At 46.2% G+C, this 72,025-nt stretch overlaps 1 long non-coding RNA gene across 1 annotated transcript; it reads right to left on the bottom strand.

Annotated features, from left to right (window-relative positions):
* Nucleotides 1-12,078: 12,078 nt before the first annotated feature.
* On the bottom strand, nucleotides 12,079-48,575 carry LOC115086155. Its single transcript, XR_003855113.1, has 3 exons — nucleotides 48,456-48,575; nucleotides 18,601-18,710; nucleotides 12,079-12,354 (listed from the first exon to the last, which is right to left on the bottom strand). It is a non-coding gene; the product is annotated as an uncharacterized LOC115086155 (long non-coding RNA).
* Nucleotides 48,576-72,025: the final 23,450 nt, after the last annotated feature.

Here is a 72,025-nt window from a genome sequence, read left to right as displayed (position 1 = left end):
CCGGCCCACAGGACCAGAAGGCTCAGGAGCACCAGACGAAGACACAGGAACGAACATTCAGGAAGGCAGGAACACCAGGACGTAAAAGATCATCACAAGACACCAGGACACCTGGACGAGGACCTCAGGCACGAAGACTTGACATGATACAAACGGACGAGACGAGGAGCTCCACGAAGACAAGAAGACCTTACAAGGCTCTGGCAGGCAGGAGCCTCCAGAGGGAAGTCACCACGATGCAAGGCCCCGAACAGACTGACGGAGCAGCCCTTTATAGGGCTGAAGCAGGAAGTCCCATTGAAGGTGGGGCCAGCACACTTCCTGTGCCTGGCCCTTTAAATTCTGAAGAGAGGCGCGCCGGCGCCTAAGGAGGGAGGAGGAAGCTGTGCAAGACCGCGGACAGTGGCCTGCACCGATGCAGAAGACAGAAGAGGCAGGGCTGAGCCTGGACGCAGGCTCCGACGTTGGCGGTGGCAACAGCCGCTGCAGGAGGACCCGGGGGCGGCTCCAGCCGCTACTCCAGCCCAGGGCTTTTGCAGCCTCCAGCCGCGAAGATGGAATCAACGTCGGGGGCGGTCCCAGCCCTGTGGAGAGACGCTGGAAGGCCGCGGCTCCAACCGCGGAGCAGGAACGAACCTGGGTAGCCTCCGGGCTGCGGGGGAGAGCACAAAGTCCGTGGCACCGGCCACGTGGAAGGCCGATGGCGGCGTCCTGCTGCGTCGGCAGGAGAAATACAGCATGGGGTGAGTTTGCCTGCTCGTGGGGAAGCCCGCGGGCAGGAGCGTTCATAACAAGTAGGAGAGAGTCCGTTTTACTACCGCGACTCTTGGTGTATTTTTTTATTTTTTGGAAAAGAAACAAAGATTTGATTGGATGTCTTATGGACTGCCGTGCGGTTCAGGTAAAAAGCTAGTGCACGCTCTCAGTCTAAGGTGTATAAGACTCTCTCTCCTTGGCTAGAGAGAGGTTTTGAAAAGAAAGTAGGCAAGAGTATTGACTGATTAAGTGAAAATCTGTGACTACTTTTGGTAGGAATTTGGGGTGAGTGCAAAGGACTATTCTGTCATGCAGGAACCTTATGTAGGATGAGTATGTGACAAGAGGTTGCAACTCAGTGACCCTCCTAGTTGATGTAATGGCTACTAAGAAAATACTTTTTATGTAAGAAATTTCTTGTCGCAGGAATGTATTACACTTAGGTCCCATTTAATGACCAGTGGTCGAATGGGAGGCTTAAGGTGAAGTAAGCCTCACATAACTCGACATACTAGGGGTTACGCTGTTATTGGCGTATACCCTTTTCCCTTGTGGTATGCCGCTATGGCATTTAGGTGTACCCTTACAGAGGATGACTGGAGAACAGAATCCGAAAGGTGATATAGGTAATCTAGTACAGAAGGAGTGGGGCAAGAAAAAAGGTGAAAACTTGTCTGTGTGCACCACTTGGTAAATCTAGACCACTAAAAATGGTAAGGTCTACGTGCGGAAGGCTTTCATGAAACTACGAGAACGTTAGAGACTTGGGTTGAAAGATTAAGTAGTTGCAGAATTGCAACATTCAAGCTGTCAGGGCAAGAGAAGTTAGGTTGGGATGATGCAACTTGTCCTGATTCCGAGTTACAAGAGTGGGCGCTGTGCCCAGGCGACTTGGTCTGTGATCTAGAGGTCGAAGAATATGGGAAACCATACTTGTCGAGGCCAGTATAGGGCTAAGAGGACTATTGTTCCTCTGTCCCGTTGTAGGTTCACGAGAGTTTTGGGTATGAAGTATGGGAAGCATACTGGTCTCGGGCAGGACGTGGGCCTGAGGAACAGTGAACTCGTCCCGGTTCAGCATTATAAGAATGCTGGCTATGAGAGGTAGCGGACGATACACATTTAGGAAGCCCTTGATGGAAGAAAGGCGCCTATGGGAACACATTGGAAACATGTGTAGGTATTAGCATCTGTGCACCGTATGGTTCGATTCGGAAGCAATTGCAGGTTTGGTTGACCTGAGCACTAGAAGATTTTCCTCGCTACACATGTCGAAGACCATTCGACAGGATGGACATCTATATGGAGAAGGTCTGCTAGTGCCTTCAGTAAGTGTCTGAGATCAGTGGCTCAAGGATGCATAGAGTGAGCAAGGGCTAAGGACAGAGCTGTACAGCCCCCTTGCATAGCAGATAAGATGTTGTGCATGCTTGTATGTTGGAAAGTACATTATCCCTATGCTGTCTGTCTGTATGCACAAAGAATTGTTGCAGAGGTAGTATTAGAAGGCATAAGGGTATAACTCATGTTACAAGATCCAGGAAATTTTGTGGAACTGCTTGGAGAATAGACGCATATTGGATTGAGAAGATTTGTGGTCAAACTTACAACCTGAAGTAAATGCGAGCATGAGCAGGATTAGACTAGGATTTTGGTTCTAAATCTGTGATATAGAGAGGGACGAAAGCGGTTGAATAGCTTAGACCCACTGATAATGGAATGTCATTGAATCTAACTCATGGCAGTTTTGGTCTATGAGGAAAGTGCTTAGTGAAGGTTATGGAATATGCGCGCAGGGAAATGTAGGAATGTATTAAAATGTCTGCGCGGATGCTGGACAGAAAGGTCATTGTGACTATGGTGTCCAGAAGTGTATAAGGGAATTATAGCAGTGACAGTAATCCCAGATAATGGACTGCCTGTGGTTATGCAGCTGTCCATGCAAGGAATGCGTGAATGATGTTGGACTCCGTAGAGAAACAGCAGTCACTGATATTGATTCAATGAAATACTCCAGTTGTCGCAGCTGGTGCCACCGGCAGGGCTTGGAATTTTAATATTGTTGACTCACCATGAGGCACATAGAAAGAATAGAGGTAATGTACTTACTGCGTTTTGGAAACATGGTAACGAGAGATACCATTTTACCTGTGCTTTCTGAAAAAAGTTGGTATTTCTGAGGTCCAGGATGGGTGGAGAGTAACTACTTTCTATTGAAAGTAAAAGAAGGATATGCAAAACTCATGGTACTCAGAAAACTAAAACCACTACTAACTCAAAATGACTTCCGAACAATTCTACAGGCTCTAATTTTCTCCAGCACGGATTACTGTAATGCCCTGCTGCTAGGACTACCAAATACTACGTTAAGACCACTTCAAATACTTCAGAACACAGCAGCTAGAATACTAACCGGAAAAAGGAGGAGGGACCATATAACCGAAACCCTAGCGGAACTACATTGGTTACCGATTGAACACAGAATTAAATACAAAACCCTATGTACCATCCATAAACTAATTCATGATGAGAAATCAGACTGGCTAAACACAGCATTATGGGTACACGTCCCACACAGAAATCTTCGATCAGCAAATAAAGCACTCCTAACCATCCCCTCAGTTAAAACAGCAAGACTAACCCAAGTGAGGGAAAGGGCCTTATCATTAGCAGGACCCACAATTTGGAACACAATGTCTCCAGAGATCAGATTACAAAGTGATCTCAAGGCATTTAAAACAAGTTTAAAAACATGGCTTTTTAAGCAAGCATTTAACAAGGTGACAGGAGAATAGAAATTATTCAGGAATAAGCAGATAAGCACCGACACACAGTACTTAGGACGATACGGTAGAGTAGTCTATGAACGCCCCGGCTGAACGACCTCCTGCAGTCGATCTCCTGCCGGCGCCATTTTCCGTACAGAAAACGATTCGCGGCAGGAGATCGCTCCCGGACCCCCGCTGGACCCCCAGGGACTTTTGGCCAGCTTGGGGGGGCCTCCTGACCCCCACAAGACTTGCCAAAAGTCCAGCGGGGGTCCGGAACCACCTCCTGCAGTCGAATCGTGTTGGTCTATGGCCGCCGCCATTTTGCGCCGCCATTTTGCAAAATGGCGGCGCAGAATGGCGCCGGCTGAAGACAACACGATTCAATTGCAGGAGGCCGTTCCGGACCGCTGCTGGACCCCCAGGTAATTTAAGGCATTTGGGGGGGGGTTCGGGAGGGTGGGGGATTTAATTTAAAGGGTCGGGGGTGGGTTTTAGGGTGTTTTAGTGTGCCGGTTTTCCTGCCCTCCCCCTTCCCCCGATTTAGCTACGGACCGCCGCTGGACCCCCCAGGTAATTTAAGGCATTTGGGGGGGGGGGTTCGGGAGGGTGGGGGATTTAATTTAAAGGGTCGGGAGTGGGTTTTAGGGGGTTTTAGTGTGCCGGTTCACGATTTTAACGATTTTCACGATACTCTAAACACCCAAACGGCGACGATACGATTCCCTCCCCCTCCCAGCCGAAATCGATCGTTAAGACGATCGAGGACACGATTCACATCTCTATTAGAATGTACTATAGTACACTTTTACCTACATTAAATATGTGCCTACATGTAAACCGTTGTGATGGTATATAACTTAGCGACGGTATAGAAAAGATTTTAAATAAATAAATAAATAAATAATGTAATTAAAACTCCCCAACCCCCCTCTTCCCCCCTCTGCACTTTGAAGCATGTAGGGGAGTGTACCGGGAACCTTGGTACAAAGAGGGGGTGGCTGCTCTGATATCCGGCCAGTTGGAAAACCGGGAGGTGTCCAACTGGAGTGGTTGATGTAATGTGGATATCAGTTACCCTCCCAAGGGAGTGAGAGTGGTAAAGTCTTACCCGCATTTCTGAGTGCTGTACAAGGAGGCATCGAGACCATTATCAGGCTTCGAGATGGACTTGTAGTTGAGGCAGCATGTGCTGGATCTGGTGTCTAGCAGAACAGTAAATGCACCTGGAACTTTGGTACTGAAACAGGAACCAAAAGCTAGAGCATTAATCAGTACAAAGCCACGTTTGTTATGTTATGGCGAAAGTCAATAGTGGACCCTTGGGCCGGCTGAGGTGGACAACGTCCACAGGTGTTAATAAGCCGGGAGGCGGCACTCAGCTGGAGCGGACTGATGACGTCTTCACCCTGGAAACCCGAGACCCCCCCAGGAGGAGCCCGTAGGGGTCCGAGTTGCTGGGACTTAGGAGAATCGTGAATGAGTCCGAGGTCTGTGGCTGGCTGAAGACGAGGAGAAACGTGTGGAAGTCCGAGGGTCGTGGCTGGCTGAAGACAAGGAGAATCGTGAGGAAGTCCGAGGATCGTGGCAGGCTGAAGACAAAGGAGAATCGAGAGGAAGTCCGAGGATCGTGGCAGGCTGAAGACAAAGGAGAATCGTGAAGAAGACCAAGGTTCGTGGCTGGCTGAAGTCAAGGAGAATCAGGAACCGGAGCTGGAGTCAGGATGCGTAGACAGCAAGTAGGGCCCAGAGCTGGAGCCAAGGCACAGCAGGACCAAGCAGAACCTGACCTGGAAGCAAGGCACGGCTGGAACAAGCTGGAACCGGAGCAGGAAGCAAGGCACGGCTGGAACAAGCTGGAACCGGAGCTGGAAGCAAGGCACGGCTGGAACGAGCAGGAACCAGGACTAGAAGCAAGGCACGGCTGGAACAAGCTGGAACCGGAGCTGGAAGCAAGGCACGGCTGGAACAAGCTGGAACCGGAGCTGGAAGCAAGGCACGGCTGGAACAAGCTGGAAACAACGCTGGGAAGCAACTAAGCACACATAAGAGCGACCTCGTTGCAAAGGCAAAGCAAGGAAGTCAGACGCTGGTTTAAATAGCCGGCCAGCGTCTGACGTCAGGAACGGGGCGGTTCAGCACTTCCGGGTGCTGGACCTTTAAGAGCCCCCTGCTTGCGCGCGCGCGCGCGCGTTGCCTGGCAGTGGGAGGAGTCAGAGTCGTCCCTCGGCAGCGTCTCCACGTGGAGAGAGACGCTGCCATGCGGCCCTGCAGGCCCTAGGAGCAACGGATCGCGGCGAGACCGGGAGAGGCAGCAGAAAGGTAAGGACCCGGTCGCTAGCGACCGGGACCGCAACAACGTTGCTGAAAAAGGGAGGAAGCCCTGATGCAATCCCAAAGAAAAGAAAGAGAGGTTCTCCTGGTATTGTGGCTGACATAGCTGGCATAGCGATATGTGACACTAATACAGTTCTTGGAAAGTACATAACCTAGAACTTTTCTAACCATGTGGCCAGAAATAGAGAACACATCTCAATGGGAATGCCGCAGAAGCGGGTACTTACCATCCGACGTGAACCGCCGAAGGATGAGCCGGTGAAGATTGCTGGCTCCGTGGATTTCCAGAATCCTCTAGGGGTAGCCTGTGGATGTCAATGTCCGTCTCAACTCTGATACCTGGTATGGTGGCACAGGTATAGAGGAGACAAGGCTGGGCATGGCTGGCGCTTAGACCGTAATGAGCGGAGAGCCAGAATCCTGCACCGATGTCGGTGGGGTATGTCTGGGAACAGGGGAGCCGATTAACAAACTCATGAACCCAACCATTGTCGCTGCGGCTCGATGTCTCTTGACGCCAATGCAGAATTCTGCGGATCTCGATCCGGTGTTTCTGGAGCAGGAAGGACTGCCAAAACTGTGTGGAACAGTGCCGATGGCAGTGGTGATGTTGCTCGGCCCGAGCATTGTCCAGCAACGAGAAGAATAGCAGCAATGTGTTGGATGGCGTCGGTGGCGGATGGTCATCGTGTCGATGACGATGAATGCCACGATGCTCGACCTGGTCATTTGCCAGCGCCGAGATGGAAGCCCTCGCTGTCCTGGATGGCGATCGATGATGGCTGTCAACATGCCTGCTCTGCTCCTGATACGGGGCTTTAATAAGGACCCAAAGCATGGAGCACTGTGTTCAGGCGAGGGCATTATGTGGCGGTGGTATGTCGGCATTGACGGTAATCAAAAAACATCGCTGGTTTCGGAAAAAATGATACCGGCATTGACGGAGTCAATGACCGCATCCATAAAAACGTAGGCAATGCCGATGGGAATGACGTGGGTGTCAAGATCATCGATGTATAGAGGCGAGCGCCGACAATATCTGTGGTATGGCCATGGGCATCGACAGTATCGATTGGATTGACTCGGGCAACAATGACGTCCATGGCATTTATGCCACGGACATGGGCACCGATGGAATCAATGTTGACATGGATTTCATCGATGGAATTGGCATTGGGATCGATGCCATGCATGGAAATGGCATTGGCATCGATTCCATGCATGGAAATGGCATTGGCATGGATGCCCATCGATGGAAAACAGCCTGGTATCGATGGAAACAGCCTGGCATTGATGCCCATCGATGGAAAACAGCCTGGCATCGATGGAAACAGCCTGGCATCAATGCCATGCATGGAAAACAGCCTGGCATCGATGGCATCCATAATAAAACGATGGCATCGATGGAAATGACCCCAACAGTGATTGAAGTGCCTCGTGTAGCGGTGGCATTGACCCGATTATGGATGCCAGCAACGAGACAAGGTGTCCGTCGATGGCATCCACCCGGGCAACGATAGCACCAATAAAAGTTAAGGAAATAAATCAGTGCCATAGATAAAACATAGATGGCACTGATAGAAATTTTGTAGGGAGGATGGCATCAGGGTACCGCAGGGGGAGGGGTACCTGTGGTATCTAAAAACACAGGGTGGCCTGAAGGGGGTACCGACAGTAGTGATGGGGTATCTACTGTGCGAAGGTAGCGAGGAAAATAAAGGATCTGAATCTACCGGGGCAGTGACGGCACCGGCAATCGTGGAAGTCCCTGTCCCACTAGCGCTAATTGCCAAGCAGAGTGTCACAGAGGGACACTTGCAGGCTATGTGTGACTAACTGAAAAATAGGGGGAGGGGAGACCGCAGTCGGTTGGCAGCCAGAAAGGTGACAGGAACCGACTGAAAAAATATGGCATAGTACTCATTGAACGTCGAATTAAGCCAACGTGGAGGGAGACCCGTGCAGGGAAAGGTGTTTGTGAAGTAAAAATGTAAATCTTTTATGAGGAAAAAAGTGTTAGGATTTCTCACAGAGCTCCAACCGCTATGCTTACAGCAGAGCGGAAAAAAGAAGACTGAAGGGAGACCCCTGTGGACGCAGGGATCATAGCATGCTGGGCATGCTCAGTGCACTCAGTGTGCCAGTGTCAGTCAAAGCTTTTTAGAAACTTTGACAGAAAGTTTTCCGTGATAGGGCTCCACTACCAATGTCACCCATATGTGAGGACTATCATCCTGCTTGTCCTGGGATAAGGAATTTGATCTCCACTGCCAACGTGTAGAGGCTTAATGCCTTAGATTCTAATTTAAAGTTTTCGATCCATTATGATACCTTTCAGACATTCTTACATCGCAACCCAGAAGTCTCACCAGTCAGCCAATTCCTTCTTTTTGTGATGACTATGTTCTGATATACAGTAAATATATGAGTTTAGAAACCAAGCACAAGATATGGCAAGACATTTTCTCAGCCAGAGATATCCCGTTATCATGATTAAAAAAAAAAGAAAGCATACCGGCAAATCAGGAATTATTACTCGGGGCTGATGAGTAAAGATGGCGCCGGCCATCCAGTGCTCCTACCATGTGACAGGGGCTGGCCAATGGCACGGATACCCTGTCACATGGTAAGGGCAAAGGGGCATCGGTGCCATTTTTTTTTTAGAACAGCTGATGCCTGGGAACGGGAAATCTCTCCCTGAGGCCCCCCTGGATCTCTCCTCTCCCCGAGGCCCCCCTGGATCTCTCCCCGAGGCCCCCCGAGGCCCCCCTGGACCACCAGGTAATTTTAAAAGGTTTTGGGGGGGTCGATTTAAAGGGTTGGGTGGGGTTTTTTTTAGCGCGGCGCGGGCCTCCCTAAAAAAAAAATTAGCGATGTGAATTGGAATCGGAAACGATTCCAATTCCTGTATTGGGGTCAAATTTAGGGAGCCTTGATTCTTCATTGGCTCCCTTTGAAACAACAAATTGAATTTAAATTACAGTTGATGATTTTTTAAAACTATTAAACAAAATGGCTCAATTACCTTTTGATTTTACTGAAAATTTATCAGCTTATTTGTTCTTTACATGCACAAGGAAAACTGTTCCTTGAATTTCCTATAGTTAAAAAGGCATGCCTCTGTGATACACGTAATCAAGCTTTTTCCCTTATTGGTCCTACCTTGTGGACTACGAGTCTACCAGACTCTTTGCAAGTCATGAATGACATACAGATTTTCCCTAAGCAGTTGAAGGCACTACTGTTTAAGGCAGCTTTTCTGATATATGATTTTATGTGTTTTTATCTGTTCTGCCTGTTTGATGTTTATCTACTTGTATTTTTTTATGACTTTATGTAATATACTCTCCTATGAAAAAAGTTCTTAAGAACTAACTACTTGTGCAAATAGTTTTTAAACATGAAAAATAATTGGAGAAAAAGAGGTAAGTTTCATATTCAGGGTGCTCACCTCCGCGGCGTAGCGACCTTCTTGTGGTCTAATCATTAACTTGCCTCCTTCCTCCTTTATGTGTTATTTTTATTAATTCAAAAACAATTTTTAAAATATTTTTCTATATGTTAATTTTTCTAAAAATCAAATATTATCTCCACCTTACATATTAGGATGTTTAAATCTTTGTACGTGTCCAAAAAAAAATTTTTTTTTTTGAACACTTCTGTTTAATGTCCCGTTTCTTTGTCTCTATGTTCGGGGGGAATTATTTGAATTAATTTTAATAATGTAAGCTTCTTCTCGTAGTAAATCTTCTGTATATAGTAACGCCAAACTCTCACACTTTAAATTTGTGGACGCTCGACTCTTGCTCTTTAAATAACCACTACCAACAATGAAACAAAATTATAAATTATATCTTATAACTTATAACTAGTGGTTATTTAAAGAGCAAGAGTCGAGCGTCCACGAATTTAAAGTGTGAGAGTTTGGCGTTACTATATACAGAAGATTTACTACGAGAAGAAGCTTACATTATTAAAATTAATTCAAATAATTCCCCCCGAACATAGAGACAAAGAAACGGGACATTAAACAGAAGTGTTCAAAAAAAAAAAATTTTTTTTTGGACACGTACAAAGATTTAAACATCCTAATATGTAAGGTGGAGATAATATTTGATTTTTAGAAAAATTAACATATAGAAAAATATTTTAAAAATTGTTTTTGAATTAATAAAAATAACACATAAAGGAGGAAGGAGGCAAGTTAATGATTAGACCACAAGAAGGTCGCTACGCCGCGGAGGTGAGCACCCTGAATATGAAACTTACCTCTTTTTCTCCAATTATTTTTCATGTTTAAAAACTATTTGCACAAGTAGTTAGTTCTTAAGAACTTTTTTCATAGGAGAGAGTACGATTGTTGTGAGATATATTTATAATTCTCATCCTAAGCGGAGAACAAAATAGGTGATTTATGTAATATACGCCATCATTCATCAAAAAGGGGCATGTTTATGGAAATTACCAACTTATTGATTTGCATAGGTATTTATTGCATATGAGAGAGAGAGAGAGAGAAAGAGAGAGAGAGACTGACTATCTATAAGGCCCTCATAGAAGTTAAGTATTTTTATCTCTATAAAAGGGCCACCTAATAGGTCAAGGTGAGGTGTTGATGGTTATTTAAGGTTTAAGGGCCAGTTTTACATACAAAGTGAGAGGTACAAACAGCACAGTACACCTCAGTGAAGATTTGGCATCATTTGAAGTGAGGAAAGTCTCACAAAGTTGAGATTTCTACTATGTTCTCTCGCCCTAGCTTGATAGTACCCTGTTATAAACTCCATCAAACTAGGGCAAGAGAACATAGTAGAAATCTCAACTTTGTGAGACTTTCCTCACTTCAAATGACATCAAATCATCACCAAGATGTACTGTGCTGTTTGTACATCTCACTCTACATGCTAAACTGGCCCCTAAACCACCACTAACACCTTACCTCGACCTATTAGGTGGCCCTCCTATAGAGATATAAACAGGTGCACATAGTGAGGCCCTACTCAGAGGCTCTCTCTCCTCACCTCCCCCAAAACACCAGGGAAAAAGGTATAGTTATTCCTGGCATTAAAACTGTGCAATAACATGTGTTATGCTATTGCAGTGTGCAATATTGCCCCTAATTCCCACCCCCCCAAAAATTTGCAATTGCGCTACAGTGTTTTTCACATGCATTAACATCATAACGCATTTTGATGAATGATGCGGTAAGATTTTAAGTTGTGATCCTCTTAGCACAGTTTGCCGCTATAGGCGGAATAGAAATATTTCTAAATAAATAATAAGTGTGAGATCAAATAAATTCATCCTCCTTTCAGGGCCATGGTTCCCCAGTGGGATCTCAGCTTGGTCCTCAGCATTCTTGTAGGTTTTCCCATTGAAAATTGCTGTAATATATGCTACAGAATTGTCAATAGATTTTACCAGTGTTAAGTGCATTTACAATGGGTAAATGAGCTTTTGAAAATTACTATGATAGTATATTAAATTTACATTTTACTTTGAAAATTATGGCTTGATTTGAGTTAAAAGCTCAAAGGAGGACACTGCCTGACATTATTCCCTCCTCCTTCAAAAAAAGGAAAATATGAAAGCACATCCTCTCGATTTTAGACCCAGCACTCAGATATTCTGCTGACCTGCAGCAGGGTATAATGAGAGAGCAATGTCATTTCCCAGAGATGCTTTCACATTGCGCCCTGATGAGATCAGAAGCAGTTGCCGTAGGATTTGCAGTTTCCCATAGTGCTGGGACATGTGAGGTATCCTAGTAAATCAATGAAGAAAATAAAGCAAAGCTCATGTCTTTTATTATTACTTTAAAATTACAGTAACACATAAAGCAATATACAGAGCTGCTTATAATGATAACATCTCAAAAAAATTTCCAAAGATTCCCAACAGGTACAGGGATAAGATAGTGCAGGAATATCAAGCAGAGGCTGTGAGGATAGAGAAGCTACAGAAAGATAGGTAAGCAGAGATTTGAGGGAGCAAGGTTCAGGAAAATGCAGAAAAATGGCTAACAGAGGATATGCAGCTGTGATAAACTGTGTATGACAGCAATGATTGTATTTATTATTATTTGATTTCTGCTTTACTAACAGCAGAAAGCAGGTACAAAACATTCAGCACAATAGTTATATACAATAGGGAAACCAGTAATTTTACCAAGATTACAACAAAATAGGAGCAATAATAATAAAACAAACCTCTCAACCCAAAAAAAGAGAACAATGCAGCTGGATTATAGTCCACACTATCTGGTATTTGCCTTGTTTATTAGCAGAATTTTATGGGATTCTCTTTTGGCAGAAAGTCAGATGGAATGAATTCTGCTGTATTTACTTGACATTTTGTAACTCAAAGAACACGTGAATTACTACACCGATCTCCAATCTAGCATTTCCTCTTTCCCTTTGCTCTTTAACTGGAGTGTCTTCTGTCCCTTCAGCTTGCCACATGAGAGAGAGAGACAGCAACTCCTTCTAAACATCTGATGCATATAGAATAAAGGACTGTATAATAATGTCTTGCCAGCAATTTGAACAATTTGTCACATGTAATCAAATGACCACATATTTTGCTTTTATGCACATTCATCTTAAAAGACGCATGCTTGCCAGTACCAATGGCTCTCCAGTTGTCTCATAATTGTATTTACTGTATATGGCCCTGGATGCTGCATTAGATTGTCTGTGGTACTACAGATTACTTTAAATTAACACTTGTGCTAAGGTCATCTGTGGGATTAGGTATAATCCTAGTTTTCAGCTCATTTCTATTTTACCTAATAAAAGAGACCTGCCTCCAAGTCAAGACTTCCAAATCTCAAGATCCATCTGTCACCGTTGCTGAAGACGAAGTTGAAATCAAGATCAAAGAGATTCTGGATGTTCGTAACAGAGGCAAGAATTTTGTATACCTTCTAATTTGGGAAGGCTTCGGCCCCAATTTGATCACTTGGGAGCCACAGACCAATATCTTGGATAAAGAGATGCTTCATCACTTCCACCTTGCGCATCCTTTGAAACCTAAGCCTGGTACCCGAAGAGGAGATCGCCTTTTGAAGGGGGGTACTGTTGCATTCGTGGCTGCTCTACACCCTCACTCCACCCTCTCTGCCTCTGTGGCGACTCCCTCCGGGTCTGATGGACGGCTTGCTGCTGCAGTGTCTCCATGCCGCTTCTCCCCGGCATCCCCGGACCGGCTCGACGCTGCGGATCCGCCATGTTCCTGATGACATAGGTCGCGCGTGCGCACGCTCCGAAGTATGTACCAGCAAGGGCGCGAACCTCAGGGGCATCCCCCTGTATTGAAGTCATCCGCTTCCAATATAAAAGGTCTTCACTTTCACTTACGATTTGAGTTAGCAAGAGATTCGTTCCAAGCTACTCTGCCTCCTCCAGGAACCAGGTACTCGCTCCTCAAGGACCTAACTCTTTCCAGCTACTGAGCCTCTTTAAGAATCTATGTGAGATTGTCATCTACTACTGGCTATGAATACAGCATACCCTGTCTACTCACTATCTATAGTCTCTCCACAGCTCAGCAACCCTGGGATCACAGTTCCGGTATCTGAGGGACTTCAGCCCTGCCGGGCATATCAGCTCACTACTGCCACCTCTGGTGGTTCTACTAACCTGCCTAATAAAAGAACTATCCGTGTCTGTCTTCATACCCAAGCCTAGTCAGTGGTCCCTCTCAGGATACCCTCCTGGGGGCGCTGTCATCTGCCATCAGCCCAAGGATTCACCTATTTACATTCCTTTCCAGCTGAGTACCCTCTCTAGCACTCCGCTGGTACAGATTGCCAACTCAGCAGTCTATATCATAACAAGATTGCTAGCTCCGCCTACAGAGCATATTAGATTGCTAAACTCCTCCCACTTCAGGAGCTAATTCCTAACAGATCGCTAACTCCCATCTGCTTGCTTCTCCCATCAGCATAACAGATTCTAACAGATTGCTAACTACCATCTGCTTGCTCCTCCCATCAGCATAGCAGATTATAACAAGGAGAAGTCCATTACCTGCTATTAATTAAGTTGACTTAGAGACTAGCCATTCCTTTTATTAGCAACAGTAGCATGGGATAGACTTAGTTTTTGGGTACTTGCCAGGTTCTTATGGCCTGGATTGGCTACTGTTGGAAACAGTAGCCTTGGTCTGACCCAGTATGGCATGTTCTTCTTATGTTCGTCTCTCCATTCCTGGTGGTACCCTTCAGACTGATCTCACAGTCCTGACCTTTTGCCTGTTCTTGACTACTCTGATCGCTGCCTGACCTGACCTCTGCCTGGCTGATCATTCTATGCAAAGACCCTGGCATTGATTCTCGCTATACATTTGGACACTTTATTCTGGCCTCCTGCAATCTCTGGACTTCCTTACTTGAACACTGACCGTGCACCCTTGTTCATAGTGGGCACTCCCTTGAACTTTCTCTCTAGGAGACTCTGCGAGGCCTACCTAAGACCAGGCGGCCCTGGTAACCAAGGGCTCAACCTGAGGGAACCCCGGGTTGCTAATGGTGAAGCTCTAGCTAGCCTTGTCTCCTCCTGTGCTCCGCCTACTGATGGCAGGCGCTCTCCAGGTCCGACCGGAGGACCGTACCAATCCTGCACCAGGCCAAGGGTCCACTCCCAGTGCAACAGATTTCCAAGGCTATGGACTCGGCAGAGTCTCCTGCCTTGCAGGCCATCCCTGGCCTAACAGCTCATGTCTGAAATCAACAGCAAACTCTAGAAGCACTGACTTCATCTGTGGAGAGACTACGGTCTCAACTCGAGAACTCTCTTAAGATCAGCTCGAGGGGCTGGGTCCAACCCGTGCCCTCACGGGCATCTCTGGCCCTTCCTGCTCCACCTCGCTTCAATGGAGATCCACGCCTCTGTCGAGGTTTCCTCAACCAATGCTTTATGCAGTTCCCCCTTCAGCCTGAACTGTTTCCAAGCGAAAATACAAAGATCACTTTCACGCCTTGAGGGAAAGGCCCTGGCATGGGCTTCCCCACTTTGGGAACATTCGGATGACATTCTCCGTCATCTTTCTCACTTCATCGCAGTCTTCAAATGAACCTTCCAGGTCCCCAGCCGACAGGCGGTTGCGGGTCATCAGCTTCTCCATCTCCGGCAAAGTTCACATTCACTCAATGAATTCACGGTAGAATTCAGGATCCTCACCACAGAACTGGGATGGCAAGAGCACTGCCTACGGGCAATCTATCTGGATGGCTTATCTCCTGCCCTCAAAGATGAGCTAGCCGCTCGCGAGATTCCCACATCTCTAGATGACATCATCTCCTTGCCTATCCCCTTCCCGCTCATCCTATTCCTTCCCCCCTCCCTATCTTTACTCCTGTTCCTGTCCCTACTTCTAATCCTCCTCCTTCGGCAGCACTGCTGCCCTTGTCCTCACTCCTTCTCTCCTCCATTCGTCCCTCCTCTACCTCCTCATCTCATGCCTCTCCTTTCTTCTCTTCCCCTGCCTCTCATGTTCCATCCTCTCCACTCCTCAACAAAACCACTTCTCCTCTGCCTCACCACCACACCTCACCACTCCGCCTCACCACTCCTCCTCTGCCTCACCACCATACCTCATCACTCTGCCTCACCATCAATTCTCACTCAAACATGAAGACAATAGACAAACAGGACAAACAAAAACTTTGACGCACACAGGTCAAGACAACAGACAAAGGGAAAGTGAAACATAAGAAACAAGCCACAGGACACTTCACTTAGAACTCGTTAAATTCATCCAACCAACTACCAACTCATTTACTCTTCTTTCCTCTCTCCAAATGTCTGATACACCCTCAAAGAGGCAGCTGCAGGAAGCCGATATATATAAACCAGAAAAATAATGCGCCATGCATAAATCAATGCGCGCCACGTAAAATGACATGCGATACGCTGACAAAACGTGCAACTTGCTGATGCTATGTGCGACGAGCTGATGATATGCGCAATACTATAATTTCCTATGCGATGTGATATATAGGAAATGATCCTAACCACGCCCATTTTTTTAGCGCAGGCACTATTTTTGCTATATTTATAGCAATTTGATGAATCTAGACCTTAGTTGGATAAGTCTGAATATCGCCATTGATCCATCTAAATTAGCCGGAGACGTAGCCACATCCTGGAATGTTCTATTCCACCCTTCACTTAGATGGATAACTATTTAGTCGAATAATACAGCTAAGAAGTGGCCGCTGAACGCAACTGAATATTCAAACCCCGCCAATAAATCAGATAAGTCTGAACTTATCCGGCTAAGTGGCGCTGAATATTGGGCCCATCATTTTTTACATCACGATCTACTCTTAATAAAAGCAGGGCTATCTTATCCACTTAAAACCTGTGGCTCTTCTTTCAACTATGATGGAGAAAAAGAAATCAGCCAAAGTGAAGAACAAGGCTCTCTTTCTAGAAAGAGCAACAGCCTGCTAGACTGTGCAGGAACAGAGCAGAAAAACAAAAAAAAGCCAAACAGATTAAAGTGAAAAAAATGGTGTCTCATGAGGAATCTTCACAACTAAATGATCAGAGCACCGCAGGACCTGTCCTATTCACTCTGGGGCCGATACAGTATGATGCGCGTAAAAATGTGCATCCAAACTAGGCGCCCATTTTTTTAGTGTGTACACAGCTATGTCTCCTGGGTGACCGATTTAATATGTAATTGAGATGCTACGCTAAACGGAACCTTGGCATTGGATGCCCAGGAGATGTGGTTGTGCGTGGGTTAGGCAAACGGACGCTTGTAAATCGAATGTCTTTTTTTCCTAACCTGACCGCCATCAAGACTTTTTTTTTCCTGATGCTGCCTTATGTGGTTTCTCCTACTTAGTATCGCAATTATATTAAGTAGGAGGAGCCACAGAAAAGCAGAATTTTTGGCTTTTTTGTGGAGACTCGCAGCGCGTGAAGACTTAACGCCAGCTCAGTGGCTGGCATTAAGTTTGACATAGTAAAACGTGCAAATCGGGCGCTCAGTGATTTTTTTGCATTGGGGTAATAGCTAATAGCCTCAACTCCATGACATATACATGTGATGAGCGCTATTAGCTACATGCTGGTTTAGATGCATGTTTTGAACACGCTAATCCCATTATTGCATTGAGAGTTACTCTGGCACGTCCAAAATGCGCATCCAACCCGAGTCAAGCTATGCACTAGGCTGAGCACACTATATTGTATTGGCCCCTCTGTGAAAGAAAAAAAGACTGCAGGAACCTCACTCAGCCACTGAGCATATGCAGCACATCACACATGCCCCAAGGTGCTTAAAAGCATTTACTCAGAGCTATGGCACTTCCATCCTTGGTGCTGTCAGATGACATCACCTCACAAATTTGACTTTCTTTCCTCCTTTTCTATAGAGAATCAGATGTGACTGGAGAAAATATGAATTAAATTGTAAGCCTTCTCTAGGGCAGGGATCTTCCTTCTATACCTAAACTGTAACTTGCCTTGAGCGCAGGATTTGGAAAGGTGAGTAATTAAATCCGAAATCCAAGTGCCTCTGTATGTTTCCTCATCAGGATGGCTTTTCACAAACTAAGAACTTGAGAACTGTGAACTTTATTGCATTGGTGAAGTGAATTTTGTATTGAATACAAAGTGTGGATTAATCAGACAAGTTTGGAATTACTTTAGTATGAAAGAATTTATACTGGGGAAGATCAACAGATGGATTACTAAAATGTACTAATTCCCCAGTACAAACTAATTATCTGACGTCCAGTTTATCAAATACTGATCTAATAAACCCAAACCTGAATTTTTTCAGGTGCCCCCAAACAACAGGCCACATTAGCAATACAAAATATTTTCCTGCTGGGCAACAAGAAAAATACAAATACTTAAAACATAATTTGTTGAAACATGCTATTTTTCACCCATGTAGCAAAGCTGCTCATCTGTAACAGGTATTCTTCATAGACAGCTGGATAAAATAGCCACACAAGTGGATGATGTCCTTCTGCAAGTGCTAGGACAGAAAAGCTTTCTCAGAGCTATGAAAAAATAAGAAGGTTCTCTTGGAACTTCGGCTGCCATTGAGCCTCTCTCATTTGGAAATGCACATCAGGTGTGAAACATAAGAAATGTCATGCTGGGTCAGATAAAAGTTCCATCAAATCCAGCAACCTGGCTCTGACAGTGGCCAAGTAACTGGCAGGATCCCAAAGAATAGATCCTGTCCTTCTTGCCCATAACTAGGGAAAAGCAGTGGCTTTCCCAATTCTACATTGGTAATGGTTTATGAATTTTTTCTTCCAGGACATGAACTATTGCTGCCATATGGCCTAACATCTTCATGAAAAGTCAGCAGGAGCTTGATATCATTTTATGATGTTCAGGATTACTTTGGACAATTTGTCTGCCCTCTGCTGAGGCAGAAATATTTTTTCCTTCAGTGTGTCTACATGTGGTCCTATGAAGTCTATTACAGGAGACAGAGTCATGTTGGATTTGGGGAAATTGATAAGAAAACCTAGGGTTTGAAGACTGCCAAGAAGGTTTTTCTGAGCTCTGAGAGAATTTTTCCATACTGGCACCATCAGGATGATGTTACCCATTTGTGTGGCTGATTTTGTCCTGAATGTCCACAGAAAAAACACACTATTGTCTGTAATTTGGAGACAATTTTTTGATTATTTGTATTAAAATTACAATCTAGTCTGACAGCCACACTTTACTTTTGCAGTTGGCTTCATAGAAAAGGATACACCATATCTGGCTGGTTAGATTGGGTTTTTGTCCTCTCCTGTAAACTTTCTAGCAGTGTTTGAACGATTGTCCTGTCTTCTGGTTCAAGGCCATCTATACCATTCTGCAGCTGAAAAAAGAATCAGAATTTTTTTTTTTAAATCCTAAATTACTAAGAAAAAAAAAAAGAGTTAACAATTCATTTGATTCAATTAATAGTTTTTATAACTGAAGAGATTCAGACCACTGCCTCACAGCTATTCATTAACCTAATATGCTTTCATAAAGGCTGACCTCAAAGCAGATATGCCAATACTTGATTTCTAACTGGATGAAGGTTCTCACTGATTGTCCTTCACAGTTCCTCTGATTTGGCTTGCAAATGGGATTTTATTTTTATGTCTGTCAACTTCTATTCTATTCTCCCACTGGTCTAAAGCACAAGGTTAGCATCATTTTTCTGCTGGCTAGAGACCTAGGCAGCATACCAATTTCGCAATTTTCTTCATGCTGCCTGCTGACTTTGCTGTCTTAGTTGGGAAGCTCCCAAAGTCACATAAAGTGTAAAACATTAAACACATTTTCAGCCATGATTCTCCTGCTGCTTTGTGTGACGAATCCTTATTTTTCGGTATTTAAAACTAACATGGAGACTCAGAAAATGTCTAAGGAAGAGGCCAAGCACTTAATTTCTGCTCTCTGGGCGGATCAGTCAATAAAACTCAAAAGATGTATTAAAAGAAGGAAAATCAGCTTTCAAGTGCAGAAGAAATGGCTTTCACCACACTTTGTCCTGAGGCTGTTAAGGATGTTATGGATAAGCTTACAGCAAAAATTCACAGTACACTTGATAATTGTTTAAAAATAATGGTGGACAAGTAGCCCAATTAGTTTTGATGTTGGTGAGATAGTAGCTCACATGGATGATATAGAAGAGCATATCATGTAGCTTGAAAGCTCCTTAACAGTAGACTGTCAAAAAGCTTGCGAGGAATCATAAGTTTTTGTCAATGTGCTATTTTTAATATTAGTTATTCAGTATGTGATTATACCAGTTATTGATATTAGGCCGTCCCTGAATTCAGGGACAATGGGTTAAATGCACTGATATTCAGTGTTATCTGGCTAAGGCCATGATTCATCAAACTATCACATGATAGGAAGAAGGGCATGTTTTATGGTAATAGGTTATTTATTGCAAAGTGCACTATCTTAGCACTTCACATATGTATTACTGTAGAGTGTGATAACTTTTTCACACTTTGTGGTACATGCCACAATGAGAGAGAGAGAGAGAGAAAGAGAGAGAGGTAGAGAGTCCATCAACCTAGCTTGATGGACTCTCTACCTGTTTAACCCAGGTATAGAGTCCATCAAGCTAGGTTGAGAGACCATTGTACAAATCTCATCTTTGGGTGAGTTTCCTCACTCCGAAGGACATCAAATCTTCTCAAGAGTGCACTGTTCTGTTCGTACATCTCACTCTGCATGTCAAAGTGGCCCCTAACCCCTACACTAATACCTAAACCTCACCTCGAGTAACTAAGTGGGCCTCCTATAGAGGTATAAATACCTAACTACTATAAGTTGCACAGCTTAACACAAATGAAAAAGGTATAGTTATTTCCCACATTAAAACTGTTCAATATGGCATTGCAAAGCCAGCCTACTTGGCCAGAAATTGTGCCCCAAACTCCACCCATTTTCTAAAATTAGTATCACACCATGCGTTAAGGTGTTTTTTGCATGGAAAATAACCCCTAAGTATTTTTTTTTTTTTTTTTTTATTTAGCATTTGTTTATATACCGAGGTACAGCTAACAATGCCTTCACTCCGGTTTACATTACAACGAACCAGTTACATTTAAATTCATAACATTAAAACAGATAGAAACAGAGTATTAACTTAGTAAAAGTTAACAAGTACATTGAACAATAGATAAGAATGTATGCAGTTCTTGAAGTTGACGGTTGAAGCCGTTAAAGAGAAAGAAGGTTTCTGCAAGTCGGGCGAGAGTCAGAAGGATTGTTGGAATAAAAAGGGGGCGAGAGGTGGATATGAAAAAGGATTTATGCTCTGTTATCATTGGGTGAACAGTCATTGTAAGACTGTGAGAGTAGCCATTCTTTAAGTTCCTTTTTAAAGGATTTAAGATTTTCTTGTGAATTGAGGTGTAGAGGTAAAGAGTTCCATAATTTTGGGCCGACTATAGAAATGGCTCTATTTCTGGTGGAGGAAAGTTTGGCTTGTGGTAATGAAGGGACATCCAGCTGAATTTTATATGTAGATCTTGTTGTACGTGATGGTTTATGCAGATGTATAATGTTGTCCAGGGCAGTGAAGTCTGCTTTGTGAATTGTCTTATGTAGAATTGTGATGACTTTGTACTCTATTCTTTTTTTAACAGAGAGCCACTGTAGGTTGTGGAGTACTGGGGATATATGGTCGGATTTTCTTTTACCAGTCAGGTAGATAAGTCTGGATGTAGAGAGCAGATTTAAACTTATCTGGATAACTATAAACCAAGCTAGGTACTATATATTCAGCAGGACTTGTTTTCTGCTGGGATGATCTTTTGGGGATGTGGCTAGAACATGACTGGGTGGTGTTTCTTTTGTTTTATATTCTTACTTCTCTTTGGTCTTCATCCTGTCATGTTTTTTTTGTTTTGTTTTTATCCGTTGCTGTTGTTTATGAAGATGTGGGGGTTTTATCATTTTGGCTTTGCAGACTTGTATGCCTTTTGGGTTTTTTTTTAACAAGTTAATATAGTGTTCCCCAACTCTCTCCTGGAGACACACCTAACCAGTCAGGTTTTCAGGATATCCATAACAAATATTCATAAATTAGATTTGCATACATTGGAGACCTAGGTATGCAAATCTATCTCATGCATATTCATTGTAGAATTCCTGAAACCGTGACTGGTTAGGTGTGCCTCCAGGAGAGGGTTGGGAAACACTGAGGTAATACAATGGCCATGAGGGAGGTTGAAGGGGGTGGCCTGAGTTTAATGAGGGAAATTCTGTGTTTGGAAGTATGTGTGTTTAGGGGTAGTTGGGAAATAAATAAAAAAGTTACAAATAGTGCAGTAATGATGGGGGTGAGATGTGTTACACCAGTGGTCTTTGACGGCTTCGCCCTGCTTACCTCTCACTACTTGCGGCTTCTCCCGCTCACCTTGGACTACTAGCTGCCATGGCGTCTGTTTGCCATCCTCTCCGGCATCCCTGGACCGGCTTTGGTGCTGCCTCCCGCCATGCTCCTCCAAGGTACCTTAGGGCGCGCGCGTGCACGCCGCCTCATCTTTATTTCCATGTTGGTGCGAAGCTCAGGGGCGTCCCCCTGATATGACGTCATGCTGCCCGGATATTTAAGCCTATAGTATGTGCTAGCTCATCGAGTTAGCAACGGTAATTCTACGGGTGGGATTCGCTCTCCGTACCGAAGCTGCTCTGCCACTCCAGTGCTATCTGGAACTCTTACATCCTTCGGGGTTGTTAACGGGGTACCCGCTCCTCGGGAGCCTCTTCTGCTTCTTTCAGGTGCTATTAGGAAACCGGTACTCGCTCCTCGAGGGCCCATGTTCCCTGAGTCGCTGCCTGCATCTTCAAACCTTTCTACTTGGAAGACTTCATGAACAATTTCCTTTTGTGAGTACAACTACCATCTGTTCCACAGTACTGCTTCACTGGAACCAGGTACTCGCTCCTTGAGGGCCTGCCCTCTGTTCCGGTGCCAGACCTCTCGTCTAGTGGAATCTCTGTTACTGCTACATGAGTACAATACAACTGAGTCTCTCTGCTCTAAGGGATCAGGGACTCGCTCCTCGAGGGCCTGCTCTCCCTGTCTCGGAGATTCTCCTAATTCTACCTGGGACTCTGAATGCTTTTCATTGGGTACTCAGAACTCTCAGTCTCTTTCCAGTACAGCACAGCCTAGCAGAAGATTCGCTGTTCCAGCATTCTGTGCAAGACCTGCCCAGCCGGGCTCAACATCCACTACTCACTACTGCCACCTCTGGTGGTTTCCAAAACTGTTTAATAAAAGATTCAAATCTGTGTTTGTGTGTCCAGAGTCTAGCCTGACACTGTGGTCCTTCACGAGACTGTCCCCCGTGGGCGTGGTCAGCTGCCATAGTGCCCAAAGATCCACCCAAACATCAATAACCCTAACAACCAGTAAGTGGAAGAAACTTGAAGGATAAAAACTCAAAATTAATTGCAAAAGACACACCAGTTTTTATGTTGTCTTGGGACAGTATGCAGAGCATGAACAGCATCATATCCATATTGATGTATATACAAGAGCAGAAAATGTCATAAACCTAAACTATATAGGATACTGGCTTAAATCATATAAATGTTGAAGTGGTGGGCAATTTGCATATTAAGCAATTGGGAGGGACAATATTTTCTCTGCAACCCAAGGATGATGGTAATAAGATTGTGTAACAGGGAAGAAAGCATAGGGTAAGCTGTGGGTGGTTGTTAGTGTTATACCTGATGTGCACTTGTGTTGTGGGAATGAATAACAGGGTGGTAATTTTGGATTCCAGGTCCCGATAGTTCCACCTGGAAAGGTACTGCTGGGGGAAAGTTATGTGCAATATGCTAGCCTATTGATGGGAGATAATAGTGCTAGCAGTCCTAGGGGGTCCCAGAGGTAGTGGGATACCAGGGGGTTTAGAAACAGGGGGATAAAGGTAGGATTAGGAGGGAGAATAAGAATATTCTGCTTGTTCAAATGCACTCAAGTTTTCTTTCAGATGTTCTCTTTTTTCACAAATTTGTGATCATGTGACAATCATGATATGGGGAAGGCAAATTAATTGTTGTTGAATAGGGGATGTTTTTAATCTGTTAGTTCTAGTTTGGGTTGGATTGTTAGGTAAGGGGGGAATTAAAAGATAGGCATATAGAGATTGACTTTCTAGAATTAAATGGTCATAGATTGGGCAAGGCCTCTTGTATTTCTGGAACAGAGTCAGTTCCCAGATGAGGTTGAGAGTATTTAAAAAGCTAAGTTATTTACCTTTAACAAGTGTTCTCTGTAGTCAGTAGGACAAATCAGTCACTCAAGTAGGTAACATCTTCTGATGGCATTGGCCTGGATATGCTCTCAGAGCTCAGAAAAAAAACCTGAGCATGCACAAGAGTTCCTGTTCACTGCCCTGTGCAAGTCTCCTCAGTCTTTTCATATCATCTCTTTGGGGAGACGGGTGGTATTGTGTGGCTGATTTGTTCTGTTGTCTATGAACACCTCTTACAGGTAAGCAACTTTACATTCTCAGTGGACAAGCAGGACAAAATGCAGCCACACAAATGGAGATTCCTTAGCTGAGGGTTGCTTAATTTTTAGATGTTGATTGATACACCCATATATGTAAGCAACCTGGAGCATATTGGAAGATGGGAAAATTGAAGTATTTATTTGAGTAGATTCTAGAAAACTGCTTGGCCAAAGACACTGCCCCTTCAAGATTCCTGTTTGAGACAATAGTGCTTGGCAAAGGCATGAAAGGAGGACTCCTGTTACGAGCGCGCGTGGGCGCGGTCGTCTCGAGCTGGTGGTGAGCCCTTGGGCCACGGCGAAAGCTAGGGAGGAGCCCCAGCCACACCGTGGGAGGTGAGCTGGGCAGGCATGGTGAGCCAGGCGGGTACAGAAACAGGCACAGAGTCTGACCCTCAGCCGGACCTGCACGCCCATGGTAGCCAACACTGGGAAGTTGACTGATGAACGGTCCTCCGACTGTTCCCGGCCCTTTCGGACCTGCCGCTGGGTACGGCAATGGGCGGCAGGCCGGACAGAGGCGAGGGCAGACAGAGTCCTTACACTGAAGACATCGTAGACAAGGCAGGTGCAAACAACGAAGATGAGGGCTGGAAGGAAGACATGGCACTGTCCATCAGGGCGCCCTACTCAGCCCACCCGTGGGACTGAGTCGCGGACCACCCCGTCCCAGACGCGCCCTACACTGCCCAGGAAGGCTGGTCGCGGACCACGCTGAGGAAAGGAGGGTGCACCAGGAAAGGTCCAGTCGAGAAGGAACTCCGATGCCGGGACCAATGACATCCGAAGCCCCGTCGGCTGGCAGGAACAGAAGCTCAAGAGCCCGGGGGACAAATCCCTCCTGTTGGCCACGCCAGGGCCCAACAGGCCAGAAGGCTCTGGAGCCAGACGAGGACATCAAGGAAGAGCAGGAACTGGATCAGACATCAGGTAACACATCAAGACAGACATCAGTAACATCAGGTAGCAGACATCAAAACAGGACATCAAGGCAGAGACACTGGACAGGGACCCATCAAGGCATAGGCGATCACGGAGGACCTGGATCGGCAAGGTTACAGACAACTGTAGAGCCCGATCCAGAGGCCAGTTGCAAATGACAAGGAAGTCCTTATATACTGGAGGTAGAAGGCAACTCCCTGGGAGGAGCTTGCCAGGACCGCCCACCGCTGGCCCTATAAATAAGGAGGAGAGCTGCGGGCCGGCCCCTAGGAGAAGGGCGTCGCCAAACAGGAAGTCCAAACGCTGGCATGCAAGCCACAGGCACAGCTAGGCCTCTCAGGCCCTGGAGCAAGTCCCGGAAGGAACACAGGCGAGGCCCTGGCTTCAGAGCGGCCTCCGGGAGGAAGGTGAGAGACCACCTGTAGCGCAGCAACAGGGGGGATCGTAACAACTCCTTTGCTGCTTTGCAGATATCTTGTACTGGGACTGACTGAAGCTCGAACGTGATGAGCTTTAATCTTTTTGGGGAGATATATCCCTTTGCCCTATAACAGAATGAGATGCAGTCTAACAACCATGATGACAGGGTGTGGTTTCCTACCGGTTTGCCATGTCTACCTGGATCCAGTGAGATGAATAACTGGGAAGCTTTTCTAAGTAGCTTTGTTCTTTCTAGATAAAAAATACAAAGCTTTTCTACAGTCTAATATATGTTTTTCTTTGTTGGAGTGCACCTTTGGGAAGAACATAAGCAGTACTATGAATTGATTTAAATGGAAAGGGAAAACCATTTTTAGCATAAATTTCAGGTGAGTTTGTAACATTATTTTGTTTTTGAAGATTTGTAAAAAAGTAGGCTCAACCACTAATGCCTAAAGCTCATTTACTCTTTCAGGTGAGGTGATTGCTATGAGAAATAGTGTATTCCATGAATGATACTTGATTTCATTGTATGCCATAGGCTCAAAGGATGGTTTCATTAGAGCAGACAAGACCAAGTTTAGATCCCCTGCATTGGAGTTTCTTTTATAAATGGATGCAAATTGTTGTTGAGGCCTTTTATAAATGTTTCTGTTATTGGATTCTTGAAGCTGGGAACTCTTCTGATGGTTGATAGTATGCTGTAATAGCAATTAAATGTAAGGATGCAAAGCTACCATTACAGTAGAAAAAATGGATAAGCCTTGCCCTTCATTTGTTGCAAAGGCTTAGGCTATATTCTCTCCCTGATAACCAATCTGCTCTGATGCTGCTGTTGTTGCTGCTGAAGATGAGGCATGGGTAAGGATACTAATAATGTCTTCTCCTGGAATTGAAGTATTGTAATGTTTTCTGTAGGACTGATGCTGACCTTTCTTAGAAGCAGAGGGCTTCTAAGGAGTTGTAGCTACTGAGAGGGTGAGGAGAGTAGCACAGTGATCCTTATAGATATCCACTGTTTCTTTTACCTTTTCTCTAAAGAAATTGTATCCTTTGCATGGACCATCTGCAAGCTTATCATTGGCATCTTCATGGAGAACTGAGGCATACAGCCAAGTTAGTCTTCTGGCTCCAATAGCTACTGCAGAAGTTCTAGAAAAAGTATTATAAGCATCATAGGCCAACCTGATAAGTTGTTTACCACATTCTTCAGCTGCTTGACTTACTGGTTCAAAATGCTTCATCTTATCTATTGGGAATGCTTCTGCTACAGATTGCAGTTTCTGTAGGGAAGAATGTTACCCTATTCAGGGTCTCCTTTTATTTTTCATTTCTTCTCCTGTCTTTTTATAGAAATGTATTTATTTTTTTATAGAAATTTCTTTTCCACCCATTTACCAATTTCTGTTCTGTTTCACTTCCTCCTCTACATTTGTCTCTGAGATTGATCTTTAACTTTCACCTCCTTTCTTCATTTCTTTTTTCTGCCTGTAAGCATTCATAGCTAGATTTCACCCCTCTTTCTTTCTCCTCATCTTTCAGTCACCATCATTCTCTTTTCAACCTTCATCTATCCCCCAGCTTTCTATCTCCCAATCTTACCTTCTAAATCCATCTACCTGCTTTCTCATTCTTTCCCAATCTCTTCCCCCCCACTCCCTAGCCCCTATTTCCACCCTTTATACACACCTCCTTTCCAGTCCTCAACTATTTTCCTTTGCTCCTAAGACTATGCATGTGACTTGTAATCTGCCGAGATTTTCAGATCGGCGGAATTTAAATAAATAAATGCATTCTCTCATCTGCACACTCCCCTCATCTGGTTTTTCACGTCCTCCCCTGCATACATATAAAAGACCACATTTTAAAAGCGTTGCTTGTGCTAAAAATCCCATATAGGAAAATATGTGGGCCACACGTAAACAATGCAAATTTTAAAAGCCGGAAGTTACACGTATATATATGCGTATGAAAGACTAAAGAGGTTAGGACTTTTCAGCTTGGAGAAGAGACGACTGAGTGGAGATATGATAGAGGTGTTTAAAATCATGAGAGGTCTAGAACGGGTAGATGTGAATCGGTTATTTACTCTTTCGGATAGTAGAAAGACTAGGGGGCACTCCATGAAGTTAGCATGGGGCACATTTAAAACTAATTGGAGAAAGTTCTTTTTCACTCAATGCACAATTAAACTCTGGAATTTGTTGCCAGAGAATGTGGTTAGTGCAGTTAGTATAGCTGTGTTTTAAAAAGGATTGGATAAGTTCTTGGAGGAGAAGTCCATTACCTGCTATTAAGTTCACTTAGAGAATAGCCACTGCCATTAGCAATGGTTACATGGAATAGACTTAGTTTTTGGGCACTTGCCAGGTTCTTATGGCCTGGATTGGCCACTGTTGGAAACAGGATGCTGGGCTTGATGGACCCTTGGTCTGATCCAGTATGGCATTTTCTTATGTTCTTATGTTCTTATGTGAGTAACAAAAAGGGATGGAGTTAGGGGAAGGGCAATAACGTTCTGGGGTGGGGCCAACTTACACACGTAACTCCAAATTTTAAAAGTGGAGGCCACAGTGCACAGCGCCTTCTTAGCCACATAACTTTAGTGCTGCTCCTGATGAGGAGAAAGTCTGCAGATCTTGCGTTTTTGGGCTTACATGACAGGGTGAGGGGTCAGAGTCAACTGATGGATGTGCAGGATGAAGAACCACAAGAGTCTGGATGACCTCAAGATTGACTGGGCAAACTGGTGGACTAAGTGGAAAAACTGGGAATGTTCCCCGCGCAGCATGTATTAAAATCTGCTTACATATGCACATTAAAGCCATCAAAGTCCTATGGAAGATACCCAAAGTAGGTTTGCTCGAGTAACCTCTTAAAATTAGGAGCATACTTACATGCAGTAGGCATATTTTAAATCATATGCGCGCAAATGCACAAATGATTTAAAATTCAAGCATGTCTCCGCTCGCACACAGATATACGCGCTCATTTTAAAATTAGCCTGAAAGTCAATATAATATACAAGTTTGACAAAGCATAAGAAAACAATAGCACATAACAAATAAAATAAAGACAAACAGTTATGCACCAAATTAATCTAAAAACAGTCATGATACATTTTCAGGTAGGGAAAGCAGAGCTGAAAAGATGGGCTTCTTTTACCACCTCCTCAACCTTTTTCCTGCTATCTCACTCCTCCAAACACTCCCATCCTTTTCCTCTGTGGGGGGGAGGCACAAACTTTCTCTTCTCTCTCATAAACACACACTTTCCAACACACATTCGATTAGTCACAAATGCTGTCATACACACACTTTCCAACACACCACGTTTGCATATATACACACATAAATATATGCACTCTCTCTCCCCCATACACACATGCTGTCTCCCAGACAAACACATGCACATAATGCTCTCTCGCTCTTCCCAAATAAAACACATACATACTCTCTTTCTCTCTCCCCATACACACAAACATACATGCTCTCTCTCTCCCTTATACACACACATATACATACATGGTTGTCTATGCCAAGATTGTGATGGTTTCCTTCTCTTTCCTGTTTGTTACGATTCTGCTCATGGGGCCCAGCCACGAGCAGCCTCTCACCTTTGCGTGGCCGAATGCTGCTCCTTCGCCCTGCAGCCCGATGCCAAGGCGTCTGAACCTGTTTTCCGGCAGCATGGGGCCACACCGCCACAGCCTCCCTTGGCCCATGCCACTTTTCCTGTGCGGCAGGAGCGCCTCAGACATCGTGCCTGCTCTCCCCGCGGCCCGGAGGCCACCGATGTCCTTGCTTCCTCCACAGTCCAGGTGCCACCGACGCCATTGCCTTCCTTGCGGCAAAGGAACTCTTTTGCCCTGCCTGCTGCCAAACGCCGGTCCTGTTCTCTCTGCGGCACGGAGAGCCACTGCCAATGCTGCCTTCTTTCCCTCACGACCTGGAGGCCTCCGACGTCCTTGCTCCCTTCGCGGCAGGAGTGCTGCCTTCAGCCGCCACTGCTGCTTCTGGCCGGCCTTCCCCTAGGCGCGCAGCTGCACCTCTCTGCTGCATTTAAAGGGCCCATGGCAGGAAAAGCCCCACGGCCCTGTTTGATGACGTCACTGTGCATCTCTTCTTCAGCCCTATGAAAGGGCTCTTCACCAGTCCCTCATTTCCTTCACAAGGAGCTTCTGCTCCTGGATGCTCCATTCCTGTTCTTCCATCCAGGAGGCTCCAAGGTCCATCTTCACTCCTTCAGGGTCTTCTGTTCTTTGTGGGAGCTCCCTTGTCTTCGTCCTGTGTTCCTGGTCTCTCGACAGATCCAGTGTCCTCATCCGTCCCGTGTCCTGATGTTCCAGTTTTTCAGTTCCTGTCTTTGGATGTTCCATTCTCTTCAGTTCCTGTCTTCAGATGTCCCAGTCTCTTCAGTTCCTGTCTTCGGATATCCTAGTCTCTTTGGTTCCTGTTTTCGATGTTCCAGTCTCTTCGGTTCCTGTCTTTGGATGTTCCAGATTCTCCAGTCCTTGGTTCCGGGAGTTCCAGCCTTGTTCCTTCCTGCTGATCCCAGTCTCCAGATGGCCATCTGTGAGTTAAGCCTGAATCCATGTCTGAATCTGTTCCTGAGTCATGTTTCCGGTCATTGGAGCCCTGGTCCAGTTGGATCCTTCTTCAAGCACTGCCCGGATTCCCCTTTTTCCTGAGCTTAAACCTTGTGCTTGTCCCGCTCTCCACGTGGTCCGCAACCAGCCTCGTCAAGTTGTGTAGGGTGCGCAGTGGGACAGTGTGGTCTGCAACCAGCCCATGGGGGGCTGTACAGGGCACGCTGAGGGGCAGTGGCTGCCTGAGTCTCCAAGTATCTTCGTCTCATCTATGTCTCCACGTCTCGTCCAAGTCTCCAAGTGCCTACATCTCATCCTTGTTCCAGAGTCATCATTCGTCATCGACCTCTGTCCATCCTGTTGCACCTGCCATTCCCAGGTGGCAGGTCTGAAAGGGATATCGAGTGGCCAGAGGGCTACCCCAGAGACCAGCATTGAGTTGCTGGGTCTCTTCTGGTGCATTCAGGTTCGACAGAGGTCAGAGTGCTCTGAGTCTTCAGCTTGTCCACCTGTGCTCGAATACATCTCGCCTGCCAAGGCGCATGCCCTGGGTTCTCCTCTGGCCTTGTGCTGTGGTCCAAGGGCACACACTCTGTCCCGATCAAGCGACCGCTCTCCAGCGCTCGCAACACTGCTGTCTGAGCTGACTCCAGGAAATCCTAAAGTGCATGGCTCCTCTATTTTCTGACACTAGAGGACATGCAAGCACAGACAATGCAATTTGGGATGTCAAGAGCAGGGCCTAAACATTTTATACACCTGTCCTGATGATCTATTTGGGACATCTTTGCATCTCAGCATAGATGATATCTTTTAAAGCCTGGTATCATGAAGAGGATAGAAGCTAACTGTAACATGCTGGCCAGTCACGGGTTGGTCCTATGACTGACTGCACTTACTCCATTCTCCAATGTGGTCTCTGGATGCCTCTAAGACCACCATACAGCTGTGATGCTGCCATCTTGCCCCAGGTCTGTTGTGCCCTGCCTCCCTCTAGGCATGCACGCTCGCATGCTCTCCAGATTTGTAGGCCCCGTGCGGGAAACCCAGCCAGCGCACCTCTGATGATGTCACTGTGGCTGAGTATTTAAACCCCAGCCATGCTCCACTCCAGTGTCTCAGCAACAGGTCCTCATGAGCTGCAGTACGTGTTGCTATTCTCTGTGCCCCTGCCTTATGTTTCCTTATGTTCTTGCCTTGTTGTCTTGCCTCTTTTCTTTGCTGCCTCCTTGTCTTGACTTGTTGTTGCATTGCCTTGCCGCACCTTGTCCTATCTTGCCTTGTCTACCATGCCTAGTCTGTCCTCCCTGTCTGTGTCTTGGACCTTTTTGTCTTGTCTGGTCCATCCTTCTTGTGCCTGCCTCCTGGTACTGACCTTTGCTACGGACCTTGACCACCCTTCTGCCTGCCACCTGGTATGACCTCTGCTACAGATCTTGACCACTCTCTTGCCTGCTGCCTGCCCCTACTTCAGCCTGCACCTGGATCCTGCTTCTTCGCTGCCAGCCCAGACCACTGATTGTTCTTGAACTCTTCCTGACTGCGCTTTTGGAACCCTCACCTAAGTCCTTCCGGCCCCCAGAACCCAAAGGCTTAACTTGTGTGGCAAGGGGCTGGTAAAGGTGAAGTCCAGCTCTGGTTCCTGTAGGGCTTGTCCGCTAGCTGTCAGAATGGGCCTGTAGGTTCACCTATCAGGCTGCATGACCACAGACCAAGGGCTCACTAACCGTGACATTAACTAGGGAAAGGATGGTGTCGACTGCTACTTTTGCCCTATGTATGCAAATATTTCTCATGCATATTCATAAGGGATATCCTGAAAACTTGACTGGCTGGGGGGGGCCCATAGGACTGGTTTGAGCATCCCTAATTAGAGAACAGTGGGGATGAAATAATTAAGACTTTTCTGGACAAAATAGAACTAACCTGTACCTTAGAAGAAATGGCACATATATCCCTTTCACTTCAAAATAAAAGATGCCACTTCTGCAGCAAATGATATGTGCAGGTTATAAAATATGAGTACCTATGTGGGCAAACAAGCTTGTGTTTGGAGAAACTGTGAGCCATGTAAGTTCGGACTTATCCGGATAAGTAGCATAACCTAGCCGGATAAGTTCTAAATTAAGCAGCTAAGTAGCTACTTAGCCGGATAAGTCTGAAAAATGCTACTTGTCAGTCTAAGTAGCACTTTTTGGGCTTAACCTGCTATATAAGATAGCTGGATAAATTAAAAAAAAAACAAAACACCACTTTTTCTACCATCATTCTTCTATGTTTCTGTGTTTCTATTGTAACCCCTGGGTGAGATGGATCCTTTACTTGGCACCCAGGGGCACATACAGGCTGATGCAAGATCGTGCGCTGGCTGCAGAGCACGGCTCAATATGCAATTGGACGCATGTTTTGGATGCATGTCCAAAACCCCCAATGCAAAACGTGTTAGCACGTCCAAAATGCACGTCCAGCCAAGCACATAGCTAGTAGTTTTCATCACATGTATTAGCTATTTCCCCTGATGCGTACATTTTTACCCACAAAAATTAACTTCTGCCCCAGAGCAGGCGTTAATTCTTGAGGAGCCCAAAAACTTTACAGAAAAGCAGAAAATACTACTTTTCTGTAGTTCCTCTGACTTAATATCGTGGCAATATTAAGTCGGAGGAACTGGAAAAGGAAAAACCTTAAAAAAAAGTGTGCTGCAGTCAGGTTAGGAAAAGGGACGCTCAAATAACGAGCGTCCATTTTCCTAACCCGTGGCTGTGCACAGGTCAGGAAAATAGATGCTCGTAAAATTGACCGTCTGTTTTCCTAACCCGCTGATAGCCACCTCTCCTGGGCGCCCGTTGCCGAGGAGGTGCTAGGGCGCACAATTTCCCTTAGCACCTCCTTTACTGAAGCAGCCCATTTAAATATTACATCGGGTGCCACACATTAGGAGAGCGGGCATTCAATCATGAGTTTCCGCGCACCGATATTGCATCGGCCTGATAGAAAGAATTAGAGATGGACCCTTCCTGTTGCGCTCCTGGGTCGGCTGGGACCGCCACCGCCTACCTGCACCCAGCTCCGGTCCCCTCCAGCCCCGACCAGGCCGTGCAGGCCTCGGAGCGCGCTGCTGCCGCGCTGACGGAGCTGCCGGCGTTCTCCCGCGGCTGGCCCCGCCCCCTAGCCGCGCGCGTGCGCGGCTGAGCCCTAGATTTAAAGGGGCCAGTGCGGGAAAGCTCTGCACCTCCTCTGGTGACGTCAGACGCCTTCCCTGTCTTGCAACGAGGTTCCCAGGTTCTTCCTGCTTCCAGTTGCTGTGTTCCTGCTTCGTCTCTTGATTCTCTGGTTCCTGACTCGGATTGGCTTCGGTGATTCTCTGGTTCCTGACTCGGATTGGCTTCGGTGATTCTCTGGTTCCTGACTCGGTTCGGCTAGCGGTGATTCTCTGGACACGACTTGGCCTGGTGAGCGACGTCCCTCTGACTCTCGACCTTGGACTTCTTCAGGACTCCGCCTCCGAGGATACACCTAAGTCCCAGCGGCCGGGTCCCTACGGGCTCCTCCTGGGGGGACACCGGCTTCCAGGGTGAATCTCCTAAGTCCCAGCGGTCGGACTCTTACGAGCTCCTCTCGGGGGAGTACCGGCTTCCAGGGTGAAGACCTTCTACCACCAGGCCAGTCTCACCTTCTCTTCTATTCCCTGCTAAGCCCTTGGTCGCATAGGGCCTTCCGTGGTTCCTTCCTCCAGCCATCCTCGAGTCCGCCTCTGCCGCCTTCTGATCGGGACCAGTGCTGAGAACCTTCTCAGCCTTCCATCCACCGGTTCCGATCGGCCCAAGGGTCCACGAAGTTAACAGTTTGCAAGGCCATGGACCCGGCGGACCTTGCCGGCCTCAAAGCTATTCCGGGCCTAGCCCAAAAGCTACAACAGCAACAGATCTGCCTCGACACCCTGATGTCGACAGTCCAACGCCTGGCGGATCGTGTTGAGGGGGCCTCCGCAGCCAGTTCTGTGGCATCCTCATCTCAGGCCAATACGGGTTCCACCGCCCCTGTACAGATGCCTCCGCCACCCCGGTACTCAGGGAATCCGAAGTCGTGCCGGGGATTCCTCAACTAATTCTATATCCGCTTTGACCTTCTGCCTGCGCAATTTTCCACGGATCGAGTCAAGACGACCTACATTATTTCCCTCCTTGACGGGAGACCCTTGGCCTGGGCTTCCTCCCTCTGGGAGCGTCAGGATTCCCGACTGAATAACCTTGTGCAGTTCATCAAGTCTTTCCGGAGGATTTTTGATGAATCCTCTCGAGCCTCCACGGCCGCCTCAGAACTCCTCCAGCTGAGACAGGGCAACCGTCCCCTAGAGGAATACGCTATGGAGTTCCAGACCCTCGCCTCCGAACTGGCCTGGGGGGAGGACAGCCTACATGGAATTTTCCTGGAGGGGCTTTCTCCACGGCTCCAGGACGAACTCGCGGCCCGCGATCTTCCGGACGACCTCCAAGAACTCATTGAGCTGGCCGGACGAGTTGACCGACGCATCCAGCGTCGCTTCCGGGAGCGAAGGTCCGTCCACGGGCAGGCCGGCCATAGAACCACGCCACCTCGGGCCCGAGCATCACCACCTGCTGCAGCTGCCCTCCCTCCTGAAGAACCCATGCAATTGGGCCGGGGCCTCCTCTCTTCCGAAGAACGGAAGCATCGACGCTCGCAGGGGTTATGTCTCTACTGTGGTGGTAAGGGGCACTTCCTGGCTCGCTGCACCGAACGCCCGGGAAACGCCCGAACCTAGAGTCCAGTGGGCAGTTGATTCTAGGCAATACCTCTCCGAACTCCCCATGTACCGTTCCGGTAAAACTCTGTCTCCCAGGAGGAGGATTCGACACTTTGGCCCTGCTCGACTCCGGGTCCGGGGGGAATTTTATCCTCCGAGATCTGGTACAACAATTGCAGCTCGAGGTCTTGCCCCAGGAACCACCCTTGCAGGTATCTTCCATCCAGGGGATCCCTCTTCCGGGGACCATTACCACTCGTACGCATCCTCTCCAGCTTCAGGTCGGGCTTCTTCATAGGGAGGAGATTTCTTTTCTCATCCTTGAGAAATCCATTCACCCGCTCATCTTAGGTCTGCCCTGGCTGAGGGAGCATTCACCAGTGATAAACTGGGACTCGCTTCAGATCACGTCATGGGGGCCAGCATGCTTCCATCGCTGTCTTCCTGCTCGTCCATTACAGACGCTCCCGCTCCTGGCAGCCCCGCTGACGGTGCCACCACAGTACCAGGCCTTCCGGGATGTCTTCTCGAAGGAGAAGGCTGAATTACTTCCTGAGCATCGGCCCTTCGACTGCGCGATTGATCTGCTGCCAGATACTACGCCACCTCGCGGTAGGGTTTACCCCTTATCCCTGCCGGAAACCAAGGCCATGTCCGCATACATTAAGGAGAATCTGGACCGGGGGTTTATAAGACCATCTAACTCCCCGGCGGGAGCCGGCTTCTTCTTCGTGGCCAAAAAGGATGGGTCTCTTCGGCCCTGTATCGATTACCGGGGCCTGAACCAGATCACCCGACGAGACCGCTACCCGTTACCCCTGATTCCGGAGCTCCTGGATCGTCTGCAAGGGGCCCGCATCTTCACCAAGCTGGACCTTAGAGGGGCGTACAATCTCGTACGGATTCGACCGGGAGACGAGTGGAAGACCGCTTTTAATACCAGGGACGGTCATTATGAATACCTCGTCATGCCGTTTGGTCTCTGTAACGCCCCGGCCGTGTTTCAAAATCTAATGAACGAGGTGCTTCGCGACCTTCTGCACACCTCAGTCATCGTCTACCTGGACGATGTGTTAATATACTCCCGGGACCTTGAGGAGCATCGTCAACATGTTCGCCAGGTTTTGCTGAAGCTAAGAGAGAACCGATTGTATGCCAAGCTGGAGAAGTGTCAATTCGAGGAGGAATCTCTGCCCTTCCTGGGGTACATCGTTTATTCTACCGGCTTCCGTATGGATCCAGATAAAGTCGCCGCTATCCGGAACTGGCCACAACCAGTGGGAGTGAAAGCGCTCCAGCGTTTCTTAGGCTTCGCCAACTTCTATCGCCAGTTTATCCCGCACTACTCCAGTCTTGTGGCTCCTCTGACAGCGCTTACTCGAAAGGGTGCCGACGCAAGGACGTGGGGGCCCGCTGCCATACAGGCCTTCCAAGACCTCAAGACGGCTTTCTTACAAGATACCTGCCTCCGACATCCTGACCCTCTGCGCCAGTTCATAGTAGAGGTCGATGCCTCCGACGTGGCGGTGGGGGCGGTGCTAGCCCAGGTCTCCAAGAATGGCAAGTCCTGGCCATGCTCTTTCTTCTCCCGTAAGTTTTCTCCCGCTGAGAAGAACTACGGTATCGGCGATAAGGAACTACTTGCCATCAAATTAGCCTTCAAGGAGTGGCGCCAATGGCTGGAGGGGGCTCAGCATCCTATCATAGTGTACACCGATCACAAAAATTTAGAGTACATATGTCACGCTCAGAGGCTCAATCCCAGACAGGCGCGCTGGTCCCTCTTTTTCAGTCGGTTTAATTTCTCCCTCCATTACCGACTGGCAGCTAAGAATGTGAGGGCAGATGCCCTCTCCCGAGCCACGGAGGTTGATGATACCGTGGAGCCTCTTCAATACATTCTGGACCCCGCTAAAGTACAACTGGCTGCCTCAGAAACTGGGCCCGCGGGGAAGACGGTGGTTCCTGTCCGCTCTAGGAGGAGGGTCTTAGCGTGGGCACACGACTCTCTGATGGCTGGTCACCCAGGGATAGCCCGGACTCTTGAGCTTTTAACGGAGTTCTATTGGTGGCCACGGATGAAGGAGGATGTCCGTCTCTATGTACAATCATGCCCTACGTGCGCACAGCAAAAACCATTACCAGGCCGTCCCTGGGGTCTCCTACAGCCGCTCCCCATTCCCATGGAACCGTGGACGCACATATCTACGGATTTCATAGTGGAATTGCCCTTGTCCAATGGGAAGACCGTGATTTGGGTCACGGTCGACCGATTCTCGAAGATGGCTCATTTTGTGCCCTTAGCCAAGCTGCCCTCCGCCTCCGAATTGGCTGAGCTTTTTGTTCATCATGTCTTCCGACTGCATGGCCTGCCCCTACATATTGCCTCGGACCGGGGGCCCCAATTCACGGCAAAGTACTGGAGGGCTCTCTGCAGGAAATTTGGGGTCCAGCTAGACCTAACCACGGCGTTTCACCCTCAGGGCAACGGTCAAGTTGAACGCACAAATCGAACTCAGAAGGCGTTCCTCCGAGCCTTTGTAGGGGAGCTGCAGGACAACTGGGTCGCCCTCCTACCTTGGGCCGAGTTCTCTTATAATCGCCATCGACACTCTGCCACGCTGCAGTCCCCTTTCCAGTTGGTTTATGGGAAGGTTCCCAAACCTCCTCTACCATTACCAGTGTCTGTCTCCTCACCGGCGGCGCAATTGATGGCCAGCCAAATTCACAATCTTTGGCACGCCACTCAAGAGAAGCTTCACCGCACCGCCGCCCGGTTCAAGGCTTACGCGGATAGGTCTCGGCGGCCCACCCCAGTGTTTCTGCCCGGATCTAGGGTATGGCTCAGTACCAAGAACATCCAGCTTCGGATTCCTTCCATGCGGTTAGCGCCCCGGTACATTGGACCCTTCCGGGTAGCCGAACGAGTTGGAGCAGTTTCCTACCGCTTACGTCTTCCATCTACCCTTCGGATACATGACGTCTTCCATGTCTCCCTCCTCAAGCCTGTGGTCCTCTCTCGCTTTTGACCTCTGCCTCCAGAGCCCACTGCTGTCGCTTCGGACCCCAGGGCCACGTACACGGTAAAGGAGGTATTGGATGTTCGGTTCCGTCGTCATCGCTGGGAATATCTCCTCTCTTGGGAGGGATACGGTCCTGAGGAGAACTCGTGGGAACCCTCCTCCCACATCCTGGATAAGGACCTCCTCTGCCAGTTCCATCTGTCTCACCCGGATAGGCCCCAGCCCCCGAGGAGGGGGCGTAGGAGAGGGGGTACTGTTGCGCTCCCGGGTCGGCCGGGACCGCCACCGCCTACCTGCACCCAGCTCCGGTTCCCTCCAGCCCCGACCAGGCCGTGCAGGCCTCGGAACGCGCTGCTGCCGCACCGACGGAGCTGCCGGCGTTCTCCCACGGCTGGCCGCGCGCGCGGCTGAGCCCTAGATTTAAAGGGGCCAGCGCGGGAAAGCTCTGCTCCTCCTCTGCTGACGTCAGACGCTGCAGGGCTATTTAAGCCCTGCAGTTACAAGCCTTCCCTGCCTTGCAACGAGGTTCCCAGGTTCTTCCTGCTTCCAGTTGCTGTGTTCCTGCTTTGTCTCTTGATTCTCTGGTTCCTGACTCGGATTGGCTTCGGTGATTCTCTGGTTCCTGACTCGGTTCGGCTAGCGGTGATTCTCTGGACACGACTTGGCCTGGTGAGCGACGTCCCTCTGACTCTCGACCTTGGACTTCTTCAGGACTCCGCCTCCGAGGATCCACCTAAGTCCCAGCGGCCGGGTCCCTACGGGCTCCTCCTGGGGGGACACCGGCTTCCAGGGTGAATCTCCTAAGTCCCAGCGGTCGGACTCTTACGAGCTCCTCTCGGGGGAGTACCGACTTCCAGGGTGAATACCTTCTACCACCAGGCCAGTCTCACCTTCTCTTCTATTCCCTGCTAAGCCCTTGGTTGCATAGGGCCTTCCGTGGTTCCTTCCACCAGCCATCCTCGAGTCCGCCTCTGCCGCCTTCTGATCGAGACCAGTGCTGAGAACCCTCTCAGCCTTCCATCCACCGGTTCCGATCGGCCCAAGGGTCCACGAAGTTAACACTTCCTGCTTAAACACCTCCGCAGTAGTTATATAACTCTCCCTTGCTCCACGGATAGCTTTAGTCTCTTGAGGCCAGGCTCCTAGTTGTAGAGACAAACAATAGTTCTTATAAGAACATAAGAACATAAGAAATTGCCATGCTGGGTCAGACCAAGGGTCCATCAAGCCCAGCATCCTGTTTCCAACAGAGGCCAAACCAGGCCACAAGAACCTGGCAATTATTACCCAAACACCAAGAAGATCCCATGCTACTAATGCAATTAATAGCAGTGGCTATTCCCTAAGTAAACTTGATTAATAGCAGTTAATGGACTTTTCTTCCAAGAACTTATCCAAACCTTTTTTGAACCCAGCTACACTAACTGCACTAACCACATCCTATGGCAACAAATCCCAGAGCTTTATTGTGCGTTGAGTGAAAAAGAATTTTCTCCGATTAGCCTTAAATGTGCTACTTGCTAACTTCATGGAATGCCCCCTAGTCCTTCTATTATTCAAAAGTGTAAATAACCGAGTCACATCTACTCGTTCAAGACCTCTCATGATCTTAAAGACCTCCATTATATCCCCCCTCAGCCGTCTCTTCTCCAAGCTGAAAAGCCCTAACCTCTTCAGCCTTTCCTCATAGGGGAGCTGTTCCATCCCCTTTATCATTTTGGTTGCCCTTCTCTGTACCTTCTCCATTGCAACTATATCTTTTTTGAGATACGGCGACCAGAATTGTACACAGTATTCAATGTGTGGTCTCACCATGGAGCGATATAGAGGCATTATGACATTTTCCGTTTTCTTAACCATTCCCTTCCTAATAATTCCTAACATTCTATTTGCTTTTTTGACTGCTGCAGCACACTGAGCCGACAATTTCAATGTATTATCTACTATGACGCCTAGATCTCTTTCTTGGGTGGTAGCTCCTAATATGGAACCTAACATCGTGTAACTACAGCAAGGGTTATTTTTCCCTATATGCAATACCTTGCACTTGTCCACATTAAATTTCATCTGCCATTTGGATGCCCAATCTTCCAGTCTTGCAAGGTCCTCCTGTAATGTATCACAGTCTGCTTGTGATTTAACTACTCTGAATAATTTTGTATCATCTGCAAATTTGATAACCTCACTCGTCGTATTCCTTTCCAGATCATTTATATATATATTGAAAAGCACCGGTCCAAGTACAGATCCCTGAGGCACTCCGCTGTTTACCCTTTTCCACTGAGAAAATTGACCATTTAGTCCTACTCTCTGTTTCCTGTCTTTTAACCAGTTTGTAATCCACGAAAGGACATCGCCTCCTATCCCATGACTTTTTAGTTTTCGTAGAAGCCTCTCATGAGGGACTTTGTCAAACGCCTTCTGAAAATCCAAATACACTACATCTACCGGTTCACCTTTATCCACATGTTTATTAACCCCTTCAAAAAAATGAAGCAGGTTTGTTAGGCAAGACTTCCCTTGGGTAAATCCGTGTTGACTGTGTTCCATTAAATCATGTCTTTCTATATGCTCTACAATTTTGATCTTGAGGATAGTTTCCACTATTTTTCCCAGCACTGAAGTTAGGCTCACTGGTCTATAGTTACCCGGATCGCCCCTGGAGCCTTTTTTAAATATTGGGGTTACATTGGCCACCCTCCAGTCTTCAGGTACAATAGATGATTTTAATGATAGGTTACAAATTTTAACTAATAGGTCAGAAATTTCATTTTTTAGTTCCTTTAGTACCCTAGGATGCATACCATCCGGTCCAGGTGACTTGCTACTCTTTAGTTTGTCAATCTTACTACATCTTCCAGGTTGACAGTGATTTCGTTCAGTTCGTCTGACTCATCACCCCTGAAAACCATCTCCGGAACTGGTATCTCCCCAACATCCTCATTAGTAAACACGGAAGCAAAGAATTCATTTAGTCTTTCTGCAATGGCCGTATCTTCCCTAAGAGCCCCTTTAAGCTCTCGGTCATCTAATGGTCCAACCGACTTCCTCACAGATTTCTTGCTTTGGATATATTTAAAAAAGTTTTTATTATGAGTTTTTGCCTCTATGGCCAACTTCATTTCAAATTCTCTCTTCACCTGTTTTATCAATGTTTTACACTTAACTTGACAATGTTTTATCCTATTTTCTTCAGATGGATCCTTCTTCCAATTTTTGAAGGATGATTTGTTGGCTAAAATAGCCTCTTTCACCTCACCTTTTAACCATGACGGTAATAGTTTTGCCTTCCTTCCACCTTTCTTAATGCGTGGAATACATATGGACTGTGCCTCTACGATTGTTTTTTTAAACAATGTCCAAGCCTGTTGAACACTTTTAACCTTTACAGCTGCACCTTTCAGTTTTTTTCTGACTATTTTCCTCATTTTATCAAAGTTTCCCTTTTGAAAGTTTAGTGTTAGAGCTGCAGATTTACTTATTGTCCCCCTTCCAGTTATTAGTTTAAATTTGATCATGTTATGATCACTGTTGCCAAGTGGCCCCACCACCATTACCTCTCTCACCAAATCCTGTGTTCCACTAAGAATTAAATCTAAAATAGCTTCCTCTCTTGTTGGTTCCTGAACCAATTGCTCCATGAAACAATCATTTATTACATCCAGGAACTTTATATCTCTAGCAAGTCCTGATGTTACATTTACCCAGTCAATATTGGGGTAATTGAAATCTGGTGCAGGATAAAGTATATCACCACCAAGTATTCCAAATGAACTTTTATTCCAATTCAAAGCAAAACCAGGTGAATAAGTGTTGAAACGGCAACTCCATAATTCAAATAGCTTATGTGCTATTTGAATTATGGAGTTGCCGTTTCAACACTTATTCACCTGGTTTTGCTTTGAATTGGAATAAAAGTTCATTTGGAATACTTGGTGGTGATATACTTTATCCTGCACCAGTGTACTTTGTTACTTGCAGATGTGCAAGGTTCCTGCTTCTTTTCTTCTTGGTAATTGAAATCTCCCATTATTATTGCACAGCCAAATTGGTTTGCTTCCCTGATTTCTCTTAGCATTTCATCATCTGTCTGACCATTTTGTCCAGGTGGACGGTAGTATACTCCTATCACTATACTCTTACCCAACACATATGGGATTTCTACCCATATAGATTCTACTGAGCATTTAGTCTCTTATATGATCTTTAGCCTGTTGGACTCTATACCCTCCCGGACATAAAGTGCCACACCCCCGCCAAGTTGATCCTCCCTATCATTGCGATATAATTTTTACCCTGATATAGCACTGTCCCATTGGTTATCCTCCTTCCACCAAGTTTCTGTGATGCCAATTATGTCAATCTCATCATTTGCTGCTATACACTCTAACTCTCCCATCTTACTTCTTAGACTTCTGGCATTGGCATATAGACATTTCAAACGTGTTTTTTGTTTGTTTTAACAACCTGTTTTTCAGTTGTTTGGGATAATTCGGAAATCATTAGTTTTGTTGATTTTTTACATATAGGCATATGGACTATGTTTGCTTTTAATGGAACCTCTCTGTTGGGATGCCCTAACTCTCCTGTTTCATTAGTATCTTTCAAGGATACATTTCTCCGAACCATGCACTGCTGAGTGACTGTCGGCTTTCCCCCCTGTTCTAGTTTAAAAGCTGCTCTATCTCCTTTTTGAAAGTTAGTGCCAGCAGCTTGGTTCCACTCTTGTTAAGGTGGAGCCCATCCTTTCGGAAAAGTCTCCCCTTTCCCCAAAAGTTTCCCCAGTTCCTTACAAAGCTGAATCCCTCTTCCCTGCACCATCGTCTCATCCACGCATTGACACTCTGGAGCTCTGCCTGCCTCTGGGGTCCTGCACGTGGAACAGGAAGCATTTCAGAGAATGCCACCCTGGAGGTTCTGGATTTTAGCTTCCTACCTAAAATCCTAAATTTGGCTTCCAGAACCTCTCTCCCACACTTTCCTATGTTGTTGGTGCCCACATGTACCATGACAGCCGGCTCCTCCCCAGCACTGCCTATAATCCTATCTAGGTGGCGTGTGAGGTCTGCCACCTTCGCACCAGGCAGGCAAGTTACCAGGCGGTCCTCACGTCCACCAGCCACCCTGCTATCTACATTTCTAATAATTGAATCGCCAACTATGATGGCCGGCCTAACCCTTCCCTCCTGGGCAGTAGCCCTGGGAGACTTGTCCTTGGTGCGAGAGGACAATACATCACCTGGAGAGCAGATCCTTGCTACAGGATCACTTCCTGCTACACCAGGGTGATGTTCTCCTACTGGAAGACCTTTCTGATCCAAGGCAGCACTAGGGCTGCCAGGCTGGATTTGGGACTTGGCTACTATGTCCCTGAAGGTCTCGTCAATGTACCTCTCTGTCTCCCTCAGCTCCTCCAAGTCTGCTACTCTAGCCTCCAGAGATCGGACTCGTTCCCTGAGAGCCAGGAGCTCTTTGCACCGAGTGCACACATACAATCTCTCACCGGCGGGTAAAAAATCATACATGTGACACTCAATGCAAAAAACTGGAAAGCCTCTCTCTTGTTGCTGGACTGCTGCCTTCATCTTAGTTTTATTGAGTTCCTAGTTAAGTTTAAGATACTAAGGGAGTTGGAATGAGAGTAGTTTAAATTTACAGGTGAATTTACTAATTAATCAGCTAGTGTCCTACAAGGGGATGATTAAACTTTCAGAAAGGGCTGGTACAATAGTATGATTTAGATAAGACCCTGATTGATTTTTATGAGAAAGTGTCTTGTGCCTAAAAATCAAGGGTTGAGTGGGTGGGAAAGACAGACTGAGTGGGTGGGAAAGACAAGTCTTGTCTCCGTCCTTTGGTTCACAACACTGCCAGTTTACATTGTCTTTGCATCCAATAAACACACAAGAAAAGAATGATGATTTCCAACTTCATTACTGATATTTACACTTCTCATATTTGATTGATTAGCAGTAATAAAGTGATATCACGTCTTCTAGCAAAGTCTCTTAATCACTTTGAAGGCACTCGTTATATACACTGAAAATTCTTCTCCCACTTCCTTAGATTATGTAGATTAAAATTAGTTCAATCTTCCTGCACCTCTCAATTTAATCTTAAATCTTCCCACAGAAAGTGGTTAGAAAGTATACAATCCCAATATTTAATTAGAACTTAGTCCTAGATTTAATATCTTCCAAGAAATCCTTTAGACATCTTTTAACTCCTCAGAGAGCACCAGAATAGTATGCCAATCTCCTTTTTGATTTTGGAAACTCCTTAGGCAGTACCTGGTGGGCATTTCTAACCCGTTATGTAAAACTTCCCTCCTTAGCAACAAAGTTCTTGCTACCTTTATGTTGTATCTTCTTTGTTTGTCCTGATTGTTGTGGAGCACTAGGAGAGCGATCCCACTCCTGGGAGATGTGTGTGCCCTTGGGCTGCGGCTCGACGCCAGAGAGGTCTGAAGAGGTGCCGCGGGAGGCGTGGCATGCCCGAGCATGGGCTGGACGGAAGCAAGCTGGAGTGAAGACTGGAAGACAGGCCCCTCCTCCGGACCTGCACGCTTCGGAAGACCCAACAACGCAATGTTGTTCTTGTGAACAGTCCTCCGACCGTTCCCAGCCCTTTCGGACCTGCCGCAGGGTACGGCACAAAGCGGCAGGCCGGATGGAGGCCAGGGCAGCAAAGACTGGAACATGGATTCAGACGAGACTCAGGAACGACGTAGACTCAGGCATAGACGTGGACTCAGGAATGAGGTGCAGGATGCATAGACGTGAACTCAGGCAAAGACGTGGACTCAGGAACGAGGTGCAGGATGCATAGACATGGAAAGACACAGACGTGGACTCAGGATGAGGTACTGGATGCACAGAGGTGGAGTCAGAAACGAGGGCTGAAGGAAGACATGGGCACTGTCCCTCAGGGCGCCCTACTCAGACCACCCGCGGGACTGAGTCGCGGACCACCCTGCTTCATGCGCGCCCTACTCAGCCCCGGAAGGCTGGTCGCGGACCACGCTGAGAGCGGGAGAGCACAGGAAAGAGGAAGCAGGTTGCTGCACTCCTGGCAGCTCAAGGCAAGGATACGCTGCACTCCTGGCAGCTCAAGGCAAGGATACGCTGCACTCCTGGCAGCTCAAGGCAGGTTAAAGCATCAGGATCAGGAACAAGGATAAGACAGACCTCAGGGCTGGAACAAGGACATCTGGAACAGCAGGAACATCAGGACTGGAACACGAATACTGGAACAGGAGACACACCTCAGGACTGGAACATGGACATCTGGAACAGCAGGAACATCAGGACTGGAACACAAGTACTGGACGAAGAGACAGACCTTGGGACTGGAACGGCAGGCAGTCAGACATCAGGACTGGACGAGGAGCTCCAACAGGTAACAAGAAACACAGGACCTTGCAGAAGGCTGGAACACAAGGCAGCTCCTGGAACGAGGATCTCAGGAGTGACCAACTCCTTGCGAAGGCAAAGACAGACTGAACGCTGAGCCCTTTAGTAGAGCTGAGGTGGACAACGCCCAGGGAGGGGTCAGCAGGGGGCCACACCTGGCTGGCCCTTGAAGAGGAGCAGAGAGGCGCGCGCTCGCGCCCTAGGAGGCTGGAGAGAAGAGCTGGAAGCTGGTGGCATCCTCAGCCACGTGGAGGGCCCAAGGAAGCCGCGGAGCAGCCCTGGACTGGAGCTGGGTGAAGGCAGGTCGCTGGAGCAGCTCCCAGCCGCAAGGACTGAAGCAGAGAGAGGTAAGGCTGGCTGCAGGAGAAGCAGGGGGCTGTAGCAGGCTGCAGGCACCGTTCCACACTGCAAGGCTGAAGCAGGAAGGCAGAAGCGAGGTAAGCTGGCTGCAGGGAGAACAGAGAGACTGCAGGCAGAGTAGAGAGCTGTAGCAGGCTGCAGGCACCGGCAGGGACGGCTTCCCTGCTGGGCAAGGACCCGGGCTGAAGCAGGCACCGGCAAGGACGGCCTCCCTGCTGGCTGAAAGGTCCCGGGATTGCAGCAGTACGTCGGGGAAAGGCAGAAACAGCAGCAGAGTCAGCAGCCCGACTGGCTGTGAAGGTAAGAGCCTGCCCACGCTCCTCGCGGGCAGGATCACAACACTGATAGTGCCCTTTACTGGGATCCCTTGTTTTAGATGGAATTTGTAATGCATCTGTACCTTTCTGGATGAAAGACTTCCCTCTTCCAAAGGTTTGGTATACTGACTCCCAGATACCATGGGTTATCAGCTCCAAGTAGAAAAAATATTAGTTGAACCCCAAAAGGGAACAATTAAGCAAGAAGCAGGAAGGGTGGAATAAAACTTCCTTGCCTCCTAACAGAGGTGATAGTTAAAAAAGACAGTTAATGCAAAATTATAATTCCTCTGCATCGGTTCACCAGACAGCTTAAATCCTCTGGAGGAAAGACAAAAGACTGCCAGAATATTTCCTTACACATGATCTAACCTTACACAGCAGATGCCCCAATCCACTGCAAAGGGGTACCAAAGCTCTTACAGGGAATGCTATAAAAATTATTGGTTTAAGAGAGTCCCAAACAAGCTTAAAAGCTGGATAGATGAGTCAATGGAGAATGCTCGTAAATTGGAAAACTTTGTTACTCTTTTCCCATAAATTAGGAAAAATTAAAGCAAGAGACAGGGAACAAATTGTTAACTGAAGTTCCAAAACTAAAAGGATAGTAGGTGCATTAGGATGATAAACATCTAGGATACACCATCCGCACAGAGGCGTACCTAAAGTATTTGGCACCTGGGGCGGATACTTCTTTGGCACCCCCCCCATATTTAATTTTAAAATTTCCTAAACATCAATCAAATATTTTAAAGCAGCAGGCACATCAAATAACACCCAATAATTTAAACTAATAAAGATTTTAAAAATCTTCCGCTCTCCATATCTGTCATCCTAAAGGCCCTATTTACTAAGCATTTTTCCCATAGACACAAAATGGGAGAAAACCTTTAGTAAATGACCCTCTAAAATTGTTGTAGACTGGGGCATGCATGCACACACCCACACACACACACACACACACATGCTTCTTCTGTCTCTCTCTCTTTTTTTCACACACGCACACATGCAGACAAAAGCTGAACTGGAAACCACAATAAGCCAGATTCTGTATGCAGTGCAACAATGGAAAAGCAGAAAATCACTATTCCTTAAAATAATACAATCAAGAAATATAAATTAATCAGAATAGTGAAACCATATTTAAAAATATACATTTCAAACAGCTGATGAATAGAATAATATTAAATAATTAGAAGCTCCTATACAAATTTTTAAAAATGTCCTAAACATCAACAAAATACTTCAAAAAGGAGACATCAAATAACACCCAGTAATTAAACTAATAAGGATTTTAAAAATCCCTGCTCTCCATGTCTGTCACCCTGAGATTGTAGTGAACTGGGGGTATACACACACACAGACACAAACAAAATGTGCTCCCTCTGACTCACACACACATACCTGCCTGGTGAGAGACAGAGGGAGCTCGAGTATGTGTGTGTGTGTGTGTGTGTGTGTGCGTGTGTGTGAGACAGACACACGTTTCCTCTGTCTCTCTCTCACACATTCATACCCACTTCCTCTGTATCTCTCATACACGATTCCTGTCTCACACAAGCACACACAACATACACACATGCTTCCTCTCTCTCACCCCCAACCCCTTACAAAGGCACCCTCTCATATACATATACACAGGCACACACACACTGACTCTTATATACACTCACCATCTCATACACACACAGGCATCCTCTCATACACACACACACATACACACAGGCACCCTCTCATACACATACACATACACACACACACACACACACACACACGTCTTCTCATACACATCCTCCTACACACACAGGCACCCTCTCATACACACACATACCCCTCTCATACACACTGACACCCCTCTCATACACACACACACACACACACTGACACCCCCTCTCATACACACACACACACACACACACTGACACCCCCTCTCATACACACACACACACACACACACACACACACATGTCTTCTCATACACATCCTCCTACACACACAGGCACCCTCTCATACACACACATACCCCTCTCATACACACTGACACCCCTCTCATACACACACAAACACTGACACCACCTCTCATACACACCCACACGCACACACACATATACACACACACACACCCCTCTCATATATTGGCATTTACTCTCACAGGGCCAGTCTCTCACTTCTTCTGCCGCCGTCTCCAGGAAATGCCAGCGGCACCGCAGGGCCTTGTCTTCTGCCAGCAGGTCCAAGAAATGTTGGCAGCACCGCAGGGTCTCGTCTTCTTCAGGAGCTCACTTTTGCTGGTGAGCAGTGGGAACCCCGCCCACAAGTCACTGCTTAGCATCACCTCGGGACCTTCCTGCTGGCACCCCTCCCCCTATTGACAACCCGGGGCAGATCGCCCCCTTAATATGCCACTGCATCCGCATGTTCCCACATGGAGAAGCAAAACCCAAACCTTTCTCAATTATCTCTGCACAGAAGCTCCCCAGATTAATGGTACACTCCTTTAGTAAGGGGAAACCAAAGTTCCCTTACACTATGATTAAGTCTTAAAATGCTACTTATTTGGCTAAGTCAGATAGCCAGATACATCTAGAAAGCAATATATATCCAACTAAATCATACAGCAAACCATCTTGTAGGCTTTTTATATTTTTTACTCCACTTTTGTTTAATTTAAATCTAATCTTTGCTCAGGTATCACATCCCATCCTAAAAATGCAAAAAAAAAAAAAAAAAAAAATTAAATAGTCAAAGGTATTACCTGTACTAGAAACAGGTGTAAAGCTTGTGAAGTGTGTAAAGGAAGGTCCAGGATTTGCAGCCTCGCTGATTTGTGAAGGATGTTGCTAATCTCATGCTGATAGATAATATTCTTGCTTTCATACCGTATAAACTGGGAAATGAAAAACAATTGTGGTTTCATGTAATGCTTAAGTTTGTTTCCCTGTTAAGTCCCCTTTCCCTTCAGACAACTGCTTGGCTATGGTGCAGTGTACCAGCACAAATAATTCCAGCCTCATTTTCATCTAGAAGTGATAGTTTCTATGAGATTCATATTGAAAGGGGTTTCAAAAACTCCACTAGTTTCACTGGCCCTGAGTTTATTTCTGGTTAAATAGTTTCTGGTTAAATAGTTAGCCAGCTAAATATTAAACTGATAAAGTATAAAAAATGGTAAGCTGCCTGCTGCAATTAGGGAAGTAAATATTTAACTATCCAGCAGGTTATTACAAAGCCTGACTCAGGCATTTAAAGTAGCAATCTACCATTAACCCTTACACATTAGAAGTGATTTATGCTGGCATAAATGGTTATTTATACCCATCTGTCTACAAAGTTTATGACTTTGCCTTTTATGGAACAATTTTTATAACTGCTCATTTAGGGCTGGATTTTCTAAACTACCGTGGCTTCCTGAATCCCGGTGCTAACGGGGGGCAGGCTTGCGAAAGCCGGCAGCGATCGCGCGATTGCTGCCGGCTTTCGCACCCAATAGCGCCATCGTAAAAGGGGCGCACTACTGGCGGTGATAAGGGGCTCTACCTTTTCGCTGTCAGCAAAGTTTCCGCGGTGTCTGCCCCGACGCTACCCCGACTCCTCCTCTTCCGGTGCTGACGCCGCACCGACTCCACCCCGATCTAGGTATCGCGTGTGATATCAATAGAAAATGACCCCCTAAGTTGGAAAGTCTGTGGGTACTTTTAGTTGCAGACTTTGTACCAGTTTTCAAAGGGAAAGTATGCACATACTTTCCTTTCAGAAATAGCTTACAGAAAAAACCTGCACAGGTTTTCACCTGCTTTATATGCAGTTGACAATGTTTACCCCAAAAGAGATAACTTACAGTTGGTTCTGAATCAGCACAGTCTTCAGCTATTTTCTGCCCATTTTATGGAACAAATTGCCAGAAGAAATTAGGAAAGAGGGAAACTATCTCAAATTCAGAAAATGGCTAAAGGAGAAATTTATTCATACCTGATAATTTCCTATCCTTGAGTCGAGCCAGACCAGTAATTCCATCTCAGCCCAAGGGTTATATTCTTCCAACCAGTAGATGGAGAGAGAGACTAAAAGGCTTGCTGACATCACTCCTTATAAGCTCCCATGGTGACCTCAGCCTGCCAGTATCTTGTAACAAGCTAAGAATATCACACCAATACAATCTCCTTCCTCCCAACCAGGGGATATCCAAGAGAAAATAACATATGAACATAAACAATATAACAACATGAATAGGTATAAATATCACAGATTAATATTTCTTTACCTGCCAATGCTGAAGATTCAATGAAGAATTATCCCTTCTGAAAAACAAGCATGTTGCGGAAGTGGACCCTTGGGCTGAGATGGAATTGGCACAACTTGCAGGGTGCCAGGGCCAGCTGGACTAAGGCATGGGCCTCTATGGAGGAAAGGATCCATTGAGAAGAGGGAGATGCAGCCAGGGTTTAGATAAGGAGGAAAGTAGGTGGAGTTCAAGCAGAGTCAGTTTCAGGCAGTAGTCAGTTGCAGGCACAGTTCAAGCAGAATCAATGTCCAGGTAGTGGTCAGTGGCAGGCGGAGTTCAAGCAAGGTCAAAACCAAGATAGATATGTCCAAGTGTAGTCAGGACAAGGCAGGCAGGAAGGCAAGGCAAGACAGGCGGGCAGGATGGAACACAGGAGAACAAAAACCTGAACACAAGAAAGAGAGGAACTGAAGAACAAGGACTGGAACACTGGAACACAGGAATGCAGAGCCAATGCACACTTCAGCAAAGTCGACCTATTGCTGAGGTGTCGTTTGCAGGGAACTAGACCCTTTTAAGGGCTGCGGGTAGTGACGTCCGATTTAGGTGCCTCAGGGGATTTCCTGCCACTGGCCCTTAAAATAGCAGCCAGATGTGCAGGTGCACCTAGGGGAGGCACAGGATGAAGATAGCGGTGTCTTGTTGCAGGCCACGTTGTGGCTGTAGGAGTGTGATGGTCGGCCGGATCGCGGCTTGGGCGGCCTTCCTCGGAAGCGGGGCTGGAGGTAAGAGCAGAGGTCCATGGCTTCATGTCACGGACTGCCGAGCACAACAAAGTGATAGCAGAAATCTATATATTTGGCTGATTGGGGAGGGTCCTGGACTGGCCTGGCTGAACTAAAGGAAAGGAAATTATCAGGTAAGAACAAATTTCTCCTTCATCTAGCTAGACTAGTCCAAACACGTGGGATATATGCCTTGAGTGGCTGGGAAACTGTCAAACTCATTTTCAAGACCTCTGAAGCAAAACCATGAATGTCCAGACTATAATGCTTCAGAAATGAATGTAATGAGGACTAGATTGCCACTTTACAAATCTTCAATGGCAAATCCAATTGGAGCTTCAACCACAAAGCTGCTTACATTCTAGTGGAATGTGCTCTTAATCTTTTGGGTAGTGACAGTCCCTTATCTATATAGGCCATACTTATGACTTACTTAACTCGTCTTGGACCCAGCAAAGAGGACAAAAAGATCATGATCTTTTAATATTGTAACAAAATCCTCCTTACATCCAAGGAATGGAACTGAGGATGCTCCTTCCCACACAATTCCCTACAGAAGAAAGGAAGATATACCATCCAAGGTAAAAAGGCAAGATTACATTCAGAAGAAATAATGGGACTGTATGAATCTTCAGCATTTCCTCAGAAAAAAACAAGAAGGTTTCCCTGTATAAAAGAGCCTATAATTCTGCTATGTAGCTGGCTCAAAAAATTGCCACCAAAAATACCACCTTAAGAATGAGAAGCTTAACTGAAATATTGTTTAAAGTTCAAAGGACCTGCGAGGAATGACAAAACTAAATTTAGATTCCAAGATGGGACTGGATCTCTTACCAGAGGCCTAATGTGTTTCACTCCTCTATGGAAATGACACACATCTGTTTGAGAGGATAGAGGCCTACCCTGTACAAAGCCCCTGTGATATGCAATTGTTGCTACTTGTATCTTCAAGAAATTTAGGGCTAAACCCTTATCCAAATCTTCCTGGCACTCCACAGATGAGTGTATGCTTTAGAATTTTAAGGTGTTGTCTAGTGCATATTTAAATTTCGATTTATTTTCCAGTATAGTGATCTTGCCTTTTAAAAATATTTTTATGAGACATGGCTGATCCTTACAGATAAGGGCTTCGCAAGGAGCAGCTTTTCGTCAGTGGGTGGATTCGACCCACATTAGAGACGGTCAATCCTTTGTCCTCCATTTGTAAATTGAGAGTGATTCCTCTCCATGTTTTCACAAGGATGTTTGTCGTCTAAATGCGCTTTCTGCGCAAGGGAGACATCAGGGTTTAAATCGAAGGGGAGAGGAAGATTTTGCTCCTTTTGCCCTCCCTGATTGTCAGATGTCTTACACGCTTAGTAAGTGTTTATTTGTGGACAGCCCGGTAATTCCGGTTTTTGAAAAAAGGGGTGGACTAGGGTTCACTGAACAAAAGCCCCCCCTGAATGCTATTCTGTCCTATGATGCACCACCCATGGACCAGGTCCCGGCTGGGAAAAAGAACGTGTTCTACACTGCTGTCCTGCGCTGCTTTCAAACGCTCCAAGAACATTATGGGATTCACTCCATTTCCCCAGGGACGCCTGTGGATTTTGGAGCCCTTAGTGAGATCGATTGTAAAGCAGACAGGGTGAGACATGTGTTAGGGACACTACCTGCTGCCGTTAATCTGGTACCGGAACATTTAGCTACCAGGCTTGTTGCTCTTGAAGCTGTACGGGTCAGTGTGATGCACACACTAGACCAGTGGTTCTCAACCTTTTCCCCATTGTGACACACTTGACAGGCCACGCTCACATGTGTGACACACTGCTCATTACAATTTATGGTGGAAATAAAAAGTAAAGGTCTGGTAATTATTTTTATTGTTTAAAATGACACGAGGAAAAGATACATATTCTGTCTGAACAGAAATTGCATAAATAGTAAACATCCCACACCAAAACAGCACCAATTTCCAGCACTTAAACAGTAACCACCTTACCTAAGAAAAGGCAACACTGAAATATTACACCAGGCCTTAAGACACCAATACATCTCCTATTAGGAAAACGGACCAAGTCAGGCTGCTATAGAGCCCTACACAGAAACTACACGCCAGCAGAAAACCTCACCTGAATCACATGTGCTGACCCTCACCTAACAAAGAATAAAGAGACCAAAACGCATAACTAGAAGCATGCAGAAAAAACTGAATTGGAAACTGCAACAAGCCAGAGTCTCTGTATGCAGTGTAATAAAGGAAAAAAGAAACATCACCCATCCTTATAAAACAAATCAAGAAATATAAAATCAGTAGAACAGATTATTTCGAAACAGCTGATGAGTGGAATATCCAATAATTAAAAACTCATAGAAAAAATTTCTAGATACCAATAAAATATTTCAAAATAGCAGATACAAAGACCCAGTAATGAAAAATAAGGATACAAAAATTTTTTTGCTCTGCATACCTGGAAACATTTGATATCCAGGTGTCCTGAGATTGTTCTGAATTAGCAGGAGGAGGGGTGGTTTGCTTGGAACTTTCTCCTCTCTCAGTCACATACCAGCGCTCTCTCTCACACTGGCTCTCAATTACACACCTATACACACATGCTCTCAGTCACTCACATATACACATGCTTTTTCTCTCACTTATATAGGCTCTTAATTACACATTTACACACATGCTGTCTATCTTTTCACGCTTACACACACAGGCTTTCAATCACACACATACATGCTTTTTCTCTCACACACAGACTCTCATTAACATGCTTACAAACATGCTCTCTCTCTTTCTCTCATTTACACACAGGCTCTCAATCACATACTCACATGCTCCCTCACCTAAACCATCTCTCAATCACACATAGACACACATGCTTGCTCTCTTACTTATATACACAGGCTCTTAATCATGCATACACATGATCTCTCTCCCACACAAAGGATCTCAATCATACACACATACTCTTTCACACATACAGGTTCCCAATCGTAAACTTACATTCATGCTCTCTCTTTCACAGGCAGGCTCTTAATCACAAGACGTACTCTCTTACACATATACAGGCTCTCAATCACACACATACATGCTATCTCACACACACACACATACACACACAGGATCTCAAACACACATGCTTGCTTGTTTATTCACTCTCTCTCCCTCCCCCCCGGAACTAGCAGCAGCAGCAGCAGCCTCCTCCCAACCCTAACCTCCTTCATTTCAGTCCTCGCGGAGAAAGGAGTCCCATTGGCCGCGGGGGTTGACGCTCTTCTTCATTTTCCTCCGAGCCGCGCTGCACATTCTTCGGACCGCGCCTCTCTTCTGTTCTTCGGGCCGATTCTGACCACACTAGCATGGTCTCTTCTTCCCACGCACGCACCCGATGCTCACCACGTCCTCTTCCAGGCCGCGGGGGAGAGGGCGGGAAGAAGAGACCATGCCGGTCCCGCTGACTCCAACTGTTCTGCCGCGTTCTGCCCGGGCTGACAGCATTTTAAGCCCGGGCAGAGGAGGACCGGGGAGAAGCTATGTCAGCGGGGGACTGGGAAGTGTAGCGACACACCTGCGTGTTCTTGGCGACACACTGGTGTGTCGCGACACACCGGTTGAGAACCACTGCACTAGACACTATATTATTTCAACTCTGATGCCACAGAATTTAGTCGTTCCCCCCCCCCCCCCGCTTGTGACTCGTGGGGAAGTTATTATGAATGGATGTTTCAAGCTATATTTGGAAAGCCTTTGATTACGAACCTAGGTGAGGTTTCGCAGAAAATTTTGCAAAAATATGGTATCTCAGCAGCTTATTCTCTGGGTATGCTGGTGACACTGGATAATTTCAATCAAGTTTGGGAGATTTTAAAAGATATTATGCCTGATACCTATATTCGCATTGATCTTAGCAACCGTTTAAGCACATTTGCGCCAGCTGAGAGAAATCAGAGATTTCTTTTCATAATTCAACAGGGTTTTGAGGCGGCTGGCAGACCTTTGATCCCAGGCAAGCCGTTTAAACAAGAACAGCAGGGATCCGAAAGACACAGGGAGAGAGGCAGGGACATCCAGAGATCTCAGCCTGAAAAGCCCAACAGAAGGGTGAGTTTTAATTTCAGAAATCCTTCCTCCCAGGATAGAAATCAGAGAGAAAATAGGGGGTTTGGGAGTTCAAGACAGGATTACACACCCCTTCCTCAAAGAAATCCTTCGAATACTGGGTGGGCTCCACGGTATCCTGTGAGGGAGAATAGGGGGACGCCTCCTGCACAATTTCCAGCACCTGAGGAACCTCCAGGGGTGTCCAGGGCTGCAGCTAAAGCTGAGCACCCCCCCACCAACTCAGAAAAAACCTGCAAAGAGTGCCACTCACCATGGCTTCGCTGTCTCCAAAACTCAACCCCCTGTGGATCCAGAGTAAGGCGCGGAGAGAGTTGCATTTGGGTATGGTGGACACTGGTACTTCGCTTAACATTTTGACTAAGGAATGGGATAGTATACAGTACTTAAATGAAGATATAACTATTACCATCAGGTCAATACAGTAAAGTGCGGCCGCGGTTACCCTGCTCCTAACCCGCTTTCTACTCACTTTTTGGCCGCGTTAGTCCAACCCGCGATACACTATCCCCTTTAACCTACTATTACCGCCTCTTTAAATCACCAGGTAACCCCTTCCGCCCGCGGCATGTATATTACATGTAAATGATCGAATTAGCTTTTCCCTCCCATACAGTAACGTGCGCCCCGACTATCGCTTTTTTACCCTGCCGTTTTGCCGCGCGTTTAACCTGCTAATTTACCGCCTACCCCTACCCCTGCGTTAGAGGCAGGAGTAAGGGTAGACGGCAAACTTTCCCCCAAAAGGAAACCTAAAAACCTAAAATCCCCTCCTCCCAAAGTGACTTGACATGTTACCAACTTACTTTTTGTTGCTTTCAGCCCCTTCCCTTCTCTGCCGTCCTCCGGAGGGGGCAGCCGGCGGCGAAAGCAGCTTGCAGCGGTCCCCCTCGCGCAGGTCCCGGTTCTCCTGGCTCAGCCCTCATCTGAAGATTGTGAAGTCAGGTAAGAGTCCACTGTTCTTTGTCCTCTCCAGTCACGGCGCGAGTGGAGCGAAGCGAAGCGTACTTTCATTGGCTTGAGCGCCCGTCAATTTGGGCGCTCAAGCCAATGAAAGCACGTGGACGGGCGTGCGTGACGCACGCTGTGACGTCACGCCCGCCCGTTCATGTGCTTACATTGGCTTGAGCGCCCGTCAATTTGGGCTCTCAAGCCAATGAAGCACATGGACGGGCGGGTGATCGCCCGCCCATGGGTTAAAGTTGGGATCCACTTCCTGGTGCCTGTCATTTCAAATGTCATTTGAAATGACAAGTACCAGCGCACCCAGGATACTGTATAGGCGCTGTATTAAGCGCCTATATAGTAAAATGGGTTGCGTGGGCCTAACGCGTCACAGACGCTTCTTGGACACGGCTTGCATTTGCAAGCTATTTAAATACAGTATCGAGCGGTAGGTGAGCAGGACTGTGCGTGCGGCAAACGCGGGTACGCCTGGCACTAACGCAGCTCTTCCTACCGCTCCTTACTGTATCGGCCTGTATGTTTGCAGGTAAGCAGACTCAGGCTCCTTTAGCAACTATAGAGTTATTTTCCCCTTACTTCAAAGAATCTCGCAACATTAAAGTTGCATGTTTGTTTGATGATGAGGACCAGTTTGCTGTCTATTTCACACAGGCTGATGTCCCTGTCTTGCTGTCTATGATGAGGGAGGACCCATCATATGGCTTTGACGCTGTAAAAGCTTCAATATCAACCCAGTTCAAAACCTTAGTAGGGGAAGCTGAGCTGGAAAAGAGATTTACTGAATGGCTTAAATTAGGGGTTGTTCAGCTTTACCATACTCACTCTGGTTTGGTTCAAATCCCTAAACCAATAGGGATTGTATTAACTAAGCCTTTCAATCCACAAAAGCAGTATCCTGTGCATAGAAAATTCTGGGATGAACTAGATGAGATTATTTCTCAGAAAGTGGCTCAAGGTATTTTGAGGGCGGAATATTCTGAGTTTAATTCCCCTCTCCTTCCAGTGCCCAAACCGAATGGGAATACCTGTATGGTCATTGACTATTGGGTCCTTAATACCTCCTCTGAAACAGTGGCAGCGCAGACTCTTAATCCTGCGTCTACAATTGATAATTTACCACGCCCTAGGTGGAAAGCCACCTTGGATTTAGTTAATGGATTCTGGAGTATTCCTATCAGTTCTTCACTTGTAACTGCATTTACGTTTAGGGGTAAGCAAAATCAATACACCAGGCTCCCCCAGGGTTTTAAAAATTCCCCTGTATTATTTTCAGCTGCCGTTGAAGACCTTCTTCAACGTTGTCACATTGATAATGCCATTCCATATGTTGATGACATATGTGGCTTCAGACACGCTGCAGGTGCTCTGGAATTCTGTTGTTAAACTGATACAGGTTCTGGGTGAGGAACGCTTTGTGGTGAATTTTGCCAAGGCTAGAATAGGATTTGAGGAAATAAAGTTTCTAGGATTTTTAATTGGGGTGGCAGGAGCTACACTGGTCCCTACACTTCAAGAAAAAATAATTTCCTTTCCTGAGCCGAAGACTACTCGGCAACTGCAAGTCATTATGGGTAGCCTTAATTTTGCACGTAAAACTGTACATAGTTTTGCCTCATTAGCAGTCCCCTTATATGATCTGCTAAAAGGTGATGCCTTTGTGGCGAGGGATTGGACTACTGTTCATTCTGAGTGTTTCCGGGCGCTTCAGGAGGCTGTAAAAAATTCAGCTCCCTTGGGCTCATCGTAAGTCAGCAAAAGATTTAGATGTTGTGCTTCAGGTATCTGACTCACATTTTTTGGCCACCATAAGTAATCATGATGAATCACAGCCCATATGCTATATCACACACACTTTCTCTCTGCCTGAGAAGAAATTTAACATTGTTGAGCGGACATTGACAGCTGTCAGATATTGCCTTTCCAAGGTCTCTAGCACAGGGGAAAACCATTCATTGCTACACTGGCGTACCCCAATTGCAGGCTGTCACTCTTCATTCGTTCCCAGAGAGCAGAACTATTTCAATCAGATGGGTGCAGTGGCAGGCCAATCAATATATAGATGATGTACAATTCCACTATCAGAATGGTTTAGCTGATTCAGACATTGTATTAACATGTGTGGAAATTTTATTAGAACCTGAGCAAGACAGGCTCTTACCTCCAATTCATCAGAAAGTGCAGCTAGTGATTTTTACTGATGGTTCTGCTATGCCCTCTAGAGACTACCTTACAGCATTCTTTGCAGGTGCAGTTAATGTAATTTTGACTCCTAATAAGAGAGGACAGTAGAAAGTGTCAATCACACATTCCTGGAGGCTGGGTGATATGACATCACAGCAGGCCAAACTCATTGCATTTCAAAAGGCATTATTTCATATTGAATGCATGACCATTTTGGACCCTGACAGGTCCGTAATTGTTGCGATCCTGCCCGCGAGGAGCGCAGGGAGGCTCTTACCTCTCACGGCCAGTCGGGCCGCTGAAGCTGCTGCTTCTCTCTCCCTGAATCAACTGGGGCCGTCCCCACAGCTGTTGCCATGCGGCCGGCTCCTCTGCTGCTGTTTCTGCCTTCCCCGGACGTGCTGCTGCGATCTTGGGACCTTCTGCCAGCAGGGAGACCGTCCCTGCCGGTGCCTGCTTCAGCCCGGGTCCTCGCCCGGCAGGGAAGCCGTCTCTGCCGGTGCCTGCAGCCTGCTACAGCTCCCTGCTCCCCCTGCAGCCAGCATTACCTCTCTCTGCTTCTTCCTGCTTCAGTCCTTGCGGCTGGGAGCTACTCCAGCGACCTGCCTTCACCCAGCTCCAGTCCAGGGCTGCTCCGCTGCTTCCTTGGGCCCTCCACGTGGCTGAGGACGCCACCAGCTTCCAGCTCATCTCTCCAGTTTCCTAGGGCACGGGCGCACGCCTCTCTCCTCCTCTTCAAGGGCCAGCCGGGTGGGACCCTCTGCTGATCCCTCCCTGGGCATTGTCCTCATCAGCCCTACAAAAGGGCTCAGTGTCCAGTCTAACTTTGCCTTCACAAGGAGTTGGTCACTCCTGAGATCCTTTGCTCCAGGAGTCGTCCGTGTTCCAGCACTTCTGCAAGGTCCTGTGTTTCCTGTTACTTGTTGGAGCTCCTCGCCCAGTCCTGATGTCTGCCTGCTGTTCCAGTCCCAAGGTCTGTCTCTTGTTCCAGTATCGGTGTTCCAGTCCTGATGTTACCTGCTGTTCCAGATGTCCATGTTCCAGCCCTGAGGTCTGTCTCTTGTTCCAGTATCCTTCGTGTTTGTTCCTGACCCTGATGCTTTAAACATGCCTTAGGCTGCCAGTGTGCAGCAAACTCGTCTTCGGCTGCCAGGAGTGCAGCACCAGCTTTCGGCTGCCTGGAGTGCAGCAACTTGCCTCGACTGCCAGGAGTGCAGTAAACCACCGCTTCCTCTTCCCTGTGTTCTCCCGTTCTCAGCGTGGTCCGTGACCAGCCTTCCAGGGCTGTGTAGGGCGCACATGGGACAGGGTGGTCCGCGACTCAGTCCCGCGGGTGGCCTTAGTAGGGTGCCCTGAGGGACAGTGCCCATGTCTTCCTTCAGCCCTCATTCCTGAGTCCACCTCTGTGCATCCAGTACCTCGCCCTGAGTCTACGTCTGTGCCTGAGTCCACCTCTGTGCATCCAGTACCTCGTCCTGAGTCCACGTCTGTGCCTGAGTCCATGTCTATGCATCCAGCACCTCATTCCTGAGTCCACGTCTATGCCTGAGTCTACGTCGTTCCTGAAGTCTTGTCAGTACCTCTATGTTCCAGTCTTCTCTGCCCTGGCCTCCATCCGGCCTGCCGCTTCGTGCCGTACCCTGCGGCAGGTCCGAAAGGGCTGGGAACGGTCGGAGGACTGTTCACAAGACCAACATTGCGTTGTTGGGTCTTCTGAAGCATGCAGGTCCGGAGGAGGGCCTGTCTTCCCAGCCATCACTCCAGCCTTGCTCCTGTCCAGCCCATGCTCGGGCATGCCACGCCTCCCGCGGCACCTCTTCAGAGTTCCTCTGGGGTCGAGCCGTGGCCCAAGGACACACATCTCTCAGGAAGTGGGATCGCTCTCCTAGCGCTCCCCAACAGTAATGGTTTGTTCAGATTCTACATATGTTGTGGCTGGGTATAATTCACATATGAAAGTATTGGAAAACAATGACTTTTTAGATGTTACAGGCAAGCCAATAGCACACAGAGCTCACTGGAGACTAATATTTTCTACTTCACAGAAACTTACAGTCCAGGTACTAGTTTTGCATGTGCCAGCTCACCAGACTGTGGGCTGGTACTCTCGTTTCAATAATTTGGCTGATGAGGCAGCCAAATTGGCTGCTTCTCAGCAAGAGACCACAGTAATGGCACGTCTCGCTAGGCATGGTTCCTTACATTTGAATGTGACTACTCTGTGCCAGCACTCGGATGGGGTTTTAACTAGAAATCAGGCAAAGGAAATGGTTCGTGAGTGTTTGGATTGTCAGTGCACGAATCCCAAATGTACTGGACCCCCTTATGTAGAAGGGACTCTTCCATGGGGGATTAGACCAGGGCAGGTGGTCTATATGGATCATGTTGGTCCCCTTACTTCTTCCTGTGGCTACAGGCATATTTTGGTAGTGCTTGATTCTTTTACTGGCTTTGTGTTTTTGTTTGCACAGAAACGCATTACTGCTATAGTAACTGTTAACAGTCTGGCTATTGTATTTGGTATTTTGCCTTTTCAGTTTCTCTGCACAGATGGCGGTCCAGCCTTCAAAAATTTGGAGCTTGAGACCTTCTGTGCTGATCACTGCATTACTCATCAGTTCTCGTACCCGCACCGCCCTGAATCTAATGGAATGATTGAACGGGTGAATGATGAGGTTAGGCGTAGTCTGCAAATTTTTGCCTTAAAATCTAGTCCCTCTAATTGGTACCATCATCTACCGGAGATCCAAATCCGGATTAACAGTACCATAACTGCCAATCATGAAGCTCCCACTATGTCTCTCTTTGGGTTCTCTATGCTAAACAACATGGGTTCCTCAGACGAAATGGTTACTTCTAACGAAATCCCTCGGAATCCAAATCCTTTTCCGATTGGTTCCATAGTATTGAGCAAAACGCATGTTCGTGGCTCATTAGAACCATACTGGTCTAAACCCTTTATTGTTACAGACCTTCTAGGTACCTGTTGCTTTCTGACTCTGAGGATCCAGAGAACAGAAAAGTTGTGTCTATTAGAGATGTCAAGCTGGTACCCCAGACACTGGGGTTTTCCGGTGCAAGCACCTCCATTCGAGCCCCAGCCTCTGTTGCATCCGCGGTTTCCAATGACGCAGCTGGGTCAGGAGGGTCCGATGCTGCCCAGCCCTCCCACTGCTCAAGAAATTGATGTCATTCCGAGAAGTGACATGACTGTGCCTACCCCACAGCAGGAGGACCAGGTCGTTCTTGATGGAACTAGTCCCACGTCTGAACGCCTTCCATGTTTAACCCGCTTCCAGCAAAAGCTTCTAAGTGCATTCTGTGTAGTTTGTTCCCCAATCAGTACATTTTTTATGCAGTGTTTCTTTTTTATATACCTTATTATAAGTATATTATTGCATGTTGGGTGCTTTTGATTATTGCTTTTGATCTCTCTTTTTTACCTCTTATCTCATACCCAAATGCACTCCACCTCTTTTCCCGCAGCTTCAAGGGAACTCTGTTTTTCTCACTCGCATATCAGTAAGCGTTCGCTTTCTGAACCGCTGTACCTTTGCCTTCTGGTGTCATTTTGGTTCCGTATCATGGCTGGTTGGTACAGGATCCTGTTCTGTTGCATATCGACGTTCCTTTTAGGTATTACACTCACCAGGTCTGGCAAGGCATCTCTCCGGAATCTCAGCCTGAATGTCCTGAGTCCAGGCTCCTTGCTCTGTTTCAGTAGCTGGAGCGTTCCTCCTTGCAGCTTTCTTCAATCACATCAGAAACCCCTCTTGATGGCTTCCGTGCAGAGTTCTGCTCCTCCAGGTATCAGAACTTGTTCCTGGGTTTCCGGAAAGAAAGTGTTAATCTTACGGGGATCCTTAGATCACCTTCCTGGAAACTGCAGCACTGCTCTCAACCATATATTGGTGCTTCAGAACAGTTCCAGGGACAGTTTGCCCTTCATACTTGCCTCAATAATGACTCTTGTGCCTGCCAAAATCTCCTTTCAGAAGTGCTTCTGGAGAACTCCTCATCATGGATTTTCAGGTTTGATTAAAGGTCTCGTTTTCTCCTGGATGGACATTTTTCCTGAGGTAACCCTCTCTTATAACAATTATTCCACATGGGGGGTGAGGATACAGGATTCCCCCTCCCACTGATTAAAGACGCTTTGTCTTATGTTTGTAGACAACCATATGAAATTCTGTTTTTAAATAGTACACATTATCATGTCTTTTGTGATGAATTACCTGTTTCTTTTACCCATTGGTAGGAGGTCCCTTATCATGATATATCTTTGTGGAATATTGCATGTGGCAATAATAGATTCTTTTGTGCCCAGTCCTCGTCCACCAAGACACAATGCTCATGTTGCCCTAATTGGCGTTATCAGGTTAATCCTTGTAATAAAAGGTTTTCTATTAGAGTATGGGGACCTTTCTTTACTCAGGAGGCTCACTTTTTTTCAGATAAACTTGTGCTGGGCCGGTCATTAACCGTGGCCTTGCTGAAGGGAAGAATGACACTGAGGTTACAGACTAAATGGCTGAATGACTCATTTCCCCTGCCTGACTGGGTAGTGAGAAAAGCCAGCAGAAACGCAGAAATGTTTTGAAACATGAGGTTCAGAATACGTTCCTTAATCTTAATGATAGGAATAAAACTGCTATTAAAGGCATTCAGTCTAATGAATATCAGCTAAAAGCAGATATTTTTCAGTTAAGGGATTACTTAGCTCAGACCTTACAGTTAGGAATTGAAGCCATAACCACGACTGATGAAAAAATACAGGTTCTAGCAAGAATAGAACAGCTAACTCACTTTATAGATGGTCTTACTTCCCCAAAACCCAAATGGGGGGACCTTCAATTGGGAAAAATGTTAGAGGAAATAAACCTCACAGCAGAGCAAATTCAGTATACCCATGTTGAGGCCTCACAAGTTATTTTGCAGGTCACCAAACATGAAATGGGAAAAGAACCATGGGCAACCTTAGGATCAACTTTAGTACAAGGGGTTAGGCTATTTTTCTCCCAATCACCACTCAAGTATTTAAACGATGTTGGGAAATTCAGAACTGGGGTCACCTGGAATAAAACAATTAAAATCTTTGAACCAACTCATTTGTGTATTAATAATGCTGGTTATCACTGGATTATAGCACAGGATTGCCACAAAGTTCCTGTAACTGTGTGCAATTCCCTGGTGCAGGTTTATAATACTTGCCTCACATTAGAAGGAGAGGCTGATTGCCCTCTAGAACTGAATCCTGATCCACTAGTAGAGGTTTTCTTGAAATTACCCAATGGATCTTATAACCTTTGGTCAAACAAAGCACAGTGTGGGTTTCAACCTGGAATATTGTATCTAGTTACTGCACAATCTGTCATTAAGTGTGGACCATGGGAATTTTATCCTACGCTTAGTGCCTGGTCAACTGAAACTGTAAAATATATGGAATTTAAGCCAGTACAATTCACTGAGTTAAAACTGTTATTGACTCATGTTTTTGAAATGTAAATGTATTATTGAGAAATATGTCTTCACTTTGGCTAATGTCAGGGGATGAGTTTTTACAGCATCTGAGATGATAGAATTAACAGCTAGTGAATGGGAGCTGATCCTGGAAGAGCTGCTGAAGCCAGAGGTATTCTCCAATGCCCTGGGGAATACCTCTGGATTTCTCTGGATTAGTGGGTGGAATAGTTAAAACAGCTGTTACAATAGTTAAAGCCATAACTGAAGGGGCAGGTGGACTTCTTCATGACTTAGGGATCAATTTATTCCCATTAATCCTGGGAATCATAGTGATAATTGGCATTCTATTCTTCTGTTTTAGGAGAAATTAGAACAAAGAGCCACGAACCGGAGATGGCAGGTGTAAACTAAAAGATACAGTATCCAACTAATCCTAAGAAGGATGCAATGATTATCAGCCTGGGACCTGATCTCATAAATGAGTTTGCAGATCATGGAAAATGGATGTATTCAGAGAACAATCTTACTACATATGAGCCTTCTTATCTGCATAAAAATTGCAATGTTTTATTTAAGTTCCCACAATATTCCTATTGCTGGACTTTGCCGAGAAAACTGGCATCATCTGTCTGCGGAGCACTCAGAAGAACCTTGAATGCTCACATTTGTCTGAGTGCGCCCTGGAACTTGTGCCCTGCTATTTCAGGATCTACTCTCTGACAGAATATCAATTAGGATATAGATGCGGCCCACCAGACCCCCCCCCCCCCCCCCCCCCCCCCCCAGCCCAGGTGCATGCTCAACCTGGCTTTCAGCACCTAGTCCACAGTATCTAGCAACGGATGAAGGATCGGTGAACCTGGATCCAACGTACCCTACTCCAGCGAACACTCCTAGGGATGGAGAAAATGACTTTGTGGACCTGCTGGATGCAGCACTCTCACTTGAGGAGGGCCGCTCAGCTGTCATACGATCTAAGCAACCAAGTCCTGCTCCGACTGAACCGGCAATGGAAGGTGAGCAAATGGTGCCCACTATCTATTATTATTCAGGCTGATTTCCCAGGTACATGATACTTCTGATCCGGCTGGATCTACTGAGAACTGTCAATAACTGTCTATCATCGACAGGACTGGTATGTGTTTTATTTATAATGCACCCTGCCATTTCGGCTTGTCTGCTCTTCAATTGGTAAGTAGAATAGGCATTTGTTGCCCACAGATCCCTACACATGATGGAATCGGTGATAATACATCACGGACTTCTGACCAATAGAGACTATTGTAGTTATGAACCCTCATCCTTAATTGATTGGATGAACAGCATTTAAATTTTAAATTTCACACCTTAGGTATGAATGTTCTCTATATCCCTTAAGGAAATATTGGGAAATTCCTTAGGTCTGATTATTATTAAAAACCAACTCAGATTTGTAAGCTCATATCTCTTTATAATCAATTTGGTAATGTAACCAATTTTACTATTTTTTGTATTTTTAACTTGTATCTATGCACTGACACAACTCATCACATGTAGTCTATTGTGTGATCACTTTTCCCCAAGCTTATTAGCACCTCACTGATTTATATGTATCTAGCTATGTTTAGAACTTGCTTTACTGACTCCATGGGGTGTGTGTGTGTGTGTCAGAAAATATGTTATTAAATTGTGTTTATTGGTAATTACTTATATTCAGTGTAGTCAGTAATCAATAGGCCATAATAGAAACATAAGCATTGATTCTCATATGCTTTTCCTTTTTTTTTTTCTCACTCTCTAAAAGCCCAGCTCTAGACATGGTCCTTTCTTGGATAATTTCCAAACTCTCCTTAAGCCTTGAAAAAAGCTGCAGATGAAATGCTGAATTGTGTTATCTCTAATGTCAGGGTGTAAAGAGGCCCACTTCAATGAAAAAAGAAGAAAAAAAGAAAAAGGGGGGTTTTGACTACCTTAGTCAAATTGTTGATTAGCTATCTGCTTTCTTAACAACATTTAGAAAACTGAATCTTTATCTCTAAAGTCTAGTTGAGAGAGACCTTTCACAGAATTATATATTTTCTTAAAGAACAGATCACATTTTTATTTAAGGACACCTGGAGTCCTTGCAAAAACCGGAATACGTAATCTCTTATCTCTGAACTGCCTTGCACTGCCTAGCACTGGTGAAAGAAAGTGAAAGAATTCAGGCAACGGTTTAATTAGCCAGGAAGCCTCCCATCTTTCTAGATCCAGGTTAAGCAGGAAAAAAAATAATTTTAATGAGCTTATTTTTAAACTTTCCAAAGTTTCAGACAATTTTTTTTACAAGGGCAAAGAAGAAACAGACTAGCCAGATTATGTATTTTTTGCTATAAAAACGGCTCCAGACAAAGAAGGCGTTCATGCAAAATCTCTGACTGCATGCAGGAGAAAGAACAAAGGAGAGAGAGTGGGATTTAAAAAGCTTCATTTGGTAAGAGAAAAATTTAAATCTCTAACATATGGGAACCCTTATTTAAACTAGATGCTATTGTTTCTTAATTGGTATATGTATTAGAAATGCATTTATAAAGAAAATGTTCCTAGTAGACATTTATTTAATTTCGATCTTATCTGTTACTGTAGTAATGGTCTTTACATTAATAGTGATGTATTGCTTGATTAGATTAAGATTTAAACATGCAAATGTTTCATAGAATCATTCAGAGGTTTTAAGATTTGATATTTTTCTTTTATCAGGAATAAAAGAAGATATTTTACTACATACAGTCTGGTTTATTTCTCTGCATGCTGTGTTAAATTAATCACTGGTGTATAATTCTAAAGAAAAGAACTCATCTCTGAATAAAAATAAACGTTTTGCCTATTGGCAGGAAGGGTTAAAAAAAGAATGAGACAGGGTATTTTTCCAAGCAGGATCTAGTAGTTGTGTTTAGCCCCCTTTATTCTTTTTTTCACATCAGTAGCGTAGGATCTTCTTGGTGTTTGGGTACTTGCCAGGTTCTTGTTGCCTGGTTTGGCCTCTGTTGGAAACAGGATGCAGGGCTTGATGGATGCTTGGTCTGACCCAGTATGGCAATTTCTTATGATCTTATGAGTTGGGCTTTGTTTAAATATATGTGCCAATAAATATCTTCAAACTAAGGCAACTGGTCTGTCTTGCTTCTGTTTGCCAAAGTGAAATAGTGCCAGCCATATCGTTCTGAGTTCCAGATGAATCATCAATCTTGCTCCAAGTTCCTTGAGCCACAAGACCCTGACAATGAGCTCCCCATCCTGTCATATTTGTGTCCGTTGTAAATATTATCTAGGAAGAAGACTCAAAATTCACTCCCTTTTCGAAGGTTTTGGTTGATAACCACCATTCTAGGCTAACTCTGGTTTCATGTGGAACTGCCAGAAACAGGGTATAATTCGGGAAACAAGGATCCCTTCTGGACAACAAAGCTTTCTGTAAGGGCCTCATGTGTTCCCTTGCCCAGGGAACTAGATCCCAAGGCTGCCAACCATGGAACCCAATAGCTTGAGATAGACAACAGTCTTATCACTTGATTCTGCAATTTCTAAATTCATTGTATTGACACCTGGACTCGAACTGCCTTTGTGTCAAAATGAGCTCTTTGTAGTTTATCACCCAATGAAACTCCTGAAGAAAATGAACCACTCTGGATGTTATCACTTTGCTTTCCTGCATTGACTTTCCTCAAATCAACCAATCATCCACATAAGGGTGAACCAGAATCTACTCATGGCACAAAAAGTCCACCACCACTACCATCACCTTGGAAAAAGGTTCTTAGTACCGTGGCTAAACTTAAAACAGTTCCTGAAACTGAAAATGACCAAAGAGTATTGCAAAACTCAGATACTTCTGATGTACTTTCCTTATGGGAATGTGAAGAAAAGCTTCTGACAGATCCAAGACTGTTAGAAATTCTCCTTGTCTGACCTCCAGAATCACTGACTTCATTGTTTCCATCCTGAAATGAAGAATCTATAAGGACTTGTTGACCTTCATGAGATGTAAATTTGATAGAAAGATCCTTCCTTTTTTGGAACCATGAAGTAAATGGAATAGTGACACAGACCCTTCTGATTTCATGGAACCAGAATTACTGCTCCTATAGCGAGAAATCAATGTAGAGTTCCTTGAACAGTTTCTGTCTTTCAAGTGAAAGAGCATGGAGGAAAAGCATAAAAGCATCTCATATAGGGCAGAAAACTCCAAAGCATACTCATTGCAAACTATCTCCAGAACCCCTTGGTCTAATGTGATCTAGACCATCTCTGGAAGAAATTTGACAGCTGACCATCTAGTCTCTCTTCCAAGTCTGAAAGCCTTTATTGGGAACCTCGTGTGGCAGCTGAACAATTGGAGTCACTTTCCTTCCCACCTCTCTTTGAAGTTTAAAGGACTGAAAGCAATTGAAAGGCTTCATTCTATGACTGTTGCAGTCCCAGTCCACCTTCCTACCTCAGAGCTACTCCGAGCAACCGCAGCATTTTTTAGGCCTGATCGGGCCTGGCTGGCCCCTTCTCGTGGCGCTCCCTCTGCGAGGGAGACGCCATCAACATTCTCCGGTGGGTCCCGCCCCTCTAGGCATGCACGCACGCAGGGGCTCCAAAGTTAAAGGGACCAGCGCGGGAAAGATGGCTCCACCCCCAGGAGGACGTCAGACGCCGGAAGGGATTTAAACCCTGCAGCCAGACTTACATTTTGCCTTGCAACGAGATTCTCTCTCAGAGATTTGCTAGTTTCTATCTTCGTTCCTGATCCTGCGTGTCCCTGGTTCCTGCTCCAGCCCATCCTTGCCTGCTCCTGTTCCTGGCTCCTGACTTTGGCTCGTCCTCTGGTATCCTGCTTGCTGTCTGTCTCAACCCCTGGTTCAACTTTGGTCTCTGCTGTCTGCCGCCTGCCCTGACTCTTGGTCTGTTCTGCATTCTGCCTGTCTGCTGCCTGCCTTGATTCAGACTGCTCCGTTTTCACTCCTTCTGGGAGACCTAGCCTAAGTCCAAGCGGCTCGGGTCCTCACGGGCTCCTTTTGGGGGGACCTCAGGCTTCCAGTGGTGAAGCTCCAGTTGGTCTCCTGGCTCCAACCTCTCCTCCGCTTCACAACTTCAGGACAACTCTTCGGATTCTCGTCTTCAGGAGACCAAAACTGTGAAGGACTTCAAAGGGGCATGGGATAAATACTGTGGATCCATAAAGTCTAGAGGACGTGAATGAAGAGAAGAGGCATGGGGGTAGCTTGCGGGAATGATAGCTACTACCTGGAGATTAATACCCTTATTCAATAAACATTCTCACTGTCAATGCGACTCCAGCATTGCTCTATGCTTCAACGGCAAGAGGAAATGTGGTAAAAAGGATTTGCATTCACAAAAAAACGGGGAGTAGCTTGCTTGTTGCGGTGGTTACTACCCCAAACCAAATAAGTCTGATACTTCACTTTCAATACATATCCAGCATAGCTCTCTGCTTCAATGGCAGGGGGGAAAGACTGATACTTCACTTTCAATGCATATCCAGCATAGCTCTCTGCTTCAACGGCAGGGAAGAAAGAGGAAAAGAGGATTTATATTTAGGCAACAACCAACAAGGACTGAATTATATAGTCTGGGTAAACAAATAATTATGGGTGTTGCTTGCTTGTTACGGCAGTTACTACCCTGAATCAATTAAGCCTGATACTTCACTTGGAATACATATCCAGCGCAGCTCACTGCTTCAACGGTAGGGGGGAATAAAGAAAAGAGGAATTATATTCAGACAACAACCAACAAGGACTGAATGGCACAGGCTGAGTGTTATGGGCCCGACCAGTGGAGGTCTGCGGGCCGGCCCTCCACCTACCCCGGGATGTCTAATGGCAGCCGCAGCGTTCCTGAGGCCTAGTCAGGCTGGCCCAGCCCCCTAGGCGCACGCGTGCTTGGAGACCCGATTCTTGAAGGGGCCAGCGCGGGAATACACAGCACCTCCCAGGAGTGACATCAGACGCTCCCAGGGTATTTAAACCCTGCACCAACTCTACTCCTGACCTTGCAACAAGGTTCACTCTGGTTAAGAGTTACTAGTTGCTGCTCCTGACTTCGGCTTCCATCCACTGGTTTCTGATTTCGGCTTTCGTCCACTGGCTTCTGACTTCAGCTTTTGTCCACTGGCTTCTGACTTCGGCTTTCGTCCACTGGCTTCTGACCCAGGCTTTCGTCCATAGACCTCTGACTCCAGCCTTCGTCTACTGGTTCCTGACTTCGGCATTCATCCAGGAGGTCTCGCCTAAGTCCAAGCGGCTCGGGTCCTCACGAGCTCCTCTCGGGGGGACTGCGGGCTTTCAATGGTGAAGTTCCTGTTGGCCTCCTGGCTCCAGTTCTACTTCTCCATCCTCGGGAAACCGACTCGCAGGAGACCGCTCATAAGTCCAAGCGGCCCGGGTCCTCACAGGCTCCTCCTGGGGGGACCTCGGGTCTCCAGTGGTGAAGATCCTTCTATTCTCCTGCCTGTGCCACCTCCCGGCTTCGACACCCACTGTGTATCTCCACAGTGTGCCATCATCTGTCCAAGTCGGCTCAAGGGTCCACGAATCCAACACTGAGTAAACAAATAAGCGTGGGAGTAACTTGCTTATTGCTGCAGTTACTACCCCTACCCAATTAAGCTAGATACTTCACTTAGATGCAGCTCCAGCACTGCTCTCTACATCAGTGGCGGGGGTGGAAGGTAACTAGAACCAAAAAGTTACTCATAAGGGCCAAGAGTAACAGATAAGTATGAGAAAAAAAAAGTGTGAAAGCTTGCTGGGCAGACTGGATGGGCCATTTGGTCTTTCTATGTTTCTATAAGTCCAAGCGGCTCATATCCTCAAGGGCTCCTCCCGAGGGGATCTCGGGCTTCCAGTGGTGAAGATTCAGTTGGTCTCCTGACTTGATCCGCCTCCCGGCTACGACCTCCACTGTGGGCCTTCTCACAGTGCGCCTTCATCATCCCTAGCCGGCTCAAGGGTCCACGAACACAATGACCTTCAGAGTAACAACCTTGTCTGTTCTTTTTGGAATCCCTAAACCTAGAGCTAATACTGGGACTGACACCATGATGTCTTAGGCTTATCCTCCAGGAATCTGGGAACCTTAGAATCTCTCTAGACTTTAGCCATCTTATCAAGATATTCTTCCAAACAGCTTTTCTTTAAAAGGAAGCTTATTCAAATTGTTCTTTGAAATGGAATCTGCTGACCAGTTATATAGCCACAGGAGATGTCTTGCCGTTACAGTAGTAGCCATGCTCCTAGCTGTGGTATGAATCACATGAAAAGAGGCATCTGCCAAAAAGTCCCTCTCTGAGATAACTCTTCAAATGATCTGAACTCTTCTCCTGCATGTGCTGAGACCATCACAAATTTGCCCTGGCAACCATACCACTATATGCTGCCACTTGCAGAGCCATACTAGAAGCTTCAAAGGCCTGTTTAATACACATTCTGTTTTCCTGTCTTGCGCATATTTAAGGGCTGTGCCTCCTTACACAGGAATAGTTGTCCTCTTAGTAACTGAGCGAACCAAGGCATCCACCTTCAACAACCTCAGTCTTTCTTTCTCCTGAGATGCCAATGGATATAACTTTGCTAATGATCAACCACCTTTAAAATTGGATTCTGGGAATTCCCATTCCAAATAAATAAATCCTTTACCAATCTATATAAGGGAAAGGACCTAGATGGTTTGCTCAGATTTGTTATAATAGAGTCTTCTGTTGTCTCCTGACCCTTCTCTTCAGCAATATTTAAAATTTGTAAGGAATGAGAAATAAGACTTGCCAGTTCTTCTCTGTGAAATAGCCTAACCATAACTAAGCCTTCCTTAGCCTAGGGAAGATATTTACACTCCTCTAGCTGAAGTTTACTGCCACCACCTTTACAATCCTCCACAATCAACGAAGAAGAATCAGATATGGAGAATTTTTTATCAACTTCCTCCACTTCTTTTGCCCTCTTCCAAGGAGTCTCAATGCGTGGATGAGACGATGGTGCAAGGAAGAGGGATTCAGTTTTGTAAGGAACTGGGGTACCTTTTGGGGAAGGGGGAGTCTCTTCCGAAGGGATGGGCTCCACCTTAATGAGGGTGGAACCAGACTGCTGGCGCTAACCTTTAAAAAGGAGATAGAGCAGCATTTAAAGTAGACCAAAGGGGAAAGCCGACAGCTGCTCAGCAGCGCATGTTCGGAGGGAGGTATCTTCAAAGGATACTAATGATGCATTAGAATTAGGGCATCCAGACAGTGAGGTTCCAATATAAGAAAAGTAGTCCAAGTGCCTGTAACTAAAAACTCACTTGAGCTAAAAAATTCTAACATATCCCTATCAATTAAAAAGCAGAAGGAAAATACAAACAAAAAAACAAACTTTGAAATGTTTGTATGGTAATGCCAGAAGTTTAAGAAGTAAGATGGGAGAATTAGAATGTATAGCCGTGAATGATGACATAGACTTAATTGGCATCTCAGAGACATGGTGGAAGGAGGATAACCAATGGGACAGTGCTATACCGGGAACAAATTATATCGCAATGACAAAGAGGCGTGGTCATTGTTAAAAAATACCATCCTAGAAGCACAGTCCAGATGTATT

This window comes from Rhinatrema bivittatum, chromosome 2 (assembly GCF_901001135.1).
Source record: "Rhinatrema bivittatum chromosome 2, aRhiBiv1.1, whole genome shotgun sequence".
Taxonomy (NCBI): domain Eukaryota; kingdom Metazoa; phylum Chordata; class Amphibia; order Gymnophiona; family Rhinatrematidae; genus Rhinatrema; species Rhinatrema bivittatum.
Note: the sequence above shows the minus strand (reverse complement) of the source record. Positions and strands in the feature narration are given on the sequence as shown.